General features: G+C 47.4%; 1 pseudogene; it reads left to right on the top strand.

Annotated features, from left to right (window-relative positions):
* Positions 1-6,626: 6,626 nt before the first annotated feature.
* On the top strand, positions 6,627-48,818 carry LOC124026853 (annotated as a pseudogene).
* The last annotated feature ends 15,230 nt before the right edge of the window (positions 48,819-64,048 follow it).

Raw genomic sequence — 64,048 nt, 5'->3', positions numbered from 1 at the left:
ATAAAGTGAAATAATTCAAAATAAAACATTTATTTTAGTGTTGGCAAGTGGGAATGACCCTCAAATTGGCTTAGTCTCGTAGTGAGGTGCTATAAAACGATAGCTAGCGTCATAGCTAAATGTATGTTTTGGGTATATTCTGACATGGATCACATGATGTGACGATTCTCCCACTTGGCCTCGTCTGTCTTTGTTCTGTTCTTATTTGGGATGAGGTGGGCGGAGTTGAGAGGTCGCCAGCATGGGAACACCTGGGCCAGGTGTCTCCCAGGATAAATAGATCCTCTTCAACATTCATGGAGAGAGTCTCCCTCCATGAATGTTGAAGAGGTCTATTTATCCTGGGAGACACCTGGCCCAGGTGTTTCCCATGTAGCTGACGAACCCTCTCAACTCCGCCCCACCGGCATCCTAATAAGAAAACAAGAACAAAGACAGAATACGGCAGACAGAGTGGGAGGGTCGTCACATTCCCCCCATAAAACCGGGGACCAACAAGGACCCCGGAACAACATACCAGCCTCCTCCGCAGTCCCAAATTGACACAGGCCTCTGCGTCCCAAATTGACACAGGCCTCATGCGTCCCAAATTGACACAGGCCTCTGCGTCCCAAATTGACACAGGCCTTCATGCGTCCCAAATTGACACAGGCCTCTGCGTCCCAAATTGACACAGGCCTCTGCGCCCCAAATTGACACAGGCCTCTGCGCTCAAATTGACACAGGCCTCTGCGCCCCAAATTGACACAGGCCTCTGTGCCCCAAATTGATGAGGGTTTACGTGTTCACACTTACAATTTGCCCCAGCCAACCTCCTCCCCAGACCTCAGCAACCTTCGCACAGGAAGCAACATTTAAGAGGAAAGAAAACAAGACCAGGAGGGAGCAGACAGGACAGAGAGAACATGACAATACGAAACAATGGTTAGTCACGTAAACATTAGGAACAGGGCGCACGAGAGAGCGCATCAGCAATCACGTTTTCAGTCCCCCGGATGTGCCTCACACCGAGATGGAATGATTGTAAAAATAAACACCATCGCATTATCCTCTGGTTTGGACACATCATGGACCTCAAAAGTAGAGGGGTTATGGTCGGGGTGTAGACCACAATAGGTACTACCCCGACCGACATACACTCCGAAGTATTGTAGCGCCAAATGAGTGCTAAGCAGCTTCCTTTTCCAATAACCGAATAGTTCAACTGATAATCATAAAGCTTTTGAAAAGAAACCCAGGCTTCTCAATCCCAGACACATCTGCTTGCAGCAAAACTGCACCTGCCCCACATGACTAGCATCCACCTGCAGGTAAATGACAAATCCATGCGAGGAGCAGCCAGCACTGGAGTTGAGGTAAGCAACCTCTTTGAATCTTCAAAAGCGTGTTGACAAATCGAGTAGACCAAACGTAAACAGCCTTAGCTTTCAGCATATCTGTCAAGGGAGGCGACCACAGTAGAGAAGTTATTACAAAAACTACGGTAATAACCAATCATGCCTAAGAAACGCATCAGTTCCTTTTAGTAGTTGGTGGTGGAAAAGCATCAATAGCCACCACTTTAGCCCGAACAGGACGCACTTCACCCTGCCCAACCACTTTTCCAAAGGTATGTAACAGTCGCCTGAGCAAACTCACATTTTGCCAGATTGATTGTGAGGCGACCTGCAGCCAGACGTTCAAACAAGGCTTGAATGCGGGACAGATGTTCTTCCCAAGTATCTGCATAGATCACTACATCGTCCAAATAAACAGCGCACCCGGTCAGACCGGCGACAACCCTGTTCATAAGCATGGCTGAAAAGTGGCAGGTGCATTGCGAGACCGAAACTCATAACTGAATAAGAGTACAGACCAAAGGGTGTAATAAAGGCAGAGATTTGCGTGTCCCTACTCGTCAGTGGCAATTCCTGCCAATAGCCTTTTAACAGGTCAAATTTGCTCAATAAAACTTAGCTGCACCGACTTGATCAACACAGTCCTCCATCCGAGGAAGAGGAAATGAATCTGGCTTTGTGACACTGTTTACCTTACGGTAGTCCATTAAGCAGTTTGTTCCATCCGGTTTACTGACCAAGATACAGGGAGAAGCCCAACTGAGAAAGAAGGCTCTGCTATCTTACTCTCCAGCATGTACTTAATCTCAGCATCCAGACAACGTAGTTTCTCTGAAGAAACTCTATAGAACCGCTGACGAATGGGGTCAGCACCTCCAATGTCAATATCATGTTCTATTAAGTTTGTACGTGTAGGTGTATCAGAAAATAAACCTGGAAATCTCTGAATCAGACCAACCATCTCTTTCCGCTCATCAACAGGTAGGTGAGTGAGAAGACTGTCTAAAATATCCAGTGTTTCTGAATTTTTCAATCTACCCTGCAATATACAATCGTCAGGACCAGGAACATCTTCCTCCTCATGCACAGATCTAGCACGACAAGAACCCAAGGAAACAACGGTATCAGCCAAAAGAACAGGTTTACCGTCCTCTGTAGAATCCCACTGTTCAGTCTCAGAGGAACGTGCATAATAGGGTTTTAACAGATTTACATGGCACAGCTGGTGTGCTTTCCTCCGTTCTGGAGTGGCAACTAGATAATTTTGCTCAGTGTACTGGCGACCACTGTATATGGGACCTTGAAACTTGGCTTGAAAAGGAGAACCAACAATTGGCAGCAGAGCAAGAACCTGGTCACCTGGACTAAAGTGACGAGGCTCAGTTCGCGATCAAATATGCCCTTCATCCTATCCTGTGAAGATGATAACTTCTTTAGCCATTTCACCAGCGGCATACAGCCGCCGCCGGAAATCACACACATACGAACACAGGGACTGAGGAGGCTCGGGAGACTTCCAGTCATCCTGGAGAACAGATAAAAGTCCACGCACCCTATGTCCAAACACAAGGTCATTTGGACTGAAACCTGTGCTCTCCTGTGAAACTTCCCTAGCGGCTAACAGTAACCAAGGCAACCCCTCCTCCCAATCCTTATCCATCTCAGTACAATAAGCTCTCAACAAAGACTTAAGTGTTTGATGGAAACGTTCCAGTGCTCCTTGACTTTGCGCGTGATAGGCGCTAGACACATTGTGTTTAATATGAAGCTGTTGAAGAACCTGACCAAACAGATTAGAGGTAAAATTAGATCCTTGATCACTCTGAATGACCTTAGGGATTCCAAACAATGAGAGAAACTGAGTCAAAGCTTTTAACACCGATTTAGTCGTGATAGATCGGAGAGGATAGGCAGCAGGAAACCTAGTGGTCTGACACATCACAGTGAACAGGTAACTGCTACCCTTTTAGAATGAGGCAGAGGACCCACACAGTCAATAATTAGATACTCAAAAGGTTGGCTGAGTACAGGAATAGGAAACAATGGTACTGGTTTAATAGCTTGATTAGGCTTACCAGTTAATTGACAGGTGTGACAAGTTTTGATAAAATCAGAAACATCCTCTTTAATCTAGGCCAAAGAAATGTCTTAATATGCGATTGTAGGTTTTTCTCACCCCCATATGTCCAGCAACGTCACTGTGAGAAGTTTCCAACACCAACTCACGAAGCTTAACTGGTACAACAACCTGACTAATTGCCTCCCCAGAAAAACACTATCATGAGACACCCACTTTCTCATCAGGACATCCTCTTGGAGAAAATAGCCATGGGCGACATCTCCCAACTGTTCTATAGGCACAATTTGATCACGCAACTCTTCCAACGTGGGGTCATCCCGTTGAGCATTGATTAGATCTGAGCGGGTTACAGATAACGGGATAACAGGGAAAACAGTGACATACTTTGTATTATTATCATTAGTCGGCGCAGTGACTAGTTCGCCACGGCTCATAGAACGTGTCACTGCACACGCAGAGAACACCTCTGGGAAACTCTGTACACTCTCATCAGGAATCCCAACAAATGACGGCTTAGTGGAAACCACTAGAGATGGAAACACAACTGGCCATACCCGCTCACCTGCTAAGTTATTCCCAAGGATAACGTCGATACCCTCAATAGGCAATGAAGGACGCACCCCCACAACAACTTCACCCTTCACCAGCCCACAATCCAACATCAGTTTATGCAATGGAACTGACAGAGTGTTCAAACCTATTCCCCTAATTAGAACACTATTCCCCGAATCAGTCTCAGCAGAAAAGGGTAACACAGACTCCAACACAAATGATTCAGAGGCACCTGTGTCTCTCAGGATCTTCACTGGCACTAGGTCTTTACTTCCTAACATAGACACAAAACCTTCTGTAATGAAAGGTAAATAGTCTGGATCAATATGGACTTTCACATTCTCCTGGGCCTGAGGAAATGAGTCAAGAATGAACTGATGTGGAACAGGTGCAGCTAACGCAGCAGGCTTAGATTTAGCGTAAGCACCCTTTGACCTGAGAAGTGGACATTCGTTTTTCCAATGACCTGAACCTTGACAGTAGTGACACTCCTGCCCAAAGTCAGCCTTACCATGGGAGTCAGGTTCAACCCTAGTTGAATAGAACTCTGCCCGAGAATCAAAGTATCTCGGTGAGCGAAGCCCAAATCTATCCGAACACCCCCACTCTTTCCGAATACGGGGTTTTGCAAAGACACTTTTGTGAGTCAACACATACTCGTCCGCCAAAACCGCAGCTTCAGCAAACATTCTTTACTTTCTGTTCATTAATATAAGTGGCAATACGATCAGGAATTGTGTCCTTAAATTGCTCTAACATAATCAGATCACACAGCCCTTGGAAAGTCACAACTGCAGAGGCAGAACACCAGCGATTAAACTGTAAAGATAACTGTCGCGCAAACTCAACATGAGTCTGGTTATCGTCCCTTTTTAAAGTTCTAAATCGTTGGCGGTAAGCCTCAGGGACCAATTCATAAATCTGTAACACAGCTGTTTTAACTTTATCATAACTGGCACTGTCGTGTACACTAAGAGCTGAATATGCTTCCTGCGCTTTACCAGTCAGCACACACTGCAACATTAAAGTGCGGTCAGAATCAGGCCAACTCCTAGCGTCAGCAACCCGCTCAAACAACGAAAAGAATGTCTCGGGGTCCCTTTTCATTAAACCGAGGCAACAAATAAGTTCCCAACAATATCAAATGTCTCTGGGGCACGACCAAAAGCGGAACTACCCCTAGGTAAATCTGGGTCACCTTCCCAAAACAAACTCTCCTGAGATCTTTCCTTCCCTAACCAACTCTATACGTTCTTGTTGCAACTTGATTTTAGCACGCTCCATATCTTGTTTAAATGCCAATTCCTTTTCATATTTCACGATCATGCTCTAGCTTCTCACGATCATGCTCTAGCTTCTCACGATCATGCTCTAGCTGTAACAAAAGCAGTTCTTTCTGCTGTTCAAAAGAAGGCTACTAGGACTAACCGATGGAATGGCCATTGTAACGTTATGGGAGACAACAAATCCTCAGCAGAGGCTGGCCCGGTGGTAACTTCAAGAATACCACTCTCCATCAGATTGGCTTTCAATATCAACCTAATAGAATTCTTTAGACGTTTATCACTAATCTCAACCTTGTAGTGTTCCATGACCTTCAACAGCTGTTCTTTAGTACCTAAATCTAACAATTCCTCTGATGGAGAGCGAATGAACTTATCTACATAAGGCCATAATCACACAAAAAACAATTCTCGCTCTTCCCTTCTGCTGAGCACACCAGAACACAACCCGAGAATTGACAATCACCCTGAGCACCACAGAAGAGAGATGAGATATGGAGCTTCCCCAAAACCTACAATAACTCAACCCTAGTCTTCGTGCAGATTTGCGGTGGGAATTTACGCACTGTAGCCCGCTGGCAAGGAAATAGAACTCCCCAGCATGCTGGCAAAATTCCACCAAGCCACGGATGCCCCGAGACAACTGCTCAGTCCACAGACACCACACAAAAATAACAAACATTAACCATGCCCAACATATTCAAAAATGAAACACGTCGCTAAACCTATCAGGGGAAAAAGGCTATAGCTCCGGGTAGCAAGTTCCACTACCCTACCCAAATCTCCCACCGAGGTACACAGCAGATTACTCACTTCAGACTGACGTCCCAACAGAAAGTAGAACAAGAGTTCAGGCTAGGCAGGGCCTGGAAACTAACCATTATACTCTCTCCAACGCAGCACACAAACCAAACAACAAAGGCAACCAATACTGGGCCGATCACACTCAAACACTATTCAAACCAAACACGTACCTCCACGGTCTCCCAAACCAATAGTTCAAAGATCCCGGATGAGCCCCCACTTGTCACGAACCGGCTCAAAGCCCGTAACAAAAAGGGAGACAACGTGGAGATAAGGGAGTAACAAAAGATATATTTATTAACTAAAGCAACTAAGGAAAATATCCAATGGTGTGTAATCAGTAGTCCGTAGTGTAAGTGAGTGTTTTGCATGCATGAATGTGATAATGCAGGGTGTTGAAAGGTGCCAAAGCAAACAAACAAAAGGCGTAAACTATACAACTAGCTAGCCAGAGATGGGTAACGTTACCTGACAGGAGCGCTAGCTAGCTACGTTAGCTTGCCAGGTACATTCATAGTTTTTAGTATGGCTGTTTTTAAGCTCAACTTCAACATTTCCACTAAGGACGTTGCCTCTCAGATCATCATTCTCCCTTTCTTGGGCAAGGAACATTTTAAAGTAGACTTGGATCTGACGAGGTAAAAACGTAATTTAAGTGCTGGGGGTTTTAGGACTGTTTACTTTGCGTTTGGACCGGAACTCGAACGTGGGATTCACACCTGATCACGTGATTTGTTTGAGTCTAAAGCGTCTGCCTATATCACGTGACTCTTTTCCAGTTCAGTCTTCCTCCTTTGAACGCCAGGACCGTCCAGCAGACTGTACATCCGCAAGAACACCAATTTGACATTATAGACTCACGTGATACAATGGAAGAGAAAACTATCTCCAACTCCAGGCGTTGTTATAAACAATGGCTTTGGTTCATGGTTTGTTCATGTCCTTCTCTGTAGTCTACGTGGATGCGGTGTGGCCGATGCCTCAGAAGATCAGCTCTTCCATGGCCCGATACACACTAAATCCACGGGAGTTTATTTTTCAGTACTCTAGTGGATCATCCGCTCAACCCGGTTGTTCTCTTCTGGACTCGGCTTTCGAGAGATACTTCCCGCTCATCTTCACGGATTATAGGGCAGGTAATAACAAAACATTTGAAATAAATGGATAACAGTTTTAAGTTATGTGAATCAGTCCTCATCATTCATTGGTCATGGTCAGTTGTTGGGAGTATTCTGTTTTTTGAAAACCATGTTGCCAACCATTGTAGAGCAAAACAAAAGGTACCTTTGGTTTGGTACCTATTCATTGTGGCATGTGACTTTTAGTTCAATGAACACTGCAGAGCCCCAGCAACACTGCATAACACCTGTGATTTAAAAGTAATTCATTTAAGAATATGCCTGCTTAATGACCTAACCTTTATTAGAGGCAGAGTTTATTTGGTTATATTTGAGAGTAACGAATTTGCATGACTTGCAAAGTTGTTTTCACATATTTTATGACTATTTTAGATTTTTGAGTTGTACAGGTGAGCTATTTCACATAATTCATCATGTTCATTGATGTTTATGTTCATGTGTTTGTTTCAGCCAGACCCAGACAGCACGATGAATGGTTTAGGTTCCCTTTCACCGTTGTGGTCCATGTGGAGAGAGCAGAATGTGAGGGCTATCCAGACGCAGACTCTTCAGAAAGCTGTAAGTGATGAAACACTAAAACACACTCTGTCCTGAAACTTCCACTGTGCAGCCCCTGCAGAGTAAAGACACGTAGTGGTGAAAGACTACTGAAATATCCTTCTCCAGTAGAAGTAAAATTACTGGTTTAAAAAAAGACTCAAGTAAAAAGTAGCTAATGTAAAAAAGTATTCAGAGTAAAAGTAATTTGGTTACTTTTAAAGAGTACTTACATAAATCAAATCTAATTTTAATAATAATAATAATAATAATGTTCTGTAGCTCAGTTGGTAGAGCATGGCGCTTGTAACGCCAGGGTAGTGGGTTCGATCCCCGGGACCACCCATACGTAGAATGTATGCACACATGACTGTAAGTCGCTTTGGATAAAAGCGTCTGCTAAATGGCTTATTATTATTATTATTATTAATTTTATTTGTCACATACACATGGTTAGTAAATGTTAATGCGAGTGTAGCGATATGCTTGTACTTCTAGTTCCGACAATGCAGTAATATTTAACAAATAATCTAATAAATTCACAACAACTACCTAATACACACAAATCTAAAGGGGTGAATGAGAATAAGTAAATGGATGAGCCGTGGCCGAGCGGCATAGGCAAGGTGCAGTAGATGGTATAAAATACAGTATATACAGTGGGAAGAGCAAGTATTTGATACACTACCGATTTTGCAGGTTTTCCTACTTACAAAGCATGTAGAGGTCTGTCATTTTTATCATGGGTACACTTGCTTTGTAAGTGGGAAACACTGCTGATTTTGCAGGTTATCAAATACTTGTTCTCCCCACTGTACATGTGATATGAGTAATGCAAGATATTTAAACACTATTAAAGTGTCATTATTTAGAGTGCATTGTATAAAGTGACTAGTGATCCGGTGACTAGAGACCCGGTGATTGGGTCTCAATGTAGGCAGCAGCCTCTCTGAGTTAGTGATTGCTGTTTAGCAGTCTGGTGGCCTTAAGATAAACTATTTTTTCAGTCTCTCATTCCCAGCTTTGATGCACCTGTACTGACCTCGCCTTCTGGATGATAGCGGGGTGAACAGGCAGTGTCTTGGGTGGTTGATGTCCTTGATGATCTTTTTGGCCTTCCTGTGACATCGGGTGGTGTAGGTGTCTTGGAGGGCAGGTAGTTTGCCGTCTCCACTGCTGTTCCATCGATGTGGATAGGGGGTGCTCCCTCTGCTGTTTCCTGAAGTTCACAATCGTCTCCTTAGTTTTGTTGACTAGTCTCTCAAAGCACTTCATGATGACAGAAGTAAGTGATACGGGGTGGTAGTCTTTTTGTTCAGTTATCTTTTCATTCTTTGGTACAGGAACAATGGTGGCCATCTTGAAGCATGTGGGGACAACAGACTGGGATAGGGATTGATTGAATGTCCGTAAACACACCAGCCAGCTAATCTGTGCATGCTCTGAGGGCGCGGCTGGGGTTGCCATCTGGGCTGGCAGCCTTGTTCGGGTTAACACATTTAAATGTTTTACTAATATCTTGACAATCTGGACCCTCCTATTTCTGAAACTATCCGCCACCATTGAACCCCTATTACCAGCCTGTTCAACCTCTCTTTCATATCGTCTGAGATCCCCAAGGATTGGAAAGCTACCACAGTCATCCCCCTCTTCAAAGGGGGACACACCCTGGACCCAAACTGTTACAGACCTATATCCATCCTGCCCTGCCTATCTAAGGTCTTCGAAAGCCTAGTCAACAAACAGATCACTGACCATCTCGAATCCCATCATACCTTCTCCGCTCTGCAATCTAGTTTCCGAGCCGGTCACGGGTGCACCTCAGCCACGCTCAAGGTACTAAAGGATATCATAACTGCCATCGATAAAAGACAGTACTGTGCAGCCGTCTTCATCGACCTCGCCAAGGCTTTCGACTCTGTCAATCACCATATTCTTATCGGCAGACTCTGTAGCCTCGGTTTTTCTAATGACTGCCTTTCCTGGTTCACCAACTACTTTGCAGACAGAGTTCAGTGTGTCAAATCGGAGGGCATGTTGTCTGGTCCTCTGGCAGTCTCTATGGGGGTGCCACAGGGTTCAATTCTCGGGCCGACTCTTTTCTCTGTATATATCAATGATGTTGCTCTTGCTGCGGGCGATTCCCTGATCCACCTCTATGCAGCGAACACCATTCTGTATACTTCTGGCCCTTCCTTGGACACTGTGCTATCTAACCTCCAAACGAGCTTCCGTGGCCTCCAACTGCTCTTACTTATTCGTCGCAAGACCCACTGGCTCCAGGTCATCTACAAGTCCATGCAGGTAAAGCTCCGCCTTATCTCAGTTCACTGGTCACGATGGCAACACCCACCCATAGCATGCGGTCCAGCAGGTGTATCTCACTGATCATCCCTAAAGCCAACACCTCATTTTGCCGCCTTTCCTTCCAGTTCTCTGCTGCCTGTGACTGGAATGAATTGCAAAAATCATTGAAGTTGGAGACTTTTATCTCCCTCACCAACTTCAAACATCTGCTATCTGAGTAGCTAACCGATCGCTGCAGCTGTACATAGTCCATCGGTAAATAGCCCACCAATTTTACCTACCTCATCCCCATACTGTTTTTATTAATTTACTTTTCTGCTCTTTTGCACACCAGTATCTCTACCTGTACATGACAATCTGATCATTTCACTCCAGTGTTAATCTGCAAAATTGTAATTATTCGCCTACCTCCTCATGCCTTTTGCACACAATGTATATAGACTATTTTTTTCTACTGTGTTATTGACTTGTCTGTTTACTCCATGTGTAACTCTGTTGTCTGTTCACACTGCTATGCTTTATCTTGGCCAGGTCGCAGTTGTAAATAAGAGATTGTTCTCAACTAGCCTACCTGGTTAAATAAAGGTGTTCTCAACTAGCCTACCTGGTTAAATAAAGGTGTTCTCAACTAGCCTACCTAGTTAAATAAAGGTGAAATAAAAAATGTATAAAAAATAAATGTTACACGTAATGATGAATTTGCATTAGTATACAGGGGGGCCAAAAAGTATTTAGTCAGCCACCAATTGTGCAAGTTCTCTCACTTAAAGACGAGAGAGGCCTGTAATTTTTATCATAGGTACACTTCAACTATGACAGACAAAATGAGAAAAAAAATCCAGAAAATCATATTGTAGGATTTTTTATGAATTTATTTGCAAATTATCGAATAATACTCACTTTCCTTTCAATATTTTACCCAGATTTTTGCAGAGAAGTAACAGTCAAAAGTTTGGACACGTACTCATTCCAGGGGTTTTCTTTATTTTATATATATTTATCTATTTGTGAAGACACAAACTATGAAATAACACATATGGATATGTAGTAACCAAAAAAGTGTTAAACAAATTAAAATATTTTTGAGATTCTTCAAAGTAGCCACCCTTTGCCTTGAGGACAGCTTTGCACACTCTTGGCATTATCTCAACCACCTTCATGAGGTTGTCACCTGGAATGCATTTCAATTCACAGGTGTGCCTTGTTAAAAGTTCATTTGTGGAATTTCTTTCCTTAATGCGTTTTAACCAATCAGTTGTGTTGTGACAAGGTAGGGGTGGTATACAGAAGATGGCCCTCTTTGGTAAAATACCAAGTCCATATTATGGCAAGAACAGCTCAAATAAGCAAAGAGAAACAACAGTCCATCATTACTTTAAGACATGAAGGTCAGTCAATCTGGAAAATTTGTGCAGTTGCAAAAACCATCAAGCGCTATGATGAAACTGGCTCTCATGAGGACTGCCACAGGAAAGGAAGACCCAGAGTTACCTCTGCTGCAGAGGATAAGTTCATTAGTTACCCGCCTCAGAAATTGCAGCCCAAATAAATGCCTCGAGTTCAAGTAACAGACATATCTCAACGTCAACTGTTCAGAGGAGACTGTGTGAACCAGGCCTTCATGGTCAAATTGCTGCAAAGAAACCACTACTAAAGGACACCAATAAGAAGAAGATTTGCTTGGGCCAAGAAACACAAGCAATGGACATTAGACCGGTGGAATTCTGTCCTTTTTGTCTGAGTCCACATTTCAGAGTTTAGGTATCAACCTCCGTGTCTTTGAGAGTAAGTGAACGGATGACCTCCACGTGTGGTTCACACCCTGAAGCATGGAGGAGATGGTGTGAGGTTAACACCCTGAAGCATGGAGGAGATGGTGTGAGGTTCACACCCTGAAGCATGGAGGAGATGGTGTGAGGTTCACACCCTGAAGCATGGAGGAGATGGTGTGAGGTTCACACCCTGAAGCATGGAGGAGATGGTGTGTGGTTCACACCCTGAAGCATGGAGGAGATGGTGTGGGGGTCCATGGCTGGTGACTGTCATTTATTTAGGATTCAAGGCACACGTTACCAGCATGGCTACCACAGCATTCTGCAGCGATACGCCATCCCATCTGGTTTTGCGATTAGTGGAACTATCATTTGTTTTTCAACAGGACAATGACCCAACATACCTCCAGGCTGTGTAATTGCTATTTGACCAAGAAGGAGAGTGATGGAGTGCTGCATCAGATGACCTGGCCTCCAGAATCACCTGACCTCAACCAAATTTAGATGGACCACAGAGTGAAGGAAAAGCAGCCAACAAGTGCTCAGCATATGTGGGAACTCCTTCAAGACTGTTGGAAAAGCATTCCAGGTGAAGCTGGTTGAGAGAATGACAAGATTTTGCAAAGCTGTCATCAAAGCAAAGGGTGTTTACAGTTACACATGGAGTAAACAATAAACAAGCCAATAACACGGAACTTCCGGTTCCGGTTGGAGCGAGTGGTCGCATCTGCACGTCGCTCCAACGGGTAGTATAACTTTTTCATTATATTTCATTATATCACAACGGTTTGATTTGTCTTATCTTAGCAATTTCTTCTCAGCTAGCTACATAGCCGTCTTTGTATCAAAGATAATTGCGTAATTATCGTATTTCGCCGTCCTAACGTAGTCTTCACTAGCCAGCTAGCTAACGTCCACTGATTAGCTGCACTGGAGAAACTATTACACTCAACTGAACGACTTGATTAGTTTAGTGTTAGCTAGCTACATAGCTGTCTTTGCTGTCTTCGTATCATCGTATCCAAGATAATTGTGTTGTTTAGGTTTAGAGTGTGTAGTCTTAGAGTGATTATCTTAATTTACCGAGGTTAGCTAGCCAGCTATTTGTCGTCCTTAACGTAGGTGACTCTGCTAGCTAGCCAACAGCTAGCCAACGCTAGCCAACGTCTTCTGTATAGAACTCAACTACCCGGTCGCACTCACAGGTAGTATCACATTTTCACTTCATTTCATTACAGTACAACGGTTTGATTTGTTTGATCGTAGCTAGCTACTTAGCTAGCTACATAGCCGTCTTTGTATCAAAGATAATTGTGTAGTCTAGAGCGATTTTCTAGGTTCGCTAGCCATCTATTGTCGTTCTTTTAACGCAACGTAACGTAAACAACACTGCTAGCTAGCCTGCTAGCCCCGAATAGCAACACTGCGGAAACTATTACACTCAACGGAACGACTTGATTAGTGTAGTGTCAACAACGCACCCACTGCCAGCTGGCCTACTTCAGCAGTACTGTATCATTTTAATCATTTTAGTCAATAAGATTCTTGCTACGTAGCTTAACTTTCTGAACATTCGAGACGTGTAGTCCACTTGTCATTCCAATCTCCTTTGCATTAGCGTAGCCTCTTCTGTAGCCTGTCAACTATGTGTCTGTTTATCCCTGTTCTCTCCTCTCTGCACAGACCATACAAACGCTCCTCACCGCGTGGCCGCGGCCACCCTACTCTGGTGGTCCCAGCGCACGACCCACGTGGAGTTCCAGGTCTCCGGTAGCCTCTGGAACTGCCAATCTGCGGTCAACAAGGCAGAGTTCATCTCAGCCTATGCCTCCCTCCAGTCCCTCGACTTCTTGGCACTGACGGAAACATGGATCACCACAGACAACACTGCTACTCCTACTGCTCTCTCTTCCTCCGCCCACGTGTTCTCGCACACCCCGAGAGCGTCTGGTCAGCGGGGTGGTGGCACCGGGATCCTCATCTCTCCCAAGTGGTCATTCTCTTTCTCCCCTTACCCATCTGTCTATCGCCTCCTTTGAATTCCATGCTGTCACAGTTACTAGCCCTTTCAAGCTTAACATCCTTATCATTTATCGCCCTCCAGGTTCCTCGGAGAGTTCATCAATGAGCTTGATGCCTTGATAAGCTCCTTTCCTGAGGACGGCTCACCTCTCACAGTTCTGGGCGACTTTAACCTCCCCACGTCTACCTTTGACTCTTTCCTCTCTGCCTCCTTCTTTCCACTCCTCTCCTCTTTTGACCTCACCCTCTCACCTTCCCCCTACTCACAAGGCAGGCAATACGCTCGACCTCATCTTTACTAGATGCTGTTCTTCCACTAACCTCATTGCAACTCCCCTCCAAGTCTCCGACCACTGCCTTGTATCCTTTTCCCTCTCGCTCTCATCCAACACCTCCCACACTGCCCCTACTCGGATGGTATCGCGCCGTCCCAACCTTCGCTCTCTCTCCCCGCTACTCTCTCCTCTTCCATCCTATCATCTCTTCCTCCGCTCAAACCTTCTCCCACCTATCTCCTGATTCTGCCTCCTCAACCCTCCTCTCCTCCCTCTCTGCATCCCTTGACTCTCTATGTCCCCTATCCTCCAGGCCGGCTCGGTCCTCCCCTCCCGCTCCGTGGCTCGATGACTCATTGCGAGCTCACAGAACAGGGCTCCGGGCAGCCGAGCGGAAATGGAGGAAAACTCGCCTCCCTGCGGACCTGCCATCCTTTCACTCCCTCCTCTCTACATTTTCCTCCTCTGTCTCTGCTGCTAAAGCCACTTTCTACCACGCTAAATTCCAAGCATCTGCCTCTAACCCTAGGAAGCTCTTTGCCACCTTCTCCTCCCTCCTGAATCCTCCGCCCCCCCCTCCTCCTCTCTGCAGATGACTTCGTCAACCATTTTGAAAAGAAGGTCGACGACATCCGATCCTTGTTTGCTAAGTCAAACGACACCGCTGGTTCTGCTCACACTGCCCTACCCTGTGCTCTGACCTCTTTCTCCCTCTCTCTCCAGATGAAATCTCGCGTCTTGTGACGGCCGGCCGCCCAACAACCTGCCCGCTTGACCCTATCCCCTCCTCTCTTCTCCAGACCATTTCCGGAGACCTTCTCCTTACCTCACCTCGCTCATCAACTCATCCCTGACCGTTGGCTACGTCCCTTCCGTCTTCAAGAGAGCGAGAGTTGCACCCTTCTGAAAAAACCTACACTCGATCCCTCCGATGTCAACAATTACAGACCAGTATCCCTTTCTTTTCTCTCCAAAACTCTTGAACGTGCCGTCCTTGGCCAGCTCTCCCGCTATCTCTCTCTGAATGACCTTCTTGATCCAAATCAGTCAGGTTTCAAGACTAGTCATTCAACTGAGACTGCTCTCCTCTGTATCACGGAGGCGCTCCGCACTGCTAAAGCTAACTCTCTCCTCTGCTCTCATCCTTCTAGATCTATCGGCTGCCTTCGATACTGTGAACCATCAGATCCTCCTCTCCACCCTCTCCGAGTTGGGCATCTCGGCGCGGCCCACGCTTGGATTGCGTCCTACCTGACAGGTCGCTCCTACCAGGTGGCGTGGCGAGAATCTGTCTCCTCACCACGCGCTCTCACCACTGGTGTCCCCCAGGGCTCTGTTCTTGGCCCTCTCCTATTCTCGCTATACACCAAGTCACTTGGCTCTGTCATAACCTCACATGGTCTCTCTTATCATTGCTATGCAGATCATTGCTATGCATGTCTGGCAGACATATCAGTGTGGATGACGGATCACCACCTCAAGCTGAACCTCGGCAAGACGGAGCTGCTCTTCCTCCCGGGGAAGGACTGCCCGTTCCATGATCTCGCCATCACGGTCGACAACTCCATTGTGTCCTCCTCCCAGAGCGCCAAGAACCTTGGCGTGATCCTGGACAACACCCTGTCGTTCTCAACTAACATCAAGGCGGTGGCCCGTTCCTGTAGGTTCATGCTCTACAACATCCGCAGAGTACGACCCTGCCTCACACAGGAAGCGGCGCAGGTCCTAATCCAGGCACTTGTCATCTCCCGTCTGGATTACTGCAACTCGCTGTTGGCTGGGCTCCCTGCCTGTGCCATTAAACCCCTTCAACTCATCCAGAACGCCACAGCCCGTCTGGTGTTCAACCTTCCCAAGTTCTCTCACGTCACCCCGCTCCTCCGTTCTCTCCACTGGCTTCCAGTTGAAGCTCGCATCCGCTACAAGACCATGGTGCTTGCCTACGGAGCTGTGAGGGGAACGGCACCTCAGTACCTCCAGGCTCTGATCAGGCCCTACACCCAAACAAGGGCACTGCGTTCATCCACCTCTGGCCTGCTCGCCTCCCTACCACTGAGGAAGTACAGCTCCCGCTCAGCCCAGTCAAAACTGTTCGCTGCCCTGGCCCCCCAATGGTGGAACAAACTCCCTCACGACGCCAGGACAGCGGAGTCAATCACCACCTTCCGGAGACACCTGAAACCCCACCTCTTTAAGGAATACCTAGGATAGGTTAAGTAATCCCTCTCACCCCACCCCCCCTAAGTTTTAGATGCACTATTGTTAAGTGACTGTCCCCCTGGATGTCATAAGGTGAATGCACCAATTTGTAAGTCGCTCTGGATAAGAGCGTCTGCTAAATGACTTAAATGTAATGTAAATGTAACAAACAAGTCAATGACACAGTAGAAAAAAGAAAGTCTATATACAGTGTGTGCAAAAGGCATGAGGAGGTAGGCAATACATGGGCCATAGGAGCAAATAATTACAATTTAGCAGATAGTTAGCATTAGTTTTGATGTCCTCACTATTATTCTACAATGTAGAAATAGTAAAAAAATAAACTCATGAGTAGGTGTTCAAAAACCTTTGACTGGTATTGTACCTTAAATTAATCTGCTGATGTTATTACTAATATGTCCAACATGCTGTAAACTATTGTCTTAGCAATTAATTATCTTAACAATCATCATCTTGATAACTATGAGACACCCCTCACTATTGTCATTGGTTGCATTCATTGCACTGTACATAACCTGGTTCAAGCATTCATTCACCCTGAAGAAGGCACAGCGATGGATAGTTTGTATACAGTGTCCTACTCTCCTTATTTATTTTCATAACCTACACTTTTACTGCCCTTAGTCAGCACCTCTACCAACTGTTTTGGGGCGTGTGCGCCAGCTCATGCTTTTTATTAGTTTAAAACCATCAGAAATACTATTTCACACATCCTCCAATTGCTACATTTGCACTCAAGCCAGGTGTTCCTCATGCGTGCTCAACTAAAATATATAACAAACATTATGTAACAAAGTTAAAACAATTCACACAATTAAACAATGATGGTGCACAAATGAGCTGGAGACAGAGCGTATTCTGGAGAGAGACGTACCTATACCCCCACACCCCTTCCCTTCTTCTTGTGTCTCCATATGACGTTGAGAAATAGTGCATTATGGGTAGTGTAGAAGATATCCGGATATAAATTAATAAATATGCACAAAAATTATGTTTGTAGTTATAGGTAACCAGATTGCTATTACAACTAAGTTACTAACACACACTTAGTGGTGAGTAAAAACTCATGCTTCTGAAGGATTCAAATGGATTATGGGGTTCTTCTGAAGACCCCCTCCATTGATTATGGGGTTCTTCTGAAGACCCCCTCCATTGATTATGGGGGTCTTCTGAAGAACCCCTCCATTGATTATGTTTTTGTTAATTTGCTTACATGCCATTGTACTTATGCTCACCGTATAGCTGAATATTGAGGCCTCTGTCTGTGTCTAGCTCTCTGCCAAAACGCGCAGCCCTGCGTCTGTGAGAAAAGGGAGTGAGAGCGAGACAGTGTCTGTTTTTCTCTGAAACAAGGGCAGATTTGCACGCCACTGAGACAGGTTCTCAGACACCTTGTGTTAAGAATAACTTGTTCTTTGAGCTGCACATGCAGGGTTTGACATAGGAGATGGCACCATAAGGTGTGACCTCGGGTATATAAGATCCAGTCTTTTGTTCGGGGCAGAACTCTGGAGAGACATCAGTTGTATGTCTGATGTTTGATCTTTGACTTCTGTCTACAGCTGTATTTTGATTAAGATCTGACTTATAAGTGCACATTTTGAGTATTCCTTATTTGTTCAGTAAATAACAGAGCCCAGAAAAGTGGAACCAACACGTCCTACCCTTTAAAACAGGGGTGGCAAACTCATTCCATGGAGGGAGGAGTGTTTGCGGGTTTTTGTTTTTTTAGAACCTAGACAACCAGGTGTGGTGAGTTCCTTACTAATTAGTGACCATAATTAATCAATCAAGTACAAGGGTGGAGCGAAAACCCACAGACACTCAGCCCTCTGTGGAATGAGTTTGACATGTTCTTTAAAATAAAAACAACTTTATATTGATAATAAGTGAATTGGTATGTCTGAACCTGAACGTCGTTAATCATCACATTGAAAAAGGAAGAGAGGAAATGAATGAAGTTCCCTCCCTCACCCACCCCCTCGGCTCACCCACCCACCCCCTCGGCTCACTCACCCACCCCCTCGGCTCACTCACCCACCCCCTCGGCTCACTCACCCACCCCCTCGGCTCACTCACCCACCCCCTCGGCTCACTCACCCACCCCCTGGGCTCACCCACCCCTGGGCTCACCCACCCCCCTGGGCTCACCCACCCCTGGGCTCACCCACCCCTTGGGCTCACCCACCCCTTGGGCTCACCCACCCCCTGGGCTCACCCACCCTCGGCTCACCCACCCCTTACTCACTCACCCACCCCATCCCCTCACTCACCCACCCCATCCCCTCACTCACCCACCCCCTTGACTCACCCACCCCTTGACTCACCCATCCCCTCGCTCACCCACCCCTTGACTCACCCACCCCTTGACTCACCCACCCCTTGACTCACCCACCCCTTGACTCACCCACCCCTTGACTCACCCACCCCTTGACTCACCCACCCTTGACTCACCCACCCCTCACTGGCTCACCCACCCCCTCACTGGCTCACCCACCCCTCACTGGCTCACCCACCCCTCACTCGCTCACCCACCCCTCACTCGCTCACCCACCCCCCACTCGCTCATCCCCTTGACTCACCCATCCCCTTGACTCACCCATCCCCTTGACTCACCCATCCCTTGACTCACCCATCCCCTTGACTCACCCACCCCCTCACTGGCTCACCCACCCCTCACTGGCTCACCCCCCCCTCACTGGCTCACCCACCCCCTCACTGGCTCACCCACCCCTCACTGGCTCACCCACCCCCCTCGCTCACCCACCCCCCCTCGCTCACCCACCCCCTCGCTCACCCACCCACCCCTCGCTCACCCACCCCTCGCTCACCCACCCCCTCGCTCACCCACCCCTCACTGGCTCACCCACCCCCTCACTGGCTCACCCACCCCCCTCACTGGCTCACCCACCCCTCACTGGCTCACCCACCCCCTCACTGGCTCACCCACCCCTCACTGGCTCACCCACCCCTCACTGGCTCACCCACCCCTCACTGGCTCACCCACCCCCTCGCTCACCCCCCCTCGCTCACCCACCCCCTCGCTCACCCACCCCCTCGCCGCTCACCCCCTCGCTCGCTCACCCCCTCGCTCGCTCACCCCCTCGCTCGCCCACCCCCTCGCTCACCCACCCCCTCGCTCACCCACCCCTCGCTCACCCACCCCCTCGCTCACCCACCCCCTCGCTCACCCACCCCTCGCTCACCCACCCCCTCGCTCACCCACCCCTCGCTCACCCACCCCTCGCTCACCCACCCCCTCGCTCACCCACCCCTCGCTCACCCACCCCTCGCTCACCCACCCCCTCGCTCACCCACCCCCTCGCTCACCCACCCCCTCGCTCACCCATCCCCTCACCCATCCCTCGACTCACCCATCCCTCGCTCACTCACCCATCCCTCGCTCACTCACCCATCCCCTCGCTCACTCACCCATCCCCTCACCCATCCCCTCGACTCACCCATCCCCTCGACTCTCCCCTCGGCTCACCCCACCCCCTCGGCTCACCCCACCCCCTCGGCTCACCCACCCCCTCGGCTCACCCACCCCCTCACTCAAACTCCCCTTTTCACTGAAATGAATGTAGGAACTAAGTTCATTCACTCACCCCCTCACTCAATGTCCTTCTCATAGTACCCTCCAAGCTCGTCATCAAGTTCGAGACCCTGGGTCTCGACCCCGCCCTGTGCAACTGGGTACTGGACTTCCTGACGGGCCGCCCCCAGGTGGTGAGGGTAGGCAACATCATCTCCCCGCTGATCCTCATTTAACATTTACATTTAAGTCATTTAGCAGACGCTCTTATCCAGAGCGACTTACAAATTGGTGCATTCACCTTATGACATCCAGTGGAACAGTCACTTTACAATTACAACACGGGGGCCCCACAAGGGTGCGTTCTGAGCCCTCTCCTGTACTCCCTGTTCACCCACGACTGCGTGGCCACGCACGCCTCCAACTCAATCGTCAAGTTTGCGGACGACAACAGTGGTAGGCATGATTACCAACAACGACGAGACGGCCTTCAGGGAGGAGGTGAGGGCCCTCGGAGTGTGGTGTCAGGAAAATAACCTCACACTCAACGTCAACAAAACTAAGGAGATGATTGTGGACTTCAGGAAACAGCAGAGGGAACACCCCCCTATCCACATCGATGGAACAGTAGTGGAGAGGGTAGCTAGTTTTAAGTTCCTCGGCATACACATCACAGACAAACTGAATTGGTCCACTCACACTGACAGCGTCGTGAAGAAGGCGCAGCAGCGCCTCTTCAACCTCAGGAGGCTGAAGAAATTTGGCTTGTCACCAAAAGCACTCACAAACTTCTACAGATGCACAATCGAGAGCATCCTGGCGGGCTGTATCACCGCCTGGTACGGCAACTGCTCCGCCCTCAACCGTAAGGCTCTCCAGAGGGTAGTGAGGAATGCACAACGCATCACCGGGGGCAAACTACCTGCCCTCCAGGACACCTACACCAACCGTTGTTACAGGAAGGCCATAAAGATCATCAAGGACATCAACCACCCGAACCACTGCCTGTTCACCCCGCTATCATCCAGAAGGCGAGGTCAGTACAGGTGCATCAAAGCTGGGACCGAGAGACTGAAAAACGGCTTCTATCTCAAGGCCATCAGACTGTTAAACAGCCACCACTAACATTGAGTGGCTGCTGCCAACACACTGTCATTGACACTGACCCAACTCCAGCCATTTTAATAATGGGAATTGATGGGAAATGATGTAAATATATCACTAGCCACTTTAAACAATGCTACCTTATATAATGTTACTTACCCTACATTATTCATCTCATATGCATACGTATATACTGTACTCTACATCATTGACTGCATCCTTATGTAATACATGTATCACTAGCCACTTTAACTATGCCACTTTGTTTACTTTGTCTACACACTCATCTCATATGTATATACTGTACTCGATACCATCTACTGTATGCTGCTCTGTACCATCACTCATTCATTTATCCTTATGTACATATTCCTTATCCCCTTACACTGTGTATAAGACAGTAGTTTTGGAATTGTTAGTTAGATTACTTGTTGGTTATCACTGCATTGTCGGAACTAGAAGCACAAGCATTTCGCTACACTCGCATTAACATCTGCTAACCATGTGTATGTGACAAATAAATTTGATTTGACTCACATTGTTCAGAAAGAGTACTGAAATATCCTACTTCAGTAGAAGTACTTCTACTTTAATTAGATTTTATTCCAGTAGTAGTAAAAATGACTGACTTTGAAAAATACGAGTACTCTGAAAAGTTACTAAATTACAGTAACGTGAGTATTTGTAATGAGTTACTTTACACTTCTGAATACACAAGGCTGATTTGAATCTTTCTTTCTTGTGTTATAGACAAGCTGAGTGTGTGTTCGGGCCAGGCAGCACTGAGGGCTGAGACGGTATGGGGAGCACTCAGAGGTAGAAACACAAGTGTTTAGAAATCAGTGATCAATATGATCAATGATGTCCTTTGATGTAACCACATGTCCTCTGGTAAATAACAGGTTTGGAGTCATTCAGTCAGCTGGTCTACCAAGATGACTTTGGGGAGGTAAGTCATAACTGAACAGTCAACATTGTGTGTTTTATTTTATTTTACCTTTATTTCACTGGGCAAGTCGGTTAAGAACAAATTCTTAGCCCAATGTTCCTAGGCTGTCATTGAAAATAACTACCTTGTTCAGGGGCAGCACTACAGATTTTTACCTTGTCAGCTCAGGGAATCGATCTTGCAACCTTTCGGTAACGTCCAACTCACTAACCACTAGCCTACCTGCCGCCCAGGTAGCCTACCTGCCGCCCAGGTAGCCTACCTGCCGCCCAGGTAGCCTACCTGCCGCCCAGGTAGCCTACCTGCCGCCCAGGTAGCCTACCTGCCGCCCAGGTAGCCTACCTGCCGCCCAGGTAGCCTACCTGCCGCCCAGGTAGCCTACCTGCCGCCCAGGTAGCCTACCTGCCGCCCAGGTAGCCTACCTGCCGCCCAGGTAGCCTACCTGCCGCCCAGGTAGCCTACCTGCCGCCCAGGTAGCCTACCTGCCGCCCAGGTAGCCTACTGTGTGTGTACTTGTACTACTGAATACCAGAAGTCCTCACAAGTAGGGGGAAAAAAACTCACTAGTGAGGACATTGTGGTCGTTCTTCACTTTTAAAAAGTTTATTAGGGTTGGAATTAGGGTTATAATTAGGGTTAAGGATTTTGGTGGTAAGGTCAAATAAAATTTGATTTGAATTTAGGGGTTATAGGGTTTTCAATCTGAATCAATTTTTACTCACCAAAAGGGGTGTGTGTGTGTGTGTGTGTGTGTGTGTGTGTGTGTGTGCGTGTGTGTGAACTGAACAGTCAACATGCTGCCAACAATATGATTTGCATAAATGGATCAAACTTGATGTGATCATTTCAGTTCTCTATCAATCTGATTTCAGTATTTTGTGAATGAGACTGAGATAGAAGACTTTCCCCGCTTCCAGTTCCGAGGGATATTATTGGATACGTCACGTCACTACCTTCCTTTACACGCTATTCTGAAGACCCTGGTAAAGATATATATATTTACACATACAGTACCAGTCAAAAGTTTGGACACATCTACTCCTTCCAAGGTTTTTCTTTATTTGGACTATTTTCTACATTGTAGAATAATAGTGAAGACATCAAACCTATGAAATAACACATATGGAATCATGTAGTAACCAAAAAAGTGTTAAACAAATCAAAATACATTTTAGATTCCTCAAAGTAGCCACCCTTTGCCTTGATGACAGCTTTGCACACTCTTAGCATTCTCTCAACCAGCTTCATGAGGTAGTGACATGGAGTGCATTTCAATTGACAGGTGTGCCTTGTTAAAAGTTAATTTGTGGAATTTCTTTCCTTAATGAGTTTGAGCCAATCAGTTGTGTTGTGACAAGGTAGAGTTGCTCTAGTCGGCTGGCCCTCGCTACATATTCATCGCCAGACCCACGCTATTTGCACACACTGTATATAGACTTTTTCTATTGTGTTATTGACTGTATGTTTGTTTATTCCATGTGTAACTCTGTTGTTTGTGTCACACTGCTTTGCTTTATCTTGGCCAGGTCGCAGTTGTAAATGAGAACTTGTTCTCAACTAGCTTACCTAGTAAAATAAAATAAAAACCAGCCCTATTTGGTAAGAGGCCAAGTCCATATTATGGCATGAACAGCTCAAATAAGCAAAGAGAAACAACAATCCATCATTACTTTCAGACATGAAGGTCAGTCAATACAGAACATTTCCAAGAACTTTGAAAGTTTCTTTAAGTGTAGTCGCAAAAATCATCAAGCACTATGATGAAACTGGCTCTCACGAGGACCGCCAAGCAATGGAAGACCCAGAGTTATCTCTGCTGCAGAGGATAAGTTCATTAGAGTTACCAGCCTCAGAAATTGTAGCCCAAATAAATGTTTCACAGAGTTCAAGTAACAGACACATCTTAACATCAACTGTTCAGAGGAGACTGTGTGAATCAGGCCTTCATGGTCAAATTGCTGCAAAGAAACCACTACTAAAGGACACCAATAAGAAGACTTGCTTGGGCCAAGAAACACGAGTAATGGACATTAGACTGGTGGAATTCTGTCCTTTTGGTCTGATGAGATTTTTGGTTCCAACTGCCTTGTCTTTGTGAGACGAAGAGTAGCCGCATGTGTGGTTCCCACCGTGAAGCATGGAGGAGAAGGTGTGAGGATGCTTTGCTGGTGACACTGTCTGTGATTTATTTAGAATTCAAGACACACTTAATGAGCATGGATACCACATCATTCTGCAGCGATACGCCATCCCATCTGGTTTGCGATTAGTGGAACTATCATTTGTTTATCAACAGGACAATGACCCAACATACCTCCAGGCTGTGTAAAAGCTATTTGACCAAGAAGGAGAGTGATGGAGTGGTGCATCAGATGACCTGGCCTCTACCCAATGAGATGGTTTGGGATGAGTTGGACCGCAGAGTGAAGGAAAAGCAGCCAACAAGTGTTCAGCATATGTAAGAACTCCTTCCAAACTGTTGGAAAAGCATTCCAGGTGAAGCTGGTTGAGAGAATACCAAGAGCATTGAAAGCTCTCAAGGCAAAGGGTGGCTACTTTGAAGAATCTAAAATATATTTTGATTTGTTTAACACTTGTTTTGGTTACTACATGATTCCATATGTGTTGTTATTCTATAATTTTGACGTCTTCAATATTATTCTACAATGTGAAAAATAGTACAAATAAAGAAAAACCCTTGAATGAGTAGGTGTGTCCAAACTTTTGACTGGTTCTGTATATACATTTGAGTTATAACATTGAGGTCCAGTTTCTCAGCTCACGTTATGCGTTCTCCTAGACTACAAAGCACTTTGAATGGTGAATTTCCATTGAATGATTTTTAGTCCTGGACTAGGCTTAATCTGACACGGACTGGGTAAATATAAATGATACTCACTTCAGATCCTTATCCTTGTTTACTAGGATGCGATGTCCTACAACAAGTTCAATGTTTTCCACTGGCACATCGTGGACGACCCCTCCTTCCCCTACCAGAGTAACACCTTCCCTGACCTCAGTAGAAAGGTGAGATGAGAGAACCTGTAATGGAGCTGAACATTAGTAATGCCTTATGATGCTGTTATAAAACATAAAGTCTTATGACATGTTAAACCAGCAAGGTGAGAGGACTGGAACTGGAGCTCTCTGGCCTGGGATATGGTAAAGCATTAGTAATGCATTATGATGTTATAATACAATATAAAGGCACATTATAAACATGCTTATAACCAGTAATAAAGCTGTACAATGCGTAGAACTGCAGGACTTAAGTAAAGTGTTGAAGGAAAATGTAGAGTGCAATGTTAAGCTGTCTCTTTTTTAATGTGTTTTATTTCACTTGGAAAGTGGAAGAATCATAATGAGTTGGGTAACTTAGATCATTAAGAGGTCCTATCTGCATAATATGCTGATGTGAGATACTTATTAGAATGTATCCCTTTGGACTCTGGTGCTGGTAGTTGCACTTCTTCCCTCAGCTGGGACTCAGTCACCTGGGGCCCAGAGAGGGGAGAGGTCAGGCTGGTCTTTCACATGTTCCTGGTGCTATGCAGAATATCATTCTTAAACCACGTGAAGGGAGGGTGTGATTAATGGGGAACCAATTACTGGATTCCACAATGTCTGTGTGCCAGTCACTCCTCCTTCGGCCTTGGGGAGATAAGGTATGAGACTAGATGTGTGGGGTAGTGTCTGGAGTTGACAATTGATTTATGCCATTGGTCGAGTTGGTGTTTTTGTGCTCTGAAGTACCAGGAACCATTTCGCTTTCTGGCCCTTGGCTCTAACCACTACCTGGCTACCTGCCGCCCCTCCACTCTAACCACTAGGCTACCTGCCGCCCCTCCACTCTAACCACTAGGCTACCTGCCGCCCCCCTCCACTCTAACCACTAGGCTACCTGCCGCCCCTCCACTCTAACCCAGGCTAGGCTAGGCTACCTGCCGCCCTCCACTCTAACCACTAGGCTACCTGCCGCCCCTCCACTCTAACCCTCCTACCTGCCGCCCTCCACTCTAACCACTAGGCTACCTGCCGCCCTCCACTCTAACCACTAGGCTACCTGCCGCCCTCCACTCTAACCACTAGGCTACCTGCCGCCCCCTCCACTCTAACCACCAGGCTAGCCGCCCTCCACTCTAACCACTAGGCTACCTGCCGCCCCTCCCTCTAACCACTAGGCTACCTGCCGCCCCTCCACTCTAACCACTAGGCTAACCCTGCCGCCCCTCCACTCTAACCACTAGGCTACCTGCTACCTGCCGCCCTCCACTCTAACCACTAGGCTACCTGCCGCCCCTCTAACCACTCTAACCACTAGGCTACCTGCCGCCCCTACACTCTAACCACTAGGCTACCTGCCGCCCTCCGCTCTAACCACTAGGCTACCTGCCGCCCCTCCACTCTAACCACCCCTCTGCCCCCCACTCTAACCACTAGGCTACCTGCCGCCTCTAACCACTAGGCTACCTGCCGCCCTCCACTCTAACCACTAGGCTACCTGCCGCCCCTCCACTCTAACCACTAGGGCTACCTGCCGCCCCTCCACTCTAACCACCAGGCTAGGCCCCTCCACTCTAACCACTAGGCTACCTGCCGCCCTCCACTCTAACCACTAGGCTACCTGCCGCCCCTCCACTCTAACCACTAGGCTACCTGCCGCCCCTCCACTCTAACCACTAGGCTCCACCTAACCACTAGGCTACCCCCTACACTCTAACCACTAGGCTACCTGCCGCCCCTCCACTCTAACCACTAGGCTACCTGCTACCGCCCCTACACTCTAACCACTAGGCTACCTGCCGCCCCTACACTCTAACCTGCCGCCCCCTCCACTCTAACCACTAGGCTACCTGCCGCCCCTCCCTAACCACTAGGCTACCTGCCGCCCCCTCCATAACCATATATATAATAACTCTAACCACTAGGCTAATAATATATGCCCATTTAGCAGACGCTTTTATCCAAAGAGACTTAACCACTAGTCCTGCCGCCCCTGTAACCATACATTCTACTAGGCTACCTGCCGGTGGTCTACCTGGCCCTCCGAACCTGCCGCCCCTCCGCTCTAACCCACTAGGCCCTGGCCCTCCGTCTAACCACTAAGCGCCATGCTCTACCAACTGAGCTACAGAAGGACACTAGGCTACCTGCCGCCCTGTAGGTTTCCCTTCCACTTGAGGAAACTGGATAGACACAGGTGGTTCTGATAATGAGTTGCTGAAAAGATGTTCTGCAGCTGAACTGTTAACTGTAAGCCTGGTCCCAGTTCTGTTTCACAATTCTATAAGGATTTGGCAGGTGAACAGAAACAGGTTTTGTTCAGCTGACGTTGTGATTGGCTCTTTGTCCCAGGGTGTGCTTTACCTTACCTGCGTGTGCCTCTCAATGTCTGTGTGTAACGTTTGGAGTCAGGAAGCCGGTGCAGAAGGTGAGTTTAATACACCTGAACAAGGCAACAAAACAGGAGACGTGTACAAACGTGAACAAAACCAATACTGCCTGATGATTTAGGCTACTGACAGATAAATAAAGGGAAGGTAATCAAGGTGATGATGAAGTCCAGGTGTGTGTCATGATTGGGAGCAGAGGTGTGACCTCACCTTTATACATTGGATAAAACTAGAGACTTAGAGCTACAAAATGGTATATCATACACTGCATCTTTGAGGACCAATGGGAAAGTAGTTCTGCTTTGAAAGTTGATAAATGTGTAAACTCACCTTTCAGAAAATGTCCCTTGAATATTTTTGTAAACCTCCTGGAGAGCTCTCCTTTGTCTACACCCGTTCAGCATTGTTCACACCCTCTTAAACCAGCCCCACCCGTTCAGCATTGTTCACACCCTCTTAAACCAGCCCCACCCGTTCAGCATTGTTCACACCCTCTTAAACCAGCCCCACCCGTTCAGCATTGTTCACACCCTCTTAAACCAGCCCCACCCGTTCAGCATTGTTCACACCCTCTTAAACCAGCCCCACCCGTTCAGCATTGTTCACACCCTCTTAAACCAGCCCCGCCCATTCAGCATTGTTCACACCCTCTTAAACCAGCCCCGCCCATTCAGCATTGTTCACACCCTCTTAAACCAGCCCCACCCGTTCAGCATTGTTCATGGTAAATAACCACTAGAGAAGCTTTAACCAAGTTTAATTCTGCCCAAAGGTTCTGTAATTCAGACATTTGTCTCATCCAGGTATTTATATCCCACTTAAGACATTTCTCCTTCTCTCCAATCCTTCTTATGATTTAACAGGAAAAGAGTAACAAGATCCCAAACCCTTATTACTCCCTTCAGGTGACCTGTCCTCACCTCCTGACCTCAACCCCTCCTTCACCTAATCTACAGATGTCCAATCAACACATCTCTGTCCTCACCTCCTGACCTCAACCCCTCCTTCCCTAATCCACAGATGTCCATCTGTCTCCCCTGTATCAACACATCTCTGTCCTCACCTCCTGACCTCAACCCCTCCTTCCCCTAATCCACAGATGTCCATCTGTCTCCCCTGTATCAACACATCTCTGTCCTCACCTCCTGACCTCAACCCCTCCTTCCCTAATCCACAGATGTCCATCTGTCTCCCTGTATCAACACATCTCTGTCCTGACCTCAACCCCTCCTTCACCTAATCCACAGATGTCCATCTGTCTCCCCTGTATCAACACATCTCTGTCCTGACCTCAACCCCTCCTTCACCTAATCCACAGATGTCCATCTGTCTCCCCTGTATCAACACGGTGCCCTGCTCCCGTCCCCCAACACATTCCACAGCTATCTGTCCTCCTACAGAGACATTTACATTTAAGTCATTTAGCAGACGCTCTTATCCAGAGCGACTTACAAATTGGTGCATTCACCTTATGACATCCAGTGGAACACATAAAACCCAGTCTCTTTCATTTCCTGTCATTCATTTACTATCTCAATGTTCAAAGTTTAGCCGATTACAACAATACAATCAGGGTTAAAGTGGCTGAGCAGCAGGATAAAAATAAATAGATAGTAGCAGCAATGCATGGCGTGTGTGTGTTAGTGGAGAGTGATTTGAATAGAGGCACTGCAGATAGTGCTGATGACTGGTCCGTCTGAACCAATCATGAACAAGGAATCTATATTCAGGGAGAGTCTGTTTCTGTCCTGCCCTTGACTTTGATGCAGGGCATGTGATGTCCATAGCCTCTTTGTTGTAAAACTCCCTGATCTTCTCAAAGATCCGTTTGTCAAGCTGTGTCCAGTCCAGGTGGTGCCTGTACAGGCAGACCATCTTTTATTTTTTATTTTAGCTTTATTTAACCAGGTAGGCTAGTTGAGAACAAGTTCTCATTTGCAACTGCGACCTGGCCAAGATAAAGCATAGCAGTGTGAACAGACAACACAGAGTTACACATGGAGTAAACAATTAACAAATCAATAACACAGTAGAAAAAAATGGGCAGTCTTTATACAATGTGTGCAAAAGGCATGAGGAGGTAGGCGAATAATACAATTTTGCAGATTAACACTGGAGTGATAAATGATCAGATGATCATGTACAGGTAGAGATATTGGTGTGCAAAAGAGCAGAAAAGTAAATAAATAAAAAAAACAGTATAAAAACAGTATGGGAATGAGGTAGGTGAAAATGGGTGGGCTATTTACCAATAGACTATGTACAGCTGCAGCGATCGGTTAGCTGCTTGGATAGCTGATGTTTGAAGTTGGTGAGGGAGATAAAAGTCTCCAACTTCAGCGATTTTTTTTGCAGTTCGTTCCAGTCACAGGCAGCAGAGTACTGGAACGAAAGGCGGCCAAATGAGGTGTTGGCTTTAGGGATGATCAGTGAGATACACCTGCTGGAGCGCGTGCTACGGATGGGTGTTGCCATCGTGACCAGTGAACTGAGATAAGGCGGAGCTTTACCTAGCATGGACTTGTAGATGACCTGGAGCCAGTGGGTCTGGCGACGAATATGTAGTGAGGGCCAGCCGACTAGAGCATACAAGTCGCAGTGGTGGGTGGTATAAGGTTCTTTAGTGACAAAACGGATGGCACTGTGATAGACTGCATCCAGTTGGCTGAGTAGAGTGTTGGAAGCCATTTTGTAGATGACATCACCGAAGTCGAGGATCGGTAGGATAGTCAGTTTTACTAGGGTAAGCTTGGCGGCGTGAGTGAAGGAGGCTTTGTTGCGGAATAGAAAGCCGACTCTTGATTTGATTTTCGATTGGAGATGTTTGATATAAGTCTGGAAGGAGAGTTTACAGTCTAGCCAGACACCTAGGTACTTATAGATGTCCACATATTCAAGGCCGGAACCATCCAGGGTGGTGATGCTAGTCGGGCATGCGGGTGCAGGCAGCGATCGGTTGAAAAGCATGCATTTGGTTTTACTCGCGTTTAAGAGCAGTTGGAGGCCACGGAAGGAGTGCTGTATGGCATTGAAGCTCGTTTGGGAGGAATGATGTCAGTGTTGCGCAGCAGCTGAAACCTGGTCCCTACTGAGTCCCAACGCTCCCTGGTGACAACAACACTAGGCTCCAGAGCATCGAAGCTGTAAAACAGGAAATGACTAAATAATTGAGAAGATATTACAACCTTGCATAACAAGAATAATGACCTCATACAATGCAAGGGAAATTATATTCACCTGAAGTGCTGGTCCTGCTTCATCAGGTGTTGTTGCCAGCAACACCGTACCATCCTCCAGTCCAACCAGCTGTGGGATGTTGATCCCTGTCACAGTGCTGTCCTTCACAATACCATCAATCTCAGACAAAGCGTTCACTCTGGTCTTTCTGAAGAGCTGCTCGATGAGGCCGAAGCACCAGTAGGGGGCAAACTTGGTGTGGCCTGTGATCAGGAAGTGAAGGTCAGACTGTGGTGGATGTGCATGGTCCACCAGGCACAATAGCAGAGCACAAACGTGTTCTGGGTTTGGCCACTGCAGTTGTGAGGAGTTAAAAGTCGATGGGACCAGGCTACATAGGGTCAGAGGAGGATAGATGGGACCTGGCAGAAGGATAATAGATGAGACCTGGCTACATAGGGTCAGAAGGATAGTAGATGGGACCTGGCTACATAGGGTCAGGAGGATAGTAGATGGGACCTGGGTCAAAGGATAGTAGATGGGACCTGGGTCAGAAGGATAGTAGATGGGACCTGGCTACATAGGGTCAGGAGGATAGTAGATGGGATCTGGCTACATAGGGTCAGGAGGATAGTAGATGGGACCTGGCTACATAGGGTCAGGAGGATAGTAGATGGGACCTGGCTACATAGGGTCAGGAGGATAGTAGATGGACCTGGGTCAGAAGGATAGTAGATGGACCTGGCTACATAGGGTCAGGAGGATAGTAGATGGACCTGGCTACATAGGGTCAGGAGGATAGTAGATGATGGGTCGGAGATTTGTCTTCCAACAAGACAATGATCCAAAACATAAAGGAAAATCTACAATGGAATGTTTCAAAAATAAACATATCCAGGTGTTAGAATGGCCAAGTCAAAGTCCAGACCTGAATCCAATCGAGAATCTGTGGAAAGAACTGAAAACTGCTGTTCAAATGCTCTCCATCCAACCTCACTGAGCTCGAGCTGTTTTGCAAGGAGGAATGGGAAAAAATGTCAGTCTCTCGATGTGCAAAACTGATAGAGACATACCCCAAGCGATTTACAGCTGTAATCGCAGCAAAAGGTGGCGCTAAAGTATTAACTTAAGGGGGCTGAATAATTTTTGCACGCCCAATTTTTCCGTTTTTGATTTGTTAAAAAAGTTTGAAATATCCAATAAATGTCCTTCCACTTCATGATTGTGTCCCACTTGTTGTTGATTCTTCACAAAAAAATACAGTTTTATATCTTTATGTTTGAAGCCTGAAATGTGGCAAAAGGTCGCAAAGTTCAAGGGGGCCGAATACTTTCGCAAGGCACTGTATGAGGAGAGACAGGTGTGTTCTACAGGTCTTTCTGATGGGAAGCATTAGACCATTCTCCTTGTGTGACTGGTGGAGGAGAGACAGGTGTGTTCTACAGGTCTTTCAGATGGGAGGCATTAGACCATTCTCCTTGTATGAGGAGAGACCGGTGTGTTCTACAGGTCTTTCTGATGGGAGGCATTAGACCATTCTCCTTGTATGACTGGTGGAGAGACAGGTGTGTTCTACAGGTCTTTCAGATGGGAGGCATTAGACCATTCTCCTTGTGTGACTGGTGGAGGAGAGACAGGTGTGTTCTACAGGTCTTTCAGATGGGAGGCATTAGACCATTCTCCTTGTATGAGGAGAGACCGGTGTGTTCTACAGGTCTTTCTGATGGGAGGCATTAGACCATTCTCCTTGTATGAGGAGAGACAGGTGTGTTCTACAGGTCTTTCAGATGGGAGGCATTAGACCATTCTCCTTGTGTGACTGGTGGAGGAGAGACAGGTGTGTTCTACAGGTCTTTCAGATGGGAGGCATTAGACCATTCTCCTTGTATGAGGAGAGACCGGTGTGTTCTACAGGTCTTTCTGATGGGAGGCATTAGACCATTCTCCTTGTATGAGGAGAGACAGGTGTGTTCTACAGGTCTTTCAGATGGGAGGCATTAGACCATTCTCCTTGTGTGACTGGTGGAGGAGAGACAGGTGTGTTCTACAGGTCTTTCAGATGGGAGGCATTAGACCATTCTCCTTGTATGAGGAGAGACCGGTGTGTTCTACAGGTCTTTCTGATGGGAGGCATTAGACCATTCTCCTTGTATGAGGAGAGACAGGTGTGTTCTACAGGTCTTTCAGATGGGAGGCATTAGACCATTCTCCTTGTGTGACTGGTGGAGGAGAGACAGGTGTGTTCTACAGGTCTTTCAGATGGGAGGCATTAGACCATTCTCCTTGTATGAGGAGAGACCGGTGTGTTCTACAGGTCTTTCTGATGGGAGGCATTAGACCATTCTCCTTGTATGAGGAGAGACAGGTGTGTTCTACAGGTCTTTCAGATGGGAGGCATTAGACCATTCTCCTTGTGTGACTGGTGGAGGAGAGACAGGTGTGTTCTACAGGTCTTTCAGATGGGAGGCATTAGACCATTCTCCTTGTATGAGGAGAGACAGGTGTGTTCTACAGGTCTTTCTGATGGGAGGCATTAGACCATTCTCCTTGTATGAGGAGAGACAGGTGTGTTCTACAGGTCTTTCTGATGGGAGGCATTAGACTATTCTCCTTTTGTGACTGGTGGAGGAGAGTCAGGTGTGTTCTACTGATACTGATCCAGATATTTTGTCTTATTATACAGTAGATAGCCGTAATCACCGTCAGACACACTTGGTTAACTTGATGAGTCGTGTAATCATCAGACATACTACGTGAACAATGACCCTTAATCCTAATCCATAGAGTACTAGCAATTCAAACCGATTGTCATAGCTTGCTAAAGTTAGTCTACATTAGGAAATAACTAGCAACGTGAAATCGCATTCTGAGATAACATTACTACACACGGATCATAAATGCATTGTTAGCTAGCTGGCTAACAGTAAACTTTATTTTGCGATTTAAAAACAACTTTGGCAAAATTAGAAATGTATAATATCTGAAACTATAGCTAGACTCTTACCCATATACAGTTGAAGTCGGAAGTTTACATACACTTGTTAACAAACTATAGTTTTGGAAAGTCTGTTAGGACATCTACTTTGTGCATGACACAAGTAATGTTTCCAACAATTGTTTACAGACAGATTATTTCACTTATAATTCACTGTATCACAATTCCAGTGGGTCAGAAGTTTACATACACTAAGTTGACTGTGCCTTTAAACAGCTTGGAAAATTCCAGAAAATGTCATGGCTTTAGAAGCTTCTGGTAGGCGAATTAACATAATTTGAGTCAATTGGAGGTGTACCTGTGGATGTATTTCAAGGCCTACCTTCAAACTCGGTGCCTCTTTGCTTGACATCATGGGAAAATCTAAATAAATCTGCCAAGACCTCAGAATAGAAATAGTAGACCTCCACAAGTCTGGTTCATCTTTGGGAGCAATTTACAAACGCCTGAAGTTACCACGTTCACCTGTACAAACAATAGTATGCAAGTATAAACACCACGGGACCATGCAGCCGTCATACCACTCAGGAAGGAGACGCGTTCTGTCTCCTAGAGATGAACGTACCTTGGTGCGAAAAGTGCAAATCAATCTCAGAACAACAGCAAAGGACCTTGGAAACAGTACAAGAGTATCTATATCCACAGTGAAATGAGTCCTATATCAACATAACCTGAAAGGCCGCTCAGCAAGGAACACATGGGGAGAAAGATTGTACTTTTTGGAGAAATGTCCTCTGGTCTGATGAAACAAAAATAGAACTGTTTGGCCATAATGACAATTGTTATGTTTGGAGGAAAAAGGGGGAGGCTTGCAAAACGAAGAACACCATCCCAACAGCGAAGCATGGGGGTGGCAGCATCATGTTGTGGGGGTGCTTTGCTGCAGGAGGGTCTGGTGCACTTCACGAAATAGATGGCATTATGAGGCAGGAAAATGATGTGGATATATTGAAACAACATCTCAAGACATCAGTCAGGAAGTTAATGCTTGGTCGCAAATGGGTCTTACAAATGGAAAATGACCCCAAGCATGCTTCCAAAGTTGTGGCAAAATGGCTCAAGGACCAGAAAGTCAATGTATTGTAGTGGCCATCACAAAGCCCTGACCTTTAAATCATATAGAAAATGTGTGGGCAGAACTGAAATAGCATGTGCGAGCAAAGAGGCCTACATACCTGACTCAGTTACACCAATCCAAACTCATCGTTTGGCATGTTCAGCCCACTCATTGTCTCAGCTAATCATGGCTAGTGGGAAGGTTGCTGACTTTTTCTGTGGCTTAACCAACTAAGCTCGTAATTTATAATTTTATTCGTATTTACAGATGGCATAAACCATTATTAAGGCACATGAAAGTTCACATGTTCGAGAAGGCATTTCTGCAAAAAAAAAACGTTTTATACAAAAATAAAATACTTCCACGTTCAAACGCACTCTTCCCGCTAGGCTACCTGCCTCCCTCTTCCCGCTAGGCTACCTGCCTCCCTCTTCCCGCTAGGCTACCTGCCTCCCTCTTCCCGCTAGGCTACCTGCCTCCCCTACCGCCTCTTCCCCTTCCCGCTAGGCTACCTGCCTCCCTCTTCCCGCTAGGCTACCTTCCTCCTCTTCCCGCTAGGCTACCTGCCTCCCTCCTACCGCTAGGCTACCTGCCTCCCTCTTCCCGCTTCTGCCTCCCTCTTCCCCTAGGCTACCTGCCTCCCTCCTACCGGCTACCTGCCTCCCTCTTCCCGCTGCCTCCCTCTACCGCTAGGCTACCTGCCTCCCTCTTACCGCTAGGCTACCTGCTCTCCCCTCTACCTGCCTCCCTCCCCGCTAGGCTACCTGCTCTTCCCCTCTTACCTCCCTCTTCCCGCTAGGCTACCTGCCTCCCTCTTCCCGCTAGGCTACCTGCCTCCCCTTCCTACGGGCCTCCCTCTTCCCGCTAGGCTACCTGCCTCCCCTTCCTACCTGCCTCCCTCTTCCCGCTAGGCTACCTGCCTCCCTCTACCCTAGGCTACCTGCCTCCCTCTTACCGCTAGGCTACCTGCCTCCCTCTTCCCGCTAGGCTACCTGCCTCCTCTTACCGCTAGGCTAACTGCCTCCCTCTGGTAGGCTACCTGCCTCCCGCAACAATATTCTATTACCGCTAGGCTACATGCCTGCCTCCCTCTTGCCTCCCTCCTACCGCTAGGCTACCTGCCTCCCTCCCTAGGCTACCTGCCTCCCTACCGCTAGGCTACCTGCCTCCCTCCTACCGCTAGGCTACCTGCCTCCCTCCCCTACCTGCCTCCCTCCTACCGCTAGGCTACCTGCCTCCCTCTTACAGCTAGGCTACCTGCCTCCCTCTACCGCTAGGCTACCTGCCTCCCTCCTACCGCTAGGCTACCTGCCTCCCTCCTCTTACCTGCCTCCCTCCTACCGGCTACCTGCCTCCCTCCTACCGCTTCCTCCCTCCTACCGCTAGGCTACCTGCCTCCCTCCTACCGCTAGGCTACCTGGCTAGGCTACCTGCCTGCAACAATATTCTATTACCGCCTACCTGCTGCCCTCCTGCTAGGCTACCTGCCGCCATCAACAATGTTCTATTAAGGCTATTCAATATTCAATTATCTGATGTTGTGCTTGGCTGATATTCTGCTCGGCTCTGTTTGTCCTAGGGGCGTTCCATCCGTCGACCCATGTACACCCAGATAGACGTGAAGAGGGTTATCGCCCACGCCAGACTCAGAGGCATCAGGGTCCTGGCTGAATTTGACTCCCCGGGACACACCCAGTCATGGGGCAAAGGTAGCACACGCACCCACAGTCATGGGGCAAAGGTAGCACACACACCCTCAGTCATGAGGCAAAGGTAACACACACACACACACACACACACACCCTCAGTCATGGGGCAAAGGTAGCACACACACCCTCAGTCATGGGGCAAGGGTAGCATACACACCCTCAGTCATGAGGCAAAGGTAACACACACACACACACACCCCCTCAGTCATGGGGCAAAGGTCACACACACACACACACCCTCAGTCATGGGGCAAAGGTCACACACACACACACACACACACACACACACCCTCAGTCATGGGGCAAAGGTCACACACACACACACACACACACACACCCTCAGTCATGGGGCAAAGGTCACACACACACACACGCACACACACCCTCAGTCATGGGGCAAAGGTCACACACACACACACACACACACACACACCCTCAGTCATGGGGCAAAGGTCACACACACACACACACCCTCAGTCATGGGGCAAAGGTCACACACACACACACACACCCTCAGTCATGGGGCAAAGGTCACACACACACACACACACCCTCAGTCATGGGGCAAAGGTCACACACACACACACACACACCCTCAGTCATGGGGCAAAGGTCACACACACACACACACACACCCTCAGTCATGGGGCAAAGGTCACACACACACACACACACACCCTCAGTCATGGGGCAAAGGTACACACACACACACACACACACACCCTCAGTCATGGGGCAAAGGTCACACACACACACACACACACCCTCAGTCATGGGGCAAAGGTCACACACACACACACACACACCCTCAGTCATGGGGCAAAGGTCACACACACACACACACACACACACCCTCAGTCATGGGGCAAAGGTCACACACACACACACACCCTCAGTCATGGGGCAAAGGTCACACACACACACACACCCTCAGTCATGGGGCAAAGGTCACACACACACACCCTCAGTCATGGGGCAAAGGTCACACACACACACCCTCAGTCATGGGGCAAAGGTCACACACACACACACACCCTCAGTCATGGGGCAAAGGTCACACACACACACACACCCTCAGTCATGGGGCAAAGGTCACACACACACACACACCCTCAGTCATGGGGCAAAGGTCACACACACACACACCCTCAGTCATGGGGCAAAGGTCACACACACACACACACCCTCAGTCATGGGGCAAAGGTCACACACACACACACACACACACACACACACACACACACACACACACACACCCTCAGTCATGGGGCAAAGGTAACACACACACACACCCTCAGTCATGGGGCAAAGGTACACACACACACACACACACACCTCAGTCATGGGGCAAAGGTAACACACACACACACACACACACACACCCTCAGTCATGGGGCAAAGGTAACACACACACACACACACACACACACACACACACACACCCTCAGTCATGGGGCAAAGGTAACACACACACACACACACACACACACCCTCAGTCATGGGGCAAAGGTAACACACACACACACACACACACACACCCTCAGTCATGGGGCAAAGGTAACACACACACACACACACAGTCATGGGGCAAAGGTACACACACACACACACACAGTCATGGGGCAAAGGTCACACACACACACACACACAGTCATGGGGCAAAGGTCACACACACACACACACACACACACACACACACACACACACACACACACACATACACACCCTCAGTCATGGGGCAAAGGTCACACACACACACACACACACACACATACACCTCTCAGTCATGGGGCAAAGGGGCACACCCTCAGTCATGGGGCTAAGGTAACACACACACACACACACACATACACACCCTCAGTCATGGGGCTAAGGTAACACACACACACACACACACACACACATACACACCCTCAGTCATGGGGCAAAGGTAAACACACACACACACACACACATACACACCTCAGTCATGGGGCAAAGGTAAACACACACACACACACACCCTCAGTCATGGGGCAAAGGTCACACACACACACACACCCTCAGTCATGGGGCAAAGGTCACACACACACACACACCCTCAGTCATGGGGCAAAGGTCACACACACACACACACACACACACACACACACACACACACACACACCCTCAGTCATGGGGCAAAGGTCACACACACACACACACCCTCAGTCATGGGGCAAAGGTCACACACACACACACACCTCAGTCATGGGGCAAACACACACACACACACCCTCAGTCATGGGGCAAAGGTCACACACACACACACACACCCTCAGTCATGGGGCAAACACACACACACACACACACACCCTCAGTCATGGGGCAAACACACACACACCCTCAGTCATGGGGCAAAGGTAACACACACACACACCCTCAGTCATGGGGCAAAGGTAACACACACACACACACACACACCCTCAGTCATGGGGCAAAGGTAACACACACACACACACACACACACACCCTCAGTCATGGGGCAAAGGTAAATACACACACACACACACACACACACACACACACACCCTCAGTCATGGGGCAAAAACACACACACACACACACACACACACCCTCAGTCATGGGGCAAAGGTAACACACACACACACACACACACACACCCTCAGTCATGGGGCAAAGGTAACACACACACACACACACAGTCATGGGGCAAAGGTAACACACACACACACACAGTCATGGGGCAAACACACACACCCACAGTCATGGGGCAAAGGTCACACACACACACACACACACACACACACACACACACACACACACACACACACATACACACCCTCAGTCATGGGGCAAAGGTCACACACACACACACACACACACACACACACCCTCAGTCATGGGGCAAAGGTAACACACACACACACACATACACACCCTCAGTCATGGGGCTAAGGTAACACACACACACACACACACACATACACACCCTCAGTCATGGGGCTAAGGTAACACACACACACACACACACACACACACACACACCCTCAGTCATGGGGCAAAGGTAACACACACACACACACACACATACACACCCTCAGTCATGGGGCAAAGGTAACACACACACACACACACACCCTCAGTCATGGGGCAAAGGTAACACACACACACACACACACACACACACACACAGTCATGGGGCAAAGGTCACACACACACACACACACAGTCATGGGGCAAAGGTCACACACACACACACACACACACACACACACACACACACACACACACACACACACACACACACACATACACACCCTCAGTCATGGGGCAAAGGTAACACACACACACACACACATACACACCCTCAGTCATGGGGCAAAGGTAACACACACACACACACACACATACACACCCTCAGTCATGGGGCAAAGGTAACACACACACACACACACACATACACACCCTCAGTCATGGGGCAAAGGTAACACACACACACACACACACATACACACCCTCAGTCATGGGGCAAAGGTAACACACACACACACACACACATACACACCCTCAGTCATGGGGCAAAGGTAACACACACACACACACACACCCTCAGTCATGGGGCAAAGGTAACACACACCCTCAGTCATGGGGCAAACACACACACACACACACTCAGTCATGGGGCAAAGGTCACACACACACACACACACACACCCACCCTCAGTCATGGGGCAAAGGTCACACACACACACCCTCAGTCATGGGGCAAAGGTAACACACACACACACCCTCAGTCATGGGGCAAAGGTAACACACACACACACCCTCAGTCATGGGGCAAAGGTAACACACACACACACCCTCAGTCATGGGGCAAAGGTAACACACACACACACACCCTCAGTCATGGGGCAAAGGTAACACACACACACCCACCCTCAGTCATGGGGCAAAGGTAACACACACACACACACCCTCAGTCATGGGGCAAAGGTAACACACACACACACCCTCAGTCATGGGGCAAAGGTAACACACACACACACACCCTCAGTCATGGGGCAAAGGTAACACACACACACACACACCCTCAGTCATGGGGCAAAGGTAACACACACACACACACACCCTCAGTCATGGGACAAAGGTAACACACACACACACACACACACCCTCAGTCATGGGACAAAGGTAACACACACACACACACACACACCCTCAGTCATGGGACAAAGGTAACACACACACACACACACACACCCTCAGTCATGGGGCAAAGGTAACACACACACACACACACACACCCTCAGTCATGGGGCAAAGGTAACACACACACACACACACACACACCCTCAGTCATGGGGCAAAGGTAACACACACACACACACACACACACACACACACCCTCAGTCATGGGGCAAAGGTAACACACACACACACACACCGTCAGTCATGGGGCAAAGGTAACACACACACACACACACACACCCTCAGTCATGGGGCAAAGGTAACACACACACACACACACAGTCATGGGGCAAAGGTCACACACACACACACACACAGTCATGGGGCAAAGGTCACACACACACACACACACACACACACACACACACACACACACACATACACACCCTCAGTCATGGGGCAAAGGTAACACACACACACACATACACACCCCCAGTCATGGGGCAAAGGTAACACACACACACACACACACACACATACACACCCTCAGTCATGGGGCAAAGGTAACACACACACACACACACACACACACCCTCAGTCATGGGGCAAAGGTAACACACACACACACACACACATACACACCCTCAGTCATGGGGCAAAGGTAACACACACACACACACACACCCTCAGTCATGGGGCAAAGGTAACACACACACACACACACACCCTCAGTCATGGGGCAAAGGTACACACACACCTCAGTCATGGGGCAAACACACACACACACACACTCAGTCATGGGGCAAAGGTCACACACACACACACACACACACCCTCAGTCATGGGGCAAAGGTCACACACACCCTCAGTCATGGGGCAAAGGTAACACACACACACACCCTCAGTCATGGGGCAAAGGTAACACACACACACACCCTCAGTCATGGGGCAAAGGTAACACACACACACACACACACACACACCCTCAGTCATGGGGCAAAGGTAACACACACACACACACACACCCTCAGTCATGGGGCAAAGGTAACACACACACACACCCTCAGTCATGGGGCAAAGGTAACACACACCCTCAGTCATGGGGCAAAGGTCACACACACACACACACTCAGTCATGGGGCAAAGGTCACACACACACACCCTCAGTCATGGGGCAAAGGTAACACACACACACACCCTCAGTCATGGGGCAAAGGTAACACACACACACACCTCAGTCATGGGGCAAAGGTAACACACACACACACCCTCAGTCATGGGGCAAAGGTAACACACACACACACCCTCAGTCATGGGGCAAAGGTAACACACACACACACCCTCAGTCATGGGGCAAAGGTAACACACACACACCCACCCTCAGTCATGGGGCAAAGGTAACACACACACACACACCCTCAGTCATGGGGCAAAGGTAACACACACACACACCCTCAGTCATGGGGCAAACACACACACACACCCACCCTCAGTCATGGGGCAAACACACACACACACACACCCTCAGTCATGGGGCAAAGGTAACACACACACACACCCTCAGTCATGGGGCAAAGGTAACACACACACACACCCTCAGTCATGGGGCAAAGGTAACACACACACACACACACCCTCAGTCATGGGGCAAAGGTAACACACACACACACACACCCTCAGTCATGGGGCAAAGGTAACACACACACACACACACCCTCAGTCATGGGGCAAAGGTAACACACACACACACACACACCCTCAGTCATGGGGCAAAGGTAACACACACACACACACACCCTCAGTCATGGGGCAAAGGTACACACACACACACACACACCCTCAGTCATGGGGCAAAGGTAACACACACACACACACACCCTCAGTCATGGGGCAAAGGTAACACACACACACACACACACAGTCATGGGGCAAAGGTAACACACACACACACACACCGTCAGTCATGGGGCAAAGGTAACACACACACACACACACACCCTCGGTCATGGGGCAAAGGTCACACACACACACACACACACACACCCTCGGTCATGGGGCAAAGGTCACACACACACACACACCCTCGGTCATGGGGCAAAGGTCACACACACACACACCCCAGTCATGGGGCAAAGGTCACACACACCCTCAGTCATGGGGCAAACCTCACACACACACACACACACACCCTCAGTCATGGGGTAAAGCTCACACACACCCTCAGTCATGGGGCAAAGGTAACACACACACACACACCCTCAGTCATGGGGTAAAGCTCACACACACCCTCAGTCATGGGGCAAAGGTAACACACACACACACACACCCTCAGTCATGGGGCAAAGGTAACACACACACACACCCTCAGTCATGGGGCAAAGGTAACACACACACACACCCTCAGTCATGGGGCAAAGATAACACACACACACACACCCTCAGTCATGGGGCAAAGGTAACACACACACACACACACACACACACACCCTCAGTCATGGGGCAAAGGTAACACACACACACACACACTCAGTCATGGGGCAAAGGTAACACACACACACACACACCCTCAGTCATGGGGCAAAGGTAACACACACACACCCTCAGTCATGGGGCAAACACACACACACACACACACACACACACACACACACCCTCAGTCATGGGGCAAAGGTAATACACACCCTCAGTCATGGGGCAAAGGTAACACACACACACACAGTCATGGACTCTGCTTCTTTTTAAATGTTTTTTTTTTTATTTTACCTTTATTTAACCAGGTAGGCTAGTTGAGAACAAGGTCTCATTTACAACTGTGACCTGGCCAAGATAAAGCAAAGCAGTGTGACACACAACAATGCAGAGTTACACATGGAGTAAACAATTAACAAGTCAATAACACAGTAGAAGGAAAAAGACTCTATATACATTGTGTGCAAAAGGCATGAGGAGGTAGGCGAATAATTTCAATTTAGCAGATTAACACTGGAGTGATAAATGATCAGATGGTCATGTGCAGGTAGATACTGGTGTGCAAAAGAGCAGAAAAGTAAATAAATAAAAACAGTATGGGGATGAGGTAGGTAAAGTGGGTGGGCTATTTACAGATGGAATATGAATTGCTAACTAGATTCATAACATTTTATGTTCTATGACAGAGGTTATAATGTCTTATATAGCCGTTATAAAGGTTTTATGACCGCACTCCCCATGACAGCACAGTCTCCTGACCCATCTCTCCCCACCCATAACCCCCTGACCCCTCTCTCCCCGGGACAGCCCGGTCTCCTGACCCCTCTCTCCTCGTGACAGCCCGGTCTCCCGACCCCTTTCTCCTCGTGACAGCCCGGTCTCCCGACCCCTTTCTCCTCGTGACAGCCCGGTCTCCCGACCCCTTTCTCCTCGTGACAGCCCGGTCTCCCGACCCCTTTCTCCTCGTGACAGCCCGGTCTCCCGACCCCTTTCTCCTCGGGACAGCCCGGTCTCCCGACCCCTTTCTCCTCGGGACAGCCCGGTCTCCCGACCCCTTTTTTACCCCCACTTGTTCTAACTAACCATATTTTAGCAATTACATTTACTTTTGATACATAATTATATGTTGTTAGGATCTAATCCTCAGAGTAAAACACTCAAAGGACACTATGAAAGCTTAACCAAGTTTATTTTGCCCAGAGGATCGATACAGCTGCATTAAACAAAACATGTTTCCACCACAAGTATATATACTCCAATTTAGGCACTCCTTCTCTCCAATCCTTACATCTATTATGATTCCACAGGATGACGAAGTAATAGGGTAGGTAATAAACCATAATGTCTCCCTTAAGGGGATCTGACCTCAACCCCTCATTTGCCTAATCCACAGATATCCATCCTTATCCCCCATAGCAATCATGTGACTTCCTCCCATCCACCCAACACATTCCAAAGCCATCTGGCTTCAACAGATAACCATTCACTTCTGATGTAAAAACCAGTCTCTATCACCCCTCAGATACTATAGTCTTACATCTGATATGTCATGTCTCTAGGATAGCAATGTTCCAAGTTTAACCCAGAATCCAACAATTTAAAACCAAATACTTTTAGACCTTTACTCTAGTATTTTACTGGGTGTATTTTACTGGGTGTATTTTACTGGGTGTATTTTACTTCTAATGAAGTTATCTTTTACTTTTACTCAAGTATGATAACTGGGTACTTTTTCCACCACTTGTTCTAACTAACCATAACCCCTGACCCCTCTCTTCTCAGGACAGCCCGGTCTCCTGACCCATCTCTCCTCAGGACAGCCCGGTCTCCTGACCCATCTCTCCCCACCCATAACCCCCTGACCCCTCTCTCCCCGGGACAGCCCAGTCTCCTGACCCCTCTCTCCCCACCCATAACCCCCTGACCCTCTCTTCTCAGGACAGCCCGGTCTCCTGACCCATCTCTCCCCACCCATAACCCCCTGACCCCTCTCTTCTCAGGACAGCCCGGTCTCCTGACCCCCTGCTATAAGGGCACAGTTCCCTCTGGGACGTTCGGTCCAGTGAACCCAGCCAACTCCTCCAGCTACCAGTTCATGACCCGCCTGTTTAAAGAGGTCACCTCAGTGTTTCCTGACTCTTACGTCCATCTGGGAGGGGACGAGGTAGACTTCACCTGCTGGTAGGTTGATGTTAAGGCTATACAAACTTGATTAACTATTGCCATTTTTTGAATAGTGAAGAAAGTGTGTATATATATCCAAAAGTAGTGTATCTCTTGATGCTGTGAGGACATAATTGTTGCTACTGTTCCGTTTGTTTTGTCGAGAGATGTCAAGAGGGTTGTCCGTTACAGTACATCTACTTTGATTGGTCTAACTTCCAATGTGTCAATACACACTGACTATACGAAACATTTGTATTGATATTTATCAGGGATCACCATTAGTTCATGCCCACGCAGCAGCTACTCTTCCTGTGGTCCAAAAACACATTGAGGCACTTTCTGTACACAACACAAAATATAAAACATCATGTAACAATATTACACCACTACATATCTACAATACTAAATGTATTGTACCACCATACCACATTATCAGAATGTACAGTACGTGTGTGTGTGCTAGCACTTAAGAGCCCTGCTCTTTCCATGACAGACTGACCAGGTGAAAGCTATGATCCCTTATTTATGTCACTTGTTAAATCCACTTCAATCAGTGTAGATGAAGGGGAGGAGACGGGTTAAAGAAGGATTTTTAAGGCGTGAGACAATTGAGACATGGATTGTGTATTTGTGCCATTCAGAGGGTGAATGGGCAAGACAAGATATTTCAGTGCCTTTGAACGGGGTACGGTAGTAGGTGTCTTTGAACGGGGTATGGTAGTAGGTGTCTTTGAACGGGGTATGGTGGTAGGTGGTAGTATGGTATGGTAGTAGGTCCCTTTGAACGGGGTACGGTAGTAGGTGTCTTTGAACGGGGTACGGTAGTAGGTGGTAGTATGGTCTGGTAGTAGGTACCTTTGAACGGGGTATGGTGGTAGGTGGTGGTATGGTATGGTAGTAGGTGCCTTTGAACCGGGGTACGGTAGTAGGTGCCTTTGAACGGGGTACGGTAGTAGGTGTCTTTGAACGGGGTACGGTAGTAGGTGCCTTTGAACGGGGTATGGTAGTAGGTGCCTTTGAACGGGGTATGGTAGTAGGTGCCTTTGAACGGGGTATGGTAGTAGGTGTCTTTGAACGGGGTATGGTAGTAGGTGCCTTTGAACGGGGTCTGGTAGTAGGTGGTAGTATGGTATGGTAGTAGGTGTCTTTGAACGGGGTATGGTAGTAGGTGGTAGTATGGTATGGTAGTAGGTGTCTTTGAACGGGGTATGGTAGTAGGTGCCTTTGAACGGGGTATGGTAGTAGGTGCCTTTGAACGGGGTATGGTAGTAGGTGCCTTTGAACAGGGTATGGTAGTAGGTGCCTTTGAACAGGGTATGGTAGTAGGTGGTAGTATGGTAGTATGGTAGTAGGTGTGCCTTTGAATGGTATGGTAGTAGGTGCCTTTGAACGGGGTATGGTAGTAGGTGGTAGTATGGTATGGTAGGTGTAGTATGGTATGGTAGTAGGTGCCTTTGAACGGTAGTAGGTGCCTTTGAACGGGGTATGGTAGTAGGTGTAGTATGGTATGGTAGTAGGTGGGTATGGTATGGTAGTAGGTGCCTTTGAACGGGGTATGGTAGTAGGTGCCTTTGAACGGGTACGGTAGTAGGTGGTAGTATGGTATGGTAGTAGGTGCCTTTGAACGGGGTATGGTAGTAGGTGCCTTTGAACGGGGTATGGTAGTAGGTGCCTTTGAACAGGGTATGGTAGTAGGTGCCTTTGAACAGGGTATGGTAGTAGGTGGTAGTATGGTAGTAGGTGGTAGTATGGTATGGTAGTAGGTGCCTTTGAACGGGGTATGGTAGTAGGTGGTAGTATGGTATGGTAGTAGGTGGTAGTATGGTATGGTAGTAGGTGCCTTTGAACGGGGTATGGTAGTAGGTGGTAGTATGGTATGGTAGTAGGTGGTAGTATGGTATGGTAGTAGGTGCCTTTGAACGGGGTACGGTAGTAGGTGCCTTTGAACGGGGTACGGTAGTAGGTGGTAGTATGGTATGGTAGTAGGTGGTAGTATGGTATGGTAGTAGGTGCCTTTGAACGGGGTACGGTAGTAGGTGCCTTTGAACGGGGTACGGTAGTAGGTGGTAGTATGGTATGGTAGTAGGTGGTAGTATGGTATGGTAGTAGGTGCCTTTGAACGGGGTACGGTAGTAGGTGCCTTTGAACGGGGTATGGTAGTGCCAGGCGCACTGGTTTGAGTATCTCAGAACTTGATTTGCTGGGTTTTTCATGCTCAACAGTTTCCCATGTGTATTAATTTTAAGAATGGTGCACCACCTAAAAGAACACCCAGCTAACTTGAGAACAACTGTGAGAAGCATTGGAGTCAGCATGAGCCTGCATCCCTTTTGAACGCTTTGGACACCTTGCTGAGTCCATGCCCCGACACATTGAGGCAGTTCTGAGGGCAGGAATGGGGGGGGGGGGGGGTTAATTCTCGGTGTATGTCCATATAATAAAGCGGCACATTGAATACATAACCTTCAGATGTACTATAGCGTGAATACATAACCTTCAGATGTACTATAGCTTGAATACATAACCTTCAGATGTACTATAGCGTGAATACATAACCTTCAGATGTACTATAGCTTGAATACATAACCTTCAGATGTAACCTTCAGATGTACTATAGCTTGAATACATAACCTTAGATGTACTATATCTTGAATACATAACTGTCAGATGTACTATATCTTGAATACATAACCTTCAGATGTACTATAGCTTGAATACATAACTGTCAGATGTACTATAGCTTGAATACATAACCTTCAGATGTACTATAGCTTGAATACATAACCTTCAGATGTACTATAGCTTGAATACATAACCTTCAGATGTACTATAGCTTGAATACATAACCTTCAGATGTACTATAGCTTGAATACATAACCTTCAGATGTACTATAGCTTGAATACATAACCTTCAGATGTACTATAGCTTGAATACATAACCTTCAGATGTACTATAGCTTGAATACATAACCTTCAGATGTACTATATCTTGAATACATAACTGTCAGATGTACTATAGCTTGAATACATAACCTTCAGATGTACTATAGCTTGAATACATAACCTTCAGATGTACTATAGCTTGAATACATAACCTTCAGATGTACTATAGCTTGAATACATAACCTTCAGATGTACTATAGCTTGAATACATAACCTTCAGATGTATTGTACGTTAGCTTGCACAAACTTCCAAGGGTGTATTCATTCTGCCGTGTCTGTTGCAAAATGTTTTGTGAAAACGGAAGGCAAATGGAACGAAACAGGGAGGGACTTACCTGAATTTGTCCAATAGAAACTCTTGTTTTAGTTCCTTTTGCATCAGAATTGGCAGAATAAATACACCCCAGTACTTGACCCGAGAATGATCATATTGTAATGTGTTGTTTCTCACAGGAAGTCCAACCCTGATGTCCGAGGCTTCATGCTGAAGATGGGGTTTGGAACTGACTACACAAAACTGGAATCCTACTACATGGAAAAGTTAGTGGACAAAAAAGGACCAAAATGGAGACCTGTATGGTGCAGAAATACACCTAAAAAATGGACACAATTTATTTTGAAGATGATGAAATGAAAATATGACATAGTGGTGGGCTACTGTGGGACTGGCTCGGTTTAAGTTGGGGATACTACAGAGGTCTGTGTGTTTGTATCTTCCAGTATGGTGAACATTACGAAGGGACTCAACAAGACAGCCATAGTCTGGCAGGACGTGTTTGACTACCATGAAAAAGTAAGTATAATGTAAACACCCAGATCATACGGTCCTTACCTGTATCACCCTAATGTAAACACCCAGATCATGTGGCCCTTACCTGTATCACCCTAATGTAAACACCCAGATCATACAGTCTGTACCTGTATCACCCTAATGTAAACACCCAGATCATACAGTCTGTACCTGTATCACCCTAATGTAAACACCCAGATCATACAGTCTGTACCTGTATCACCCTAATGTAAACACCCAGATCATACAGTCTGTACCTGTATCACCCTAATGTAAACACCCAGATCATACAGTCTGTACCTGTATCACCCTAATGTAAACACCCAGATCATACAGTCTGTACCTGTATCATCCTAATGTAAACACCCAGATCATACAGTCTGTACCTGTATCATCCTAATGTAAACACCCAGATCATACAGTCTGTACCTGTATCACCCTAATGTAAACACCCAGATCATATGGTCCTTACCTGTATCACCCTAATGTAAACACCCAGATCATACAGTCTGTACCTGTATCACCCTAATGTAAACACCCAGATCATACAGTCCGTACCTGTATCACCCTAATGTAAACACCCAGATCATACAGTCTGTACCTGTGTCACCCTAATGTAAACACCCAGATCATATGGCCCTTACCTGTATCACCCTAATGTAAACACCCAGATCATACAGTCTGTACCTGTATCACCCTAATGTAAACACCCAGATCATATGGTCCTTACCTGTATCACCCTAATGTAAACACCCAGATCATATGGTCCTTACCTGTATCACCCTAATGTAAACACCCAGATCATACAGTCTGTACCTGTATCACCCTAATGTAAACACCCAGATCATATGGTCCTTACCTGTATCACCCTAATGTAAACACCCAGATCATACAGTCTGTACCTGTATCACCCTAATGTAAACACCCAGATCATATGGTCCTTACCTGTATCACCCTAATGTAAACACCCAGATCATACAGTCTGTACCTGTATCACCCTAATGTAAACACCCAGATCATATGGCCCTTACCTGTATCACCCTAATGTAAACACCCAGATCATACAGTCTGTACCTGTATCACCCTAATGTAAACACCCAGATCATATGGTCCTAATGTAAACACCCAGATCATATGGTCCTTACCTGTATCACCCTAATGAAACACCCAGATCATACAGTCTGTACCTGTATCACCCTAATGTAAACACCCAGATCATGTGGCCCTTACCTGTATCACCCTAATGTAAACACCCAGATCATACAGTCTGTACCTGTATCACCCTAATGTAAACACCCAGATCATATGGCCCTTACCTGTATCACCCTAATGTAAACACCCAGATCATACAGTCTGTACCTGTATCACCCTAATGTAAACACCCAGATCATATGGCCCTTACCTGTATCACCCTAATGTAAACACCCAGATCATACAGTCTGTACCTGTATCACCCTAATGTAAACACCCAGATCATATGGTCCTAATGTAAACACCCAGATCATATGGCCCTTACCTGTATCACCCTAATGTAAACACCCAGATCATACAGTCTGTACCTGTATCACCCTAATGTAAACACCCAGATCATGTGGCCCTTACCTGTATCACCCTAATGTAAACACCCAGATCATACAGTCTGTACCTGTATCACCCTAATGTAAACACCCAGATCATATGGTCCATACCTGTATCACCCTAATGTAAACACCCAGATCATACAGTCTGTACCTGTATCACCCTAATGTAAACACCCAGATCATATGGTCCTTACCTGTATCACCCTAATGTAAACACCCAGATCATACAGTCTGTACCTGTATCACCCTAATGTAAACACTCAGATCATATGGTCCTTACCTGTATCACCCTAATGTAAACACCCAGATCATACAGTCTGTACCTGTATCACCCTAATGTAAACACCCAGATCATACAGTCTGTACCTGTATCACCCTAATGTAAACACTCAGATCATATGGTCCTTACCTGTATCACCCTAATGTAAACACCCAGATCATATGGTCCTTACCTGTATCACCCTAATGTAAACACCCAGATCATACAGTCTGTACCTGTATCACCCTAATGTAAACACCCAGATCATACAGTGTGTACCTGTATCACCCTAATGTAAACACCCAGATCATACAGTCTGTACCTGTATCACCCTAATGTAAACACCCAGATCATACAGTCCGTACCTGTATCACCCTAATGTAAACACCCAGATCATACGGTCCTTACCTGTATCACCCTAATGTAAACACCCAGATCATACAGTCTGTACCTGTATCACCCTAATGTAAACACCCAGATCATACAGTCTGTACCTGTATCACCCTAATGTAAACACCCAGATCATATGGCCCTTACCTGTATCACCCTAATGTAAACACCCAGATCATACGGTCTGTACCTGTATCACCCTAATGTAAACACCCAGATCATATGGTCCTAATGTAAACACCCAGATCATGTGGCCCTTACCTGTATCACCCTAATGTAAACACCCAGATCATACAGTCTGTACCTGTATCACCCTAATGTAAACACCCAGATCATATGGTCCTTACCTGTATCACCCTAATGTAAACACCCAGATCATACAGTCTGTACCTGTATCACCCTAATGTAAACACCCAGATCATATGGTCCTTACCTGTATCACCCTAATGTAAACACCCAGATCATACAGTCTGTACCTGTATCACCCTAATGTAAACACCCAGATCATACAGTCTGTACCTGTATCACCCTAATGTAAACACCCAGATCATATGGTCCTTACCTGTATCACCCTAATGTAAACACCCAGATCATACAGTCTGTACCTGTATCACCCTAATGTAAACACCCAGATCATACAGTGTGTACCTGTATCACCCTAATGTAAACACCCAGATCATACAGTCTGTACCTGTATCACCCTAATGTAAACACCCAGATCATACAGTGTGTACCTGTATCACCCTAATGTAAACACCCAGATCATACAGTCTGTACCTGTATCACCCTAATGTAAACACCCAGATCATACAGTCTGTACCTGTATCACCCTAATGTAAACACCCAGATCATATGGTCCTTACCTGTATCACCCTAATGTAAACACCCAGATCATACAGTCTGTACCTGTTTCACCCTAATGTAAACACCCAGATCATATGGTCCTAATGTAAACACCCAGATCATGTGGCCCTTACCTGTATCACCCTAATGTAAACACCCAGATCATACAGTCTGTACCTGTTTCACCCTAATGTAAACACCCAGATCATATGGTCCTAATGTAAACACCCAGATCATACAGTCTGTACCTGTATCACCCTAATGTAAACACCCAGATCATACAGTGTGTACCTGTATCACCCTAATGTAAACACCCAGATCATACAGTCTGTACCTGTATCACCCTAATGTAAACACCCAGATCATACAGTGTGTACCTGTATCACCCTAATGTAAACACCCAGATCATACAGTCTGTACCTGTATCACCCTAATGTAAACACCCAGATCATATGGTCCTTACCTGTATCACCCTAATGTAAACACCCAGATCATACAGTCTGTACCTGTATCACCCTAATGTAAACACCCAGATCATATGGCCCTTACCTGTATCACCCTAATGTAAACACCCAGATCATACAGTCTGTACCTGTATCACCCTAATGTAAACACCCAGATCATATGGTCTGTACCTGTATCACCCTAATGTAAACACCCAGATCATATGGTCCTTACCTGTATCACCCTAATGTAAACACCCAGATCATACAGTCTGTACCTGTATGACCCTAATGTAAACACCCAGATCATATGGCCCTTACCTGTATCACCCTAATGTAAACACCCAGATCATACAGTGTGTACCTGTATCACCCTAATGTAAACACCCAGATCATACAGTCTGTACCTGTATCACCCTAATGTAAACACCCAGATCATATGGTCCTTACCTGTATCACCCTAATGTAAACACCCAGATCATACAGTCTGTACCTGTATCACCCTAATGTAAACACCCAGATCATATGGCCCTTACCTGTATCACCCTAATGTAAACACCCAGATCATACAGTCTGTACCTGTATCACCCTAATGTAAACACCCAGATCATATGGTCTGTACCTGTATCACCCTAATGTAAACACCCAGATCATATGGTCCTTACCTGTATCACCCTAATGTAAACACCCAGATCATACAGTCTGTACCTGTATGACCCTAATGTAAACACCCAGATCATATGGTCCTTACCTGTATCACCCTAATGTAAACACCCAGATCATACAGTCTGTACCTGTTTCACCCTAATGTAAACACCCAGATCATATGGTCCTAATGTAAACACCCAGATCATGTGGCCCTTACCTGTATCACCCTAATGTAAACACCCAGATCATACAGTCTGTACCTGTTTCACCCTAATGTAAACACCCAGATCATATGGTCCTAATGTAAACACCCAGATCATACAGTCCGTACCTGTATCACCCTAATGTAAACACCCAGATCATATGGCCCTTACCTGTATCACCCTAATGTAAACACCCAGATCATATGGCCCTTACCTGTATCACCCTAATGTAAACACCCAAACACATTCCAGGTCTAAATACACATGATTTGACTAGGGTCCTCTGTGCCGGGTCCTCTCACTGTGATATTACCTAGATCCTTCTATTTTGATAAAACATCAGAGGCTGTCTCTAGACTGAGGGTGGTCTTCATGCAGTAGGCTGTTTCCCCTGCTGCGCTAGAGCAGGGTTCTACAGATTGGTTGTGTTTCAGCTGTGTTGCAGCTCTCTGTCAGTGGTGGAGGTGTGGAAGGGAGGGTGCTACCTGTGTGAGGTCCGCAGGGTGACCAAGGCAGGCCTCAGGGTCGTCCTGGCCTCTCCTTGGTACCTCGACCAGCCTGGACCTACTCATGACTGGGCTAGATACTATACTGTCTGGCCCCTTGCTTTCAAGGGTTAGAACCGCTCAACTAGTGTGGAGTGAAACAGAGTGGAGTGGCCAGTGGAGTGGGGTGGGTGGAGTGAATAGAGTTGATGGAGTGGGGTGAATAGAGTGGATGGAGTGGATAGAGTGGGGTGGATGGAGTGGGGTGGATGGAGTGGATAGAGTGGAGTGGATGGAGTGGATAGAGTGGGGTGGATAGAGTGGGGTGGATGGAGTGGATAGAGTGGGGTGGATGGAGTGGATAGAGTGGGGTGGATGGAGTGGATAGAGTGGGGTGGATGGAGTGGATAGAGTGGGGTGGATGGAGTGGATAGAGTGGGGTGGATGGAGTGGATAGAGTGGGGTGGATAGAGTGGATAGTGGGGTGGATGGAGTGGATAGTGGGGTGGATGGAGTGGATAGAGTGGGGTGGATGGAGTGGATAGAGTGGGGTGGATGGAGTGGATAGAGTGGGGTGGATGGAGTGGATAGAGTGGGGTGGAGTGGAGTGGATAGAGTGGGGTGGAGTGGATAGAGTGGGGTGGGGTGGAGTGGATAGAGTGGGGTGGGGTGGATAGAGTGGGGTGGGGTGGAGTGGATAGGGTGGGGTGGGTGGATAGAGTGGGGTGGGGTGGATAGAGTGGGGTGGGGTGGATAGAGTGGGGTGGGGTGGAGTGGATAGAGTGGGGTGGAGTGGATAGAGTGGATAGAGTGGGGTGGAGTGGATAGAGTGGATAGAGTGGGGTGGAGTGGATAGAGTGGGGTGGGGTGGATAGAGTGGGGTGGAGTGGATAGAGTGGGGTGGAGTGGATAGAGTGGGGTGGAGTGGATAGAGTGGGGTGGGGTGGAGTGGATAGAGTGGGGTGGAGTGGATAGAGTGGGGTGGAGTGGATAGAGTGGATAGAGTGGGGTGGAGTGGATAGAGTGGGGTGGAGTGGATAGAGTGGGGGTGGAGTGGATAGAGTGGGGTGGGGTGGATAGAGTGGGGTGGAGTGGATAGAGTGGGGTGGAGTGGATAGAGTGGGGTGGGGTGGATAGAGTGGGGTGGGGTGGATAGAGTGGGGTGGAGTGGATAGAGTGGGGTGGAGTGGATAGAGTGGGGTGGGGTGGATAGAGTGGGGTGGAGTGGATAGAGTGGGGTGGGTGGATAGAGTGGGGTGGGGTGGAGTGGATAGAGTGGGGTGGGGTGGAGTGGATAGAGTGGGGTGGAGTGGATAGAGTGGGGTGGAGTGGATAGAGTGGGGTGGAGTGGATAGAGTGGATAGAGTGGGGTGGAGTGGATAGAGTGGATAGAGTGGGGTGGAGTGGATAGAGTGGGGTGGGGTGGATAGAGTGGGGTGGGGTGGATAGAGTGGGGTGGAGTGGATAGAGTGGGGTGGAGTGGATAGAGTGGGGTGGGGTGGATAGAGTGGGGTGGGGTGGGGTGGATAGAGTGGGGTGGGGTGGATAGAGTGGGGTGGGGTGGATAGAGTGGGGTGGGGTGGATAGAGTGGATAGAGTGGGGTGGAGTGGATAGAGTGGGGTGGGGTGGAGTGGATAGAGTGGGGTGGAGTGGATAGAGTGGGGTGGGGTGGAGTGGATAGAGTGGGGTGGAGTGGATGGGGTGGGGTGGATAGAGTGGGGTGGGGTGGAGTGGATAGAGTGGGGTGGAGTGGATAGAGTGGGGTGGGGTGGAGTGGATAGAGTGGGGTGGGGTGGATAGAGTGGGGTGGAGTGGATAGAGTGGGGTGGGGTGGAGTGGATAGAGTGGGGTGGGGTGGAGTGGATAGAGTGGGGTGGGGTGGAGTGGATAGAGTGGGGTGGGGTGGAGTGGATAGAGTGGGGTGGGGTGGAGTGGATAGAGTGGGGTGGGGTGGATAGAGTGGGGTGGGGTGGATAGAGTGGGGTGGGGTGGAGTGGATAGAGTGGGGTGGGGTGGATAGAGTGGGGTGGGGTGGAGTGGATAGAGTGGGGTGGGGTGGAGTGGATAGAGTGGGGTGGGGTGGAGTGGATAGAGTGGGGTGGGTGGAGTGGAGTGAAGAGTGGGGTGGATGGAGTGGGGTGGATGGAGTGGATAGAGTGGGGTGGATGGAGTGGATAGAGTGGGGTGGATGGAGTGGGGTGGATGGAGTGGATGGAGTGGGTAGAGTGGGGTGGGTGGAGTGGATAGAGTGGAGTGGATGGAGTGGATAGAGTGGGGTGAATAGAGTGGGGTGAATAGTGGGGTGAGTGGATTTGATAGAGTGGGGTGGGTGGAGTGCATAGAGTAGGGTGGGTGGAGTGCATAGAGTAGGGTGGGTGGAGTGCATAGAGTGGGGTGGATAGAGTAGGGTGGATAGAGTGGGGTGGATAGAGTGGGGTGGATAGAGTGGGGTGGATAGAGTGGGGTGGATAGAGTGGATAGAGTGGGGTGGGTGGAGTGGATAGAGTGGGGTGGATGGAGTGGGGTGGATGGAGTGGATAGAGTGGGGTGGGTGGGTGGGTGGGTGGAGTGGATAGAGTAGGGTGGATAGAGTAGGGTGGATAGAGTGGGGTGGATAGAGTGGGGTGGATAGAGTGGGGTGGATAGAGTGGATAGAGTGGGGTGGGTGGAGTGGATAGAGTGGGGTGGATAGAGTGGGGTGGGTGGAGTGGATAGAGTGGGGTGGGTGGAGTGGATAGAGTGGGGTGGATGGAGTGGGGTGGATGGAGTGGATAGAGTGGGGTGGGTGGGTGGGTGGGTGGAGTGGATAGAGTGGAGTGGATGGAGTGGATAGAGTGGGGTGGATGGAGTGGGGTGGATGGAGTGGATAGAGTGGGGTGGGTGGGTGGGTGGGTGGAGTGGATAGAGTGGAGTGGATGGAGTGGATAGAGTGGGGTGAATAGAGTGGGGTGGGTGGAGTGGATAGAGTGGGGTGAGTGGATTTGATAGAGTGGGGTGGGTGGAGTGCATAGAGTAGGGTGGGTGGAGTGCATAGAGTAGGGTGGGTGGAGTGCATAGAGTAGGGTGGATAGAGTAGGGTGGATAGAGTGGGGTGGATAGAGTGGGGTGGATAGAGTGGGGTGGATAGAGTGGGGTGGATAGAGTGGGGTGGGTGGAGTGGATAGAGTGGGGTGGATAGAGTGGGGTGGGTGGGGTGGATAGAGTGGGGTGGGTGGGGTGGATAGAGTGGGGTGGGTGGAGTGGATAGAGTGGTGTGGAGTGGAGTGAATAGTGTGGAGTGGAGTGAATAGTGTGGAGTGGAGTGAATAGTGTGGAGTGGAGTGAATAGTGTGGAGTGAATAGTGTGGAGTGAATAGTGTGGAGTGGAGTGAATAGTGTGGAGTGGAGTGAATAGTGTGGAGTGGAGTGAATAGTGTGGAGTGGAGTGAATAGTGTGGAGTGGAGTGAATAGTGTGGAGTGAATAGTGTGGAGTGAATAGTGTGGAGTGAATAGTGTGGAGTGAATAGTGTGGAGTGAATAGTGTGGAGTGAATAGTGTGGAGTGGAGTGAATAGTGTGGAGTGGAGTGAATAGTGTGGAGTGGAGTGAATAGTGTGGAGTGGAGTGAATAGTGTGGAGTGAATAGTGTGGAGTGAATAGTGTGGAGTGAATAGTGTGGAGTGAATAGTGTGGAGTGAATAGTGTGGAGTGAATAGTGTGGAGTGGAGTGAATAGTGTGGAGTGGAGTGAATAGTGTGGAGTGAAGAAAAGTGCTATGTGCGGTTAACTATTAGATGTCTGTGATTATATGGTTTTCATTGTCATCCACTCAGACCTAAGGGATGACATTAAATAAACATACAAGGATCAGAAAAACAACATGACACCGTGTTTTAGCGGCAAGCAGCCATCTGCACAATCTGTTAACTTTGCAGTGAATAGTGTGTCTAGTTGGAATATGTATAGGGGAGAGTGGGGAAACCTGAGCCTTACGGGTAAGTTGAGCCACCCTTGTTTCTAGGAAACCATACAAAAAATGAATTATTTTAGGAAATATTTAGGAATTGGTGATCATTTCATGGAGTCTGAAGGAAGAAACCACATGGTAAAAGTGGTAAACAAGTTAGGTCCAAAAAACAGATTTTCAACAAGTCAAATTCATTTACCAAATCAATTGTGTTACAGGTTTCATGATGCTTGTATCTAAAGTAAATAATTGTAAGATTGTTTTATACATCAGTTGGGGTCTCTATCAGCTTCAATATGAGGTCCTAAACCTAGAATGAAAAGGCATCCTTCTAGCTGTGGGCTAATATAATCAACATGTTGGCCTTGGGATAAGTTGAGCCAATGGCCTTGGGGTAAGTTGAGCCAATGGCCTTGGGGTAAGTTGAGCCAATGGCCTTGGGGTAAGTTGAGCCAATGGCCTTGGGGTAAGTTGAGCCAATGACAAGTTGAGCAAATTGAAATGTGTTCTGACCAAGCGTGTTGTAGGCATTATGGGATATGAGGTAACAACAGGGCCTGGCCTATATTAAGTGTTTTAATAAAGATAGACATGGTTTTTAAAGGTGGCAGTAGTAGTATTTAATTCAATACAGAAATGTTTAGGCAGCTCAACGTACCCTGTACAACGTACCGTGTTGTACCAAGAGACCACTTTTTTTTGGACAAGGTATGTTTTCAAAACTTATATTTACATTAATTCTGATTTATTTCCAGGGATACACCACATCCTGAAATATAGGTAGATCTCTTTGTTAGAAGGAATACTATATTTTCCTTGACAGAGTGATGCTGAATGTAAATGTCTCCACTTACCCCACTCACCCCTACTTGTGGTTGTCAACCATGGACCAGCACTCAGGCTGATGTAGTTATTGTTCCCACCGGGTGGGATTAAATACTTTTGATTTTGTTGTTACAAGTACTTTCAAAACAAAAAAGAGGAGACCAGTCTCAACGTCAACAGTGAAGAGGTGACTCTGGGATGCTGGCCTTCTAGGCAGAGTTGCAAAGATAAAACCATATCTCAGACTGCCCATCTAAATCTATTATTTTTATTAGCCAAAAGAACACAGACACTGGACAGAGCAACTCCCGGAGTCACCTCTTCACTGTTGACGTTGAGACTGGTGTTTAGCATTTCCGGTCACAACTTGCAGGCTTGTTTTCAAATTGCTGTGCGTTTTGTTGCCAACCTATTTTGCTACCTGACAAACTTTACGGGTTTCACTTTTTAATTACCGTTCATATATTTATTTTTTCCTCGACTTTTTCACTCCGGACGCTTTATCTGGACACGATTCGTCAGGACCTCCAACAGCCGAAGCTAAGTAGTAACATTAACATGATGCCTTCTAATTGCAGCCGCTGTGCTCGCCTTACGGCGAGGATAGCTGTACTGCAAGCCCAGCTTCAGACGCAATCGTTAGGCAAGGGTAATTTCAGTGTAGGAAAGGATGAAACAGCGTCTGTGCCACCAGTAAGTACAGATAGTAGTATAAATCCCCTGGCACAGTCCCCGCAGCCGGACAACTTTCTCACGGTTTCTGGAAGGAAATGCTGTAGGAACGCTCAACCGGTGTCGCTCATTCAGCAGACAGAAACTTTCAACCGGTTCTCCCCATTAAGCAGCGGGTCGGTGTCAGAGGCCGAGTCTTCTCTGGTCTCTACTCCTCCCGTTACGGGGTCTGAGACGCCGAAGCTTCCCACCATTAGCTCTGACAAATTGAAAACTCTAGTCATTGGCGACTCCATTACCCGCAGTATTAGACTTAAAGCGAATCATCCAGCGATCATACACTGTTTACCCGGGGGCAGGGCTACCGACGTTAAGGCTAATCTGAAGATGGTGCTGGCTAAAGCTAAAACTGGCGAGTGTAGAGAGTATAGAGATATTGTTATCCACGTCGGCACCAACGATGTTAGGATGAAACAGTCAGAGATCACCAAGCGCAACATAGCTTCTGCGTGCATATCAGCTAGAAAGATGTGTCGGCATCGAGTAATTGTCTCTGGCCCCCTCCCAGTTAGGGGAGTGATGAGCTCTACAGCAGAGTCTCACAACTCAATCGCTGGTTGAAAACTGTTTTCTGCCCCTCCCAAAAGATAGAATTTGTAGATAATTGGCCCTCTTTCTGGGACTCGCCCACAAACAGGACCAAGCCTGACCTGCTGAGGAGTGACGGACTCCATCCTAGCTGGAGGGGTGCTCTCATCTTATCTGCCAACATAGACAGGGCTCTAACTCCTCTAGCTCCACAATGAAATAGGGTGCAGGCCAGGCAGCAGGCTATTAGCCAGCCTGCCAGCATAGTGGAGTCTGCCACTAGCATAGTTAGTGTAGTCAGCTCAGCTATCACCATTGAGACCGTGTCTGTGCCTCGACCTGGGTTGGGCAAAACTAAACATGGCGGTGTTCGCCTTAGCAATCTCACTAGGATAAAGACCACCTCCATTCCTGTCATTACTGAAAGAGATCATGATACCTCACATCTCAAAATAGGGCTACTTAATGTTAGATCCCTTACTTCAAAGGCAATTATAGTCAATGAACTAATCACTGATCATAATCTTGATGTGATTGGCCTGACTGAAACATGGCTTAAGCCTGATGAATTTACTGTGTTAAATGAGGCCTCACCTCCTGGCTACACTAGTGACCATATCCCCGTGCATCCCGCAAAGGCGGAGGTGTTGCTAACATTTACGATAGCAAATTTCAATTTACAAAAAAAAAATGACGTTTTCGTCTTTTGAGCTTCTAGTCATGAAATCTATGCAGCCTACTCAATCACTTTTTATAGCTACTGTTTACAGGCCTCCTGGGCCATATACAGCGTTTCTCACTGAGTTCCCTGAATTCCTATCAGACCTTGTAGTCATTGCAGATAATATTCTAATCTTTGGTGACTTTAATATTCACATGGAAAAGTCCACAGACCCACTCCAAAAGGCTTTTGGAGCCATCATCGACTCAGTGGGTTTTGTCCAACATGTCTCTGGACCCACTCACTCTCACAGTCATACGCTGGACCTAGTTTTGTCCCATGGAATAAATGTTGTGGATCTTAATGTTTTTCCTCATAATCCTGGACTATCAGACCACCATTTTATTACGTTTGCAATTGCAACAAATAATCTGCTCAGACCCCAACCAAGGAACATCAAAAGTCGTGCTATAAATTCACAGACAACACAAAGATTCCTTGATGCCCTTCCAGACTCCCTCTGCCTACCCAAGGACGCCAGAGGACAAAAATCCGTTAACCACCTAACTGAGGATCTCAATTTAACCTTGCGCAATACCTAGATGCAGTTGCACCCCTAAAAACTAAAAAAATGTCTCATAAGAAACTAGCTCCATGGTACACAGAAAATACCCGAGCTCTGAAGCAAGCTTCCAGAAAATTGGAACGGAAATGGCGCCACACCAAACTGGAAGTCTTCCGACTAGCTTGGAAGGATGGTACCGTGCAGTACCGAAGAGCCCTTACTGCTGCTCGATCGTCCTATTTTTCTAACTTAATTGAGGAAAATAAGAACAATCCGAAATTCCTTTTTGATACTGTGGCAAAGCTAACTAAAAAGCAGCATTCCCCAAGAGAGGATGACTTGCACTTTAGCAGTGATAAATTCATGAACTTCTTTGAGGAAAAGATTATGATTATTAGAAAGCAAATTACGGACTCCTCTTTAAACCTGCGTATTCCTCCAAACCTCAGTTGTCCTGAGTCTGCACAACTCTGCCAGGACCTAGGATCAAGAGAGACGCTCAAGTGTTTTAGTACTATATCTCTTGACACAATGATGAAAATAATCATGGCCTCTAAACCTTCAAGCTGTATACTGGACCCTATTCCAACTAAACTACTGAAAGAGCTGCTTCCTGTGCTTGGCCCTCCTATGTTGAACATAATAAACGGCTCTCTATCCACTGGATGTGTACCAAACTCACTAAAAGTGGCAGTAATAAAGCCTCTCTTGAAAAAGCCAAACCTTGACCCAGAAAATATAAAAAACTATCGGCCTATATCGAATCTTCCATTCCTCTCAAAGATTTTAGAGAAGGCTGTTGCGCAGCAACTCACTGCCTTCCTGAAGACAAACAATGTATACGAAATGCTTCAGTCTGGTTTTAGACCCCATCATAGCACTGAGACGGCACTTGTGAAGGTGGTAAATGACATTTTGATGGCATCGGACCGAGGCTCTGCATCTGTCCTCGTGCTCCTAGACCTTAGTGCTGCTTTTGATACCATCGATCACCACATTCTTTTGGAGAGATTGGAAACCCAAATTGGTCTACACGGACATGTTCTGGCCTGGTTTAGGTCTTATCTGTCGGAAAGATATCAGTTTGTCTCTGTGAATGGTTTGTCCTCTGACAAATCAACTGTACATTTCGGTGTTCCTCAAGGTTCTGTTTTAGGACCACTATTGTTTTCACTATATATTTTACCTCTTGGGGATGTTATTCGAAAACATAATGTAAACTTTCACTGCTATGCGGATGACACACAGCTGTACATTTCAATGAAACATGGTGAAGCACCAAAATTGCCCTCGCTAGAAGCATGTGTTTCAGACATAAGGAAGTGGATGGCTGCAAACTTTCTACTATTAAACTCGGACAAAACAGAGATGCTTGTTCTAGGTCCCAAGAAACAAAGAGATCTTCTGTTGAATCTGACAATTAATCTTAATGGTTGTACAGTCGTCTCAAATAAAACTGTGAAGGACCTCGGCGTTACTCTGGACCCTGATCTCTTTTGAAGAACATATCAAGACCATTTCGAGGACAGCTTTTTTCCATCTACGTAACATTGCAAAAATCAGAAACTTTCTGTCCAAAAATGATGCAGAAAAATTAATCCATGCTTTTGTCACTTCTAGGTTAGACTACTGCAATGCTCTATTTTCCGGCTACCCGGATAAAGCACTAAATAAACTTCAGTTAGTGCTAAATACGGCTGCTAGAATCCTGACTAGAACCAAAAAATTTGATCATATTACTCCAGTGCTAGCCTCTCTACACTGGCTTCCTGTCAAAGCAAGGGCTGATTTCAAGGTTTTACTGCTAACCTACAAAGCATTACATGGGCTTGCTCCTACCTACCTCTCTGATTTGGTCCTGCCGTACATACCTATACGTACGCTACGGTCACAAGACGCAGGCCTCCTAATTGTCCCTAGAATTTCTAAGCAAACAGCTGGAGGCAGGGCTTTCTCCTATAGAGCTCCATTTTTATGGAACGGTCTGCCTACCCATGTCAGAGACGCAAACTCGGTCTCAACCTTTAAGTCTTTACTGAAGACTCATCTCTTCAGTGGGTCATATGATTGAGTGTAGTCTGGCCCAGGAGTGGGAAGGTGAACGGAAAGGCTCTGGAGCAACGAACCGCCCTTGCTGTCTCTGCCTGGCCGGTTCCCCGTTTTCCACTGGGATTCTCTGCCTCTAACCCTGTTACGGGGCTGAGTCACTGGCTTGCTGGGGCTCTCTCGTGCCGTCCCTGGGGGGGATGCGTCACCTGGGTGGGTTGACTCACTGTTGTGGTCGGCCTGTCTGGGTTCCCCCCCACCCCTTGGGTTGTACCGTGTCGGAGATCTTTGTGGGCTATACTCGGCCTTGTCTCAGGATGGTAAGTTGGTGGTTGAAGATTTCCCTCTAGTGGTGTGGGGGCTGTGCTTTGGCAAAGTGGGTGGGGTTATATCCTTCCTGTTTGGCCCTGTCCGGGGTGTCCTCGGATGGGGCCACAGTGTCTCCTGACCCCTCCTGTCTCAGCCTCCAGTATTTATGCTGCAGTAGTTTATGTGTCGGGGGCTAGGGTCAGTTTGTTTATCTGGAGTACTTCTCCTGTCCTATTCGGTGTCCTGTGTAAATCTAAGTGTGCGTTCTCTAATTCTCTCCTTCTCTCTTTCTTTCTCTCTCTCGGAGGACCTGAGCCCTAGAACCATGCCCCAGGACTACCTGACATGATGACTCCTTGCTGTCCCCAGTCCACCTGGCCATGCTGCTGCTCCAGTTTCAACTGGCCTGGGCCCTAGGACCATGTCCCAGGACTACCTGACATGAGGACTCCTTGCTGTCCCCAGTCCACCTGGCCATGCTCCTGCTCCAGTTTCAACTGTTCTGCCTTACTATTATTCAACCATGCTGGTCATTTATGAACATTTGAACATCTTGGCCACGTTCTGTTATAATCTCCACCTGGCACAGCCAGAAGAGGACTGGCCACCCCACATATGCTCTCTAATTCTCTCTTTCTTTCTCTCTCTCGGAGGACCTGAGCCCTAGGACCGTGCCCCAGGACTACCTGACATGATGGCTCCTTGCTGTCCCCAGTCCATCTGACTGTGCTGCGTACAGCACTTTGAGATATCAGCTGATGTACGAAGGGCTATATAAATAAATTTGATTTGATTTGAT

This window comes from Oncorhynchus gorbuscha, unplaced genomic scaffold (assembly GCF_021184085.1).
Source record: "Oncorhynchus gorbuscha isolate QuinsamMale2020 ecotype Even-year unplaced genomic scaffold, OgorEven_v1.0 Un_scaffold_2834, whole genome shotgun sequence".
NCBI classification, from domain to species: Eukaryota; Metazoa; Chordata; class Actinopteri; order Salmoniformes; family Salmonidae; genus Oncorhynchus; species Oncorhynchus gorbuscha.
The sequence above is the reverse complement of the archived record's forward strand: the minus strand, read 5'-3'. Positions and strand labels throughout refer to the sequence as shown.